The following is a 50,680-nucleotide window of genomic DNA, read 5'->3' as shown; positions in this document are numbered from 1 at the left end:
CACTTCTCACCATGGTGTTCAGCCATCTCAGGGAAAGCGGGGGCTCATCATGTGTCATGATTATTTGGGAAGACAAACACCATCACCCAGAACATCCCTCCTCTTTCTTGCCCCACTTTATATACTGAGCATAATGTCATATGGTCTGGAATATCGCTTTGGTGACTGGGGTCACCTGTCCTGGTCTCCTCCCACCCTCCCATGCACCCAGTCTTCTTATGAGCATGGCAGCCTGAAAAGCAGAGAGACCCTTGGCTCTGTGCAAGCCCTGCTGAGCAATAACAAAAACCTCTATATTGCCATTCCTGTGTTCAGCACAAAACCAAAACAGAGCCCCTCCCCAGGAGTTGGGAGGAAAATTACCCAAGACAGAGACGTTCCTGGTACTGCTGCAGCACTTGATTACATGTATTCTTTCAGTCTTTTAGATTTAAATGTGTACCTACTGGAAAGCCATGCAGCAGCTTCCATTGGTATGTTGGTCTGGTGAGAAGGGTGTCCAGAGTGCAGTCTCAGTGCAGTGAAGAACTGAATTGTAGGAGCTGCCATTGTGGAGTTAGAGAGCAGAAATGACAGTTCCATTGTGAAAGCTGATACTCCTCCTTACTTTCCATCCTGAATCTTCTGTTTGACAGTGCCTTCTTCCATGTTGAATGTCTGCTTCAGATGGGAGAGGGGATCAGGTAGCAACTCTGCCAGCCCTGGGAATAAATGCAGGTAAAATGGAAATCATGCTGTAGAAATCTGTGATTTTCAGTATGAAATCTGTGTAGCTCCTTACCTCCTTCAAAAATTCAAGAAAAATTAGATTGCAACAATACACAAGATCCTGGCATGGACAACCATCTTATCTAAGCCCATTTTATCCCCAAGGGCAAGGAAAACTACATTTAGGGTATACTTTGCTTTGTAAAACTCTTACTGCTTTAAACAGAAATTTCAAATCAGGTAGAAAAGTATCATACCTAAAATAGACAATTTCACTCTGAAGGGACAGCCAATGTACCTGTTTTGGAAAGGTTCACAGCTCAGATGTTTTCAGCAATTCCTCTGGGATTCCTGAAGGTCAGTTTCTTGAACACTTGGACTCCACGCCCAATCCATGCAGAGCTCACTCAGTGTCCCCAGGGCCATGCTAGCAGCAACTGGGAATTCAAGTAAGGTCATTCCAGCCCTACTGACAAAAACATTAAAATCTTGTTCTGTTTATTAGCAGACTATTACTTTTTAGGCTGGAGGTTCAGCAGCAGCTCACCTTATGGAAGTGACATTTACATGGTAGATAGCAGAGTAGACAGGGAAAGCAAAATTTTGTTCATGTCCCAAAAAGATGATCTAGAGCAAGAGCCAGGTTTGGCATACTCAGTAAGCACCTGACATAATGTGAAGCTCCTAATTTTTAAGAATTTTTTAATGCTTAAACTGTATTTTCTTAGCATACTTGTATTGGGTACAGTACATGAGGCAGGAGCACATGTTAAATTAGAGATAAATCAAACCACAAAAAGTTACCAGTGAAAATAATCAAATTTTAGCAATAACAGGGATGCCCTAGCATCAAGACTATGTGTCAAGGCAGCCTAATAATCCCGGCAAAAGAGGATGTGTATTCAATGTTCCACAGCTGCTGTAAAGGCTCCTCCAATAAATTTTATGCAGCCAATGCTGGTGATGTTGATGAGCAAAAGCTTTGTGAAAAATTGTCCCTGTTTGGTATGGAACATAGTAGTGGGAAGGATGTGAAAGAAGTGTAGTGTGTATTAGCTGCTGTTGGAGCTGCCAAACAAGAACCCATGCCAGCCACTTACCACCCGGCAAATACAATGGGCATATTGATTTTCTGGGAGTAAGTATCTGACAGAGACGTATGGAATAGAAGACAAAGAAGAAAGTATTCCGTTTTGATAGAAATGTGTTTGCCATACATATTCAGAGTTGGTCTAAGTATTTGGAATGGACTGGAATGATCCGGTAACTTCAGAGTGCCGGAATAGCCTAACACATTTTAAAACGAGTGAGAATTAGTGACTTGTGGGCTGTAAGCCAAGAGATTTAATTCGATGAGGGCAGATGAGCCCCGTCTAGCCGTGCTGTTTGCTGTATGCGTGCCGGCTTTCCTGCCTTCCCGTGACCTAGCCTTTCTGTTTTACCTATTTAAGAACGCGGTAATTTCCTTTTTCCCCCGGGCCTTACCCCTCAGCGCCAGGCGCCCGCCCGCGCCCCTCCCACCGCTCCCGCCGCCCTCCCGCGCCGCCGCCCCGCCGCTGGCCCGAGTCCCGCCGGCCGCCCCGCAGCCCGGTGCATGTGCGGCAACAACATGTCGGCTCCTCTGCCTGCCATCGTCCCGGCCGCCAGGAAGGCCACGGCCGCCGTGAGTGCGGGCGGGGGCGCGGGCGGGGAGCGCCGCCGCCCCGCTTTGTTGGCAGGCGCGGGCGGGGGCGAGGCGCGGGTGGCTGAGGGGGATGGCGGCCGGCGCGGCCCGGCCCGGCCCGGCGGGGCTCGGCTCTCCTCTCCTCTCCGCTCCGCTCTGCCCTGCCAGAGGCGGGCCGGGCTCGGCACCTGGCAGGACAGCGCTGCCTGCGGGGAGCGGCCGCTGATGGCGGCGGGGCCGGGGAGGGGAAGTGAGCGAAGCGGAGTTTTCTTGGGAGAAAGTGGTGCCGTGCTCCGGACTGTGCCTGACCTTGGGTGGGCGCCTGGGGCTCGTGGGCGAGGTGCGTTTGGTTGTTATGCGATCCTAAACCTCTACCTTTGTTGTCTCTTTTTTTTGTTGCTGTTTTATTTCCCTCAGGTCATTTTTCTTCACGGATTAGGAGATACCGGGTGTGTATTCTCATCTATTGCATACTTAGTAGCTATTATACTTTCAAATATACTCTGCATATTTTAAACACGTGAGCTGTTAAAATTTACTTAAGATTCTTCTTTTGCCCTTTACTGAATGTAGCGGCCAACAACAGATAAAACTTCATGTGTCCTGCAATGATGGTGACAACTGTTTAATTAAAATTTTCCACCAAGTCCTCGAAAACTTTATTCACTTACCTAATTTGGTCTGAATGTGATCTCTCTTTTGTTCCTGAGATAAACTTGGTAGAAAAAGAAGTCTGTGGTTTTCTGATCATTTGCTTTCCTGAGAGTGGGTTTCTGGCTATTCCTGTGTTTGTCTAAATTTAAAGTTCTTTTTTATTCCAGACTTGTGGATTGTTGGTTTGCCAATAGCTGCAGTTAGTCCGTGGTTTCTTCATCAATATTCGTGTTTACTCTAAAATCCAGACCTCTTTGATCTATAGAAGCAAACTCCAAAGTAGTCACCTAATGTCTACAGATTTCTGTCTCAGAAATACCAGACTCCAAAAAACCCCACCCAAATAAAATGTGTAATGCCTTGTTGCTGTTATTTCCATGTTTGAGTAGAAATGGAAAGAGTAGGGAATTTCTGGGAGGCATTCTAGCTCTGGTGTAATGTTTCTGTTTGAAGCTGCTGTGTGCCCAGAAATAAGCATGCATTCATTACAGCCATTGAATTAACAAGTTAAGAGAGTGTTGAAGCCTTTTCAGTAGAAGACTTTAAAGGAATTGGCACTTAGATACTGAAAGTAAGTAGCATGAATGCTTTGTCTGTTGTGCTCTCTTGTGGCAAAATTACATAATATCTTTTGAAGATTTTTGTTGTTGTTGTTGTTGTTGTTGTTACCTGGAACTTGAATGTTGCCTCTAGGTTGAAACTTGCTGTGTTATTTTTTCCAAAGATCTAATGACGGTTACTTGTCAGAATTAAAACTTGCATAACCTGGGCATTCAGTAAGTTGAAAAAGAGTCAAGTCCATGCACTTGGCAGTATTCTACAAGTGGAGGTTTTTGCTCTGATTTGTTGTGCTGACACAACACCTTGTTTGCATTACCCCTCTCCTTCCTGCTGGTAGGAGGCAGCTGAGGCAGCAGCACTGCCTGCATCTTGGCACCAAATGTTCAGCAAGTGATTGCAGAATCTTTTGAGCTTTTGGAATTGGAGTCCATGCAAATCGGCTTGATGTTGGTTTTGGCAAGGGGTGAAAAACAGAGACTTTCTCTTTAACCTAAACCTATTCCATAAACAAGATGGCATTTCCATTTCAGTGTCAGAGCTAATGCACAGCCTCAATCTTGCAAATGCACTGAGCACACTGAAATGTCTGCATTTGACAAGACTTGACAAGTCTGTGGAGATACAGTGATTTGGGTGCATTTCTTCTTTTAGTCTGCTGCAGATTAGATTAGATAGATTGCCTTTGACATACTGGTGTTTGTGTTTTTTTCAAGTAAAAGCTGTAGTAGTGACGTAAAAAATCATCTCAAGCAAACTTATTAACAATTTAATAACTTCCCCCAGTTTAAACTGACCTGTTCCACTTCACAAGCATTTCTAAATTGATCACTTCCATTTATTGTATTTTTCTTACTCTGGAAAGTGTCTTAAGAGAGTTATATACTTTTTCTGTCTTAGCTTCTTTATAAATGCCAATTAAAGATTGATACATACTTGTCAAAATCTGAACAAAAAGTGCAACATAGAAAATTATTCTACGGACTCTGCATTAATGTGTATACAATGTTGCTTTACAAATTTGGCAAATTTGTCTTTGTAATTGGCTAAAAAATGTCCCTAGATTCTTATGTAACTATTTTTCTTAGTCGTATTTCTCCTTTAGATTCTTACTCAACCCTCTGTGATACTGCAAATACTCTGCAAGTCATATTTCCTGCAATTTGTTAATAATATATCTAAAAGTACTGATAAGAAGTGGGCTGAGATAGTCAGTGGTTCAAATGTCTGTGATGTCAGTGTGTTGGAAATGCCTTCAGGTAGCACACATAAGCTTTTCAGAATTATATTAAAACTAAACCAAACAAGCTTTTATGACTGGCCTGCTGTTGGTCTGATTAGTTTAACTGTATCACTGACACATTTGTTAAAGGTGTTTCCTGCTTAGAGCCAAATTTCCAGTTTCTAATTTAGTGAGTGTGTTAGTAGTACTAAATGATGAGAAAAATCAGGAAGTGCAGTTGCTATTGAGTGTTCTGGACAGCCGAGTGCAGGCATGTGTGGTGGTTGTGCATGGGTTCAGATTTGGGTCAAGATCAGCTCCTGTCTAGATGAGGCCTGGAGGGAGTCTTGACCTTACACTATCCAGTGTTCAGGTTTGGAGGCAGCTCATTAACTCACCTGCTGTGCAGGTCTTGTTTGCTTATGGATGTTCATATACAGTATCTGCTTGAGATTAAAAAACTGCTGCAATCTGTTGTACAGGACTGCCTGAATCCAAGAGCATCAAGCTGTGCTGAAGTTAATAGGGCTGATTGATTGGGTTGGCTCCATGTGGAGTTACCTTAGGTGTCAGTTTGCTACTGCCCAACGTCAAGAAATGTGGGTTGCAGAATGCCAAGCTTCTCTGTCAGAGAAGCTGTCTTAACTCTGCAGGAGCAGCAGAGCAGCCTCTGAGCTGCCTGGAAGCAGGATACCTGTGTACATCTGTTGTGGCACACAAATTAATAAAGCCAGACAGATACAGAGTGGGCTTTTCCTGGAGCCAGAGTGATATTTCTGTAGCTGTGCCACAACTATGGCAGCCAAATTAGATCAAGTCTTCCTGACTGTGTATATGTGCCACAAGCACTCAAGGGCTGAACAAACCTTCTAAGTTTAGTACCACATTCATAATATACTGTGGTTGATGTCAACATTTTCTAGAAATGTGGTTTTTGTATTATCTAATTCATCATGTTTCATACTTGGTCTGTGCTGATGCAGCAACTCAGAAATAAGAGCTAAGCCAAAACATGAATGCAATTGAATATGTTTTTGTTAACAGGCACGGGTGGTCAGAAGCACTTGCTGGTATCAAAAGCCCTCATGTGAAATACATTTGCCCACATGCGTAAGTTTGTAACTTTCTTGTTTTACCTTTTTCTGCAGAGACATGGTCTGTTAAGACAGTAGCACAGGTGTCAGAGAGACATCTTAGAAGTGAGATGCTATCTGGTTATCTCTGTGTTTCATTTTTTTGTATAAAAGCCCATTCTAAAATACCGTTGATGCTATTAAATGGGTTTTTTTTTTTTTGTTTTCAGGAAATTCTATGTGATTTATTTTGGGGAAAAACTGCATTTTTATTTGTACCTCAGTTCTGTTGCTTATTCAGACTCAAAACATATTTGGAAAGCTTTAGGTACAAAGTTATATTATTTTGACTTTTTTTTCCCAGTGGATTGAGTTGTTTGTTGGTTTCTTTTCCCTCCCCCCCACCAACAGTCTTTTGTCAAAAACAGTTTTATCAACGATAAATTTTATTTGTATTTTACTTACCATTGCACATGATTTGCATTAGCTACATTACTTAAACTTGTGTGTGTGTATAGTAGCTTGAAACTTACTCTAGGTTGCAAAGAAATTTAAAAATTGACAGGATATTGATATTTTCAGCAAATAATGCAATTTGAGTTGTCTTTGTATGCAATTTGAGAAGTGAAATACTTCTAAGCATGGTCAGGCATCAGTAAATAAGACAGTAAAATCTATCTACTATTGACCTGATGATAAAATAAGGTAAGATTGTTAGTTTTTCTAGCACAAAATTCAGATTGTCTGTTGCTCCAGGGATCTTGGCAGATGTGGAGCAGAGATGACAGGGAGAGAAGGAAGCAATGTTCTGGTGTGTTACTGAGCTGTGGTTTATTTGTTTTACCATGCAGCCAAGCTTTGCTGAACCATACCAAAGGAGCTTAGCAATATCTGCTGTTCCCTTTGCTTGCCCTTTGTCTTTTTTCAGTCCTTCCCCACAGAACTTATGCTGCTCAGTTCCTATAGATTAAAACTAAAGCCAGATCATTACATGATCCATTGAAGCTGTCTTGCTGTGGCTGGAAAGATGGCACACAGCAGCACAGGGGTGGGAAGGACTCCAGCAGTGAAGGCAGGCACTGCCTAAGCAGATTCAGCTGTTGGCAGAAGCATATGTGGCCAGGCTCCACCACGTGCTGCTTCCTAGTGATGCTGCTGTATAAGGTGCCTTAATCCACTCAGCATGTAAATGGAACTGTGATAAATAACTTCTAATTACAAAGAAGTAAATAATATATGTATATTAAAATGTGACATATATGCACTTGCACACACACACACATTTAAAGCAGCCTATTAATGTTTTGCTTGCTCTCCACAGAGTGTGGTAATTCAACCCTGAATATTAAATGTGTTTGGGCTGGCAGGTTTCAAGAAAGTTTCTTCAACAGATGTTGCAAAGCAGCTAATATTAATTACTGCTTAAAAGTAAGACAGAGTTAGATGATATGTAATTTCATGATGTTACTGCATTTGCATTGTTGAATTCCAGTATATATCTTATGTCAGGAGTGTTCATTCTCGTTTCTAGGCCAGTTATGCCTGTTTCTTTGAACATGAACATGTCTATGCCATCATGGTGAGTACTTGTTCAAATGCAGATGGTTCTAATCAAATTATATCTGGGGCTATGAACTCATTGTTCTTAATTTAAAATCATTAACAACCTGAGTATCTGGTTTTAGTCACTTGCAAGTATAAAAACCTTTTTGCTTTAGTTCTGTTTTTATAAAAGGGCACAAGTGCACTCTAATTATCCTTTTATATCTGTGGTAGTGATTATTCCTCAGGACTAATCTGTATATCTTAGATCAAAACCCCACTTGCAGGTATGGTCTGTAGTATACATTGTGTCTGATTTCATAGCAGAAGTAGAGACTTGGAGTGGAAATATTATTGCTACTAGTGAGTAGTATTTGGTGGGTCAGTAGCATATGTAGAAACTGTACTTTAGAACATCCATTCTGAATAAAGAACAAGAAGAACATGTAGATTTCAATGATCTTAAATCAGTCTTCAGTTTTGTTGGATTTTGGGCTTTCCGCTTCCCTAAAGTAATTTTTGTTTGGGTTTTTTGTATTTCTTCAATCCATATTTTAATTTGTACTTACAGCAAAGTTCCTGCTAATGTTTTTTTAAGCAAATATCAAAATTGTGCTGCTTAATCTGCAATAAATTACAGATGTCAAAACTCAGAAAAGCCTTGTTGACTAGATCTAGTCTTGTAAGCCACATTCACAGATTGTGCACTGTTTCTTTTGATCTATGGGTAGTTGGTACTAAACAATATGACAGCTAACATTTTTGTCTGGAAAACATCCAAGTTTCATTATTTGTGTATTAAGGAAGTGGAATGGATGCTCTAATGAGTAATGCTCTTGTTGATGTTTTTGTAAGGTTTGATATCATTGGACTTTCTCCAGATTCTCAGGAAGATGAAGCTGGGATCAAGCAGGCGGCGGAGAATGGTATATTTACTTATAAATACTTAGGAGTATTTTGTGTCTTAAAAGTACTTCCAGGTATTCTTGAAAATGAACTATCAATCTGAATCAGGCTTTCCAAAGACAATATTTCCTTAGGGAAAAGAATATGTGTGTATAGTATTATCACTGATCAAAGTTTAGCTAGATTGTTTATTGTTAATTTTTTAACTTTATTAGTAAGTGGAGTAATTCACCAATATAAACACTTCATACTCTGAAATATGGGAACAAGTATAGGGTTTTTTTATAGCTTTTGGATAGTGCAGCAGGTCAGAGCAGTATTAGCATCCAGTTGTGTTGCTTTTACTTGGAAGAGGATATCATCTTCCCAGCACTGGTACTTTTTCCAAGATTTATTTGCACATTTTCCTCTTTAGAAATGATACAGTGGCACTGAAAATTCTGACTGTGCTCTAGATCTTCTGGTACTTTTAATGTATAGAAGCCTAGATTTTCCTTTTGCTACCTTTCTCTTGATGCCAGGAAGAAGGCATCTTTCTTCTTTTGGACTTTCTAGAAAATGAAGTGGATTTTAACAACTGGTCTTTATTTATGTTACAGTTAAAGCACTGATAGATCAAGAAGTAAAAAATGGAATTCCTTCTAATAGAATTATTCTGGGAGGCTTTTCTCAGGTAAAGTATGGTTGGAAAGAACCATTGTCTTTTTCTAGGGAAGTAACTTAGCTTTATTAACTTGGGAAACCCAAGACACTTAAAGTGAAATCAGCTGATGTTAGATGCCCCTGAAATTTTAAGGTGTCAATTTTTCTTTGCTTCAACAAATGAAGTTTTTTTGTTTTTATGCAAATAATTACTGTTCACTGGAAAATGAGCATGCATATGTAAAAAAGGTACTAAAATAAATGGTCTGTTTAAAATCTTTATGCACATAACCTACATATCTTTGCTTGAAATTTTTGCTAGTATTTTTAATTGAATTTGGTAGGTATTTGGTGGTTAGGATTTACTTGGGAAATCTTTTCCTTCACACTTATAAGGCATCTATGGTAGGTAGATTAGTAGATTAATTGGTCCGTACATCAATTCCCCCAGTCTGCATGCCAATGAATTAAACATTAAAGTAGTGATAATACTGTTGTGAGTACTAGTCCTTGTTGTTGTTGTTTTTTTGACAATTGCTAGAGTAAATTTGCTAGCTTATTTTTGAATTGACCACATGGACTTGGAGGGGAAGGGAAAAAGCTTAACAAATGTTGTACATAAACACTGGTTTTAGTTTTTGGCTCTAAAGAAGAATCAACTGCAATAGGAAAATACTTTTAAAAGAGAAATCAGAGATTTTGAAGCAAACATTAAAAAGAACTTTACTGTCATTATCCTAATATTTATATCTCTCTGTTTTAGGGAGGTGCTTTATCATTGTATACAGCTCTTACAACACATCAAAAATTAGCAGGTGTCGTAGCCCTCAGCTGCTGGCTTCCTCTACGGGCCTCTTTTCCTCAGGTATTTGTTTCTTTCCTAAGATGGTTTGCACCTGGGGGGATGAGTATATCTGAAGAGTGAATCTTGTGCAAGAATTAGTGGTCATCATTATTACCAGATGATGATTGTTGTTTGATCATTTGGATGTTTTTAAAGTAAGGCCCTAAAATTTTAGATTTTGTTAAGAAAGAAAATGGAAGAAATGCTCACTAGCTTTTTTTGCTTAAAATGACACTACTAGAAAATTTAAAGCATATAACAAAATTTCCTTAAAGGTTAATTTTCTGTCTGCCATTTGTTCCATCTGCAAGGCACTATATTATTAGATACTGGGTGTTTGAGCAAAGTTTCAGGTTTTTTACTTGGCCAGAAATTATGACTTTCTGTTATAAAACTTTTTGCCAAAATTTTATTTGCAGGTCTTTAATGTGTTGTCAGATACAGAGCTTACTTCATAAGGAGCTGCTTGCAGACTATCCATTGTACTGTTTCCCCTCAGAATTCAATCTGCTTGTCATGCTGCAGGGTACCATGTGCCATGGGGTTTTATTTCAAATGTGTTAGCCTTATCTCCACTTATTTTCTATTTCTTCTCTTCTGCTGTCAAATTTCACCCCTCCAGGGCCCTATCAGTGGTGTCAACAAGGATATTGCTGTTCTTCAGTGCCATGGGGACTGTGACCCCCTGGTTCCTGTAATGTTTGGTTCCCTCACTGTCGAGAAGCTCAAGACTATGATAAATCCAGCCAATGTAACCTTCAAGACTTACTCTGGCATGATGCATAGTTCATCTCTTGAGGTAATATTCTTAATAAACCGTGTTTTAGCTGGGTATAGTTAATTCTTTTCCCTCAAAACTAATATTTATAGGCTTTTTTTTTTTTTTTTTTGAAAAGGGTAGTTTTTTCTGTTAGTTGATTTTGGGGTTTTATTTTTGTTTGCTTGTTTTTTGGGTTTGGTTTTGGATTTTTTTTGTTTTTAAATTAATAAGTGCTTCATGCTACTTATTTTGGTGAGTAACTGAATTCTGGGCTAAAAAAGCATCCAAAGCAAAAGTTTATATGACTAGTGAGAACTTCCTCATAAGATTGTATTTTAGAGACTAGGCAGCTTGGCTATAAAATGCTCTTTTCCCCAAATTTTTATTATTTGCTTAGTTAAAAAAACTAATTAGAAGACAAATTTCATAGCATAGATCCAAGATGGTATTTTGGAGAGAAGAATCCTGGTAGTTCTGTGGAGGGAGACATTGAAGGAATAGAGAGGGAGGGCTGACACTCTGGAAGAGGCAGCCTCAGATCCTGTATTTATGGCTCTGGCTCAGCAGACAGCTGAGCTGATGTAATAACTTCCTGGTGCCAGGAAGGGGTGGACTCCCTCTGCTCCTGACCTTGTGGCCCTCACTTCCTCCTTGTACTGGCTCTGGGGCAGATCAGAAACTTCCTTGAATCATTTGAATTTGCTAAAATGGCAAAAGCTGCAGCCTTCAGTGTTTGCACCTGTAGGGAGCTGGAGCATCAGAGCTCACAGAAAGTGAGTAGTAAGAGCAAGAAATCAAAGAGGAGGCAAAGAACAGACTTGCCATTTGTCAGCAGCAGTAGCATTGTTAATTTAGCTTGTTGCATCTTGTGGGTACTGTACCTTTGAACAACCTCTCTGTAACATTTACAGAGTAGTATTGCATTTAGACTGTAATGTTGCTGAGTTGTTACACAAATATGTTAATAATGTCTTCTTTCTTACAACAGTGAATTAATTTAAAAAAAAAATTACCATGGATTAGTTTCTCAGTCTAGTTTGCTGTATTGCTTTTCCTTAAGGAAGGAAGCACTGAAATGAAACTGAATGCTTAGGAGGAGGAGTTGCTGGCTTTTCATGCTGCTGCTGCTAAAAGTTTAGAGTACACAAGAAGTTATGGCTTTAGCTACATTGAAACCCTATACATAATCAGCCTGGTGCTATCAAGATCACTTGATGATCAATATGTAGCTTGCCTGTTCAAATTCAGAGGGAGAGAGAAAGTAGTCCTTGCTTTTTTCCTTGTATTTTAGCCTCTTCTAAGTGCATAGTGCCATGAAGTTATCACCCTTGATTTGTGTGCAGAGTGGTAATGGAGTAACTAATTGATCAATATTTCTAGCCCAGCTGCTCATTATAACTCAAATGTTAAAGCATAATTTACTCTAGCTGATTATGTAGTAGTAGAGGACTTCAACTAATACATACTTTTATCTTTAAACAGGAAATGATGGATGTAAAACAGTTCATAGACAAACATCTACCTCCCATAGACTGAACTGATCTGTGACAAGCCTTCTAAATAAATACACCAGCATCAACTGTGGTAGAGTGTTAAATCTTTTCATATGCCTGATAGGAAACATTATTTCTATACCTGCAGTGTTACTACTGTGTTGCAAATTTGTACTTAAAATGAAGGTTAAATAATACACATGTACAAGAAATTATAATCTTTTTAGTATTTATCACCCAGTGGTGGGCAGGATGTGAATGAGGGAACTAGCTAACAATGACAGAATGTAACTGTTTTAAGATGTCTGATTTTTTTTTTTCTTGATTGCAGGATTTCAAATTATTTGTACAAGTAATAAAAAAATTAAATTTAAGTGAGCAACATAGATGTGACCAGTTTAGTTTTATTTGGAACATGATTTGTTCTTAATACTCATTGAAAACATATGACATTTCTTTTATGCAATGAATGCATAAAGAACACGATATAAAACACAGTGGGCATAAAGTACAGAACATGTAACATAGTGGGCATGTGATGGTAGAATAAATGCTACCAAGGATAAAGCTTTAAGGATTATATGCTAATTGTTTAACAGATAAGGAGGGTTGTTCTATAATGGCTAGAAGTTAGCAAAGGTATTTCTTATATTTAAACCACCTCCATTTTAAAATGTTCATATAGATAAATCCTGTGGAAATTCTAAAGGGACTCATTCCTTACTAGACTGTTGTTTGTCTCTTCTTGTCTTTTTTCTTTTAAACTCGTTGCAAATGTTGACTTGGAACAGAATCCTGAAGAAGTGCATAGGATTAATTTGAATTTCATTTAGAAGCTTCTTGTTTTCATACTGAATATTCATCTGATGCTTTAGTACTTGTAGTTTTAATTTGTTTATATATTTCACATGAGCAGAATATTGTTTTGATTTTTTTTTCTGTGCTTTGGAGTAAATAACTGAAAATAGTGCAGCTGCATAGTTCTGTGTATTGTCATGTGTAACACACACTTATTTGAATTATTTTTTACTAGAAGTATAAGTGTAATTGGGATATAACTTACCTAAACTTTAAAGAAGTGACACTCTTTGATGATACCATATCATACTTTCTCTTATTACATGTTGAGACTTGATTTTTATTTTTTTTCTGAATAGGAACCAAGCATTTTATTTTCAAATCTATCCTTCCACATGTCCCCAGATCAGTATAGCCTAGGAATCTGAAGACCTGTCCTGGAAAAAAAGAGTAAATTTACAAGACACAGAATGTTTCTTCTTTCAGAACCTTAAAATTATAGAATGCACTGGTTTGCAGGAGTTGATGCACACACAATAGCTTTTTTCAGTTAAGAGCCATAACTTACTGCTGGAAACAGCTGTTCTGTAGCATTCAGAGGCTGCCACCACACTAGGAATGTTTAAAACAATGCACTACACCTTTTACTGCATAATTTGTTGCATAACAATGTTCTATCCTGTATATGCTTTGTGTCAAAGAATATTTCTATTTTGGATGTATTTGTCATGTCAGTACTGTGCTTCACACCTGCATTTGAGGTACTTTTCCTCTCCCAGGGGGTCCTCTTACAGTGTATGTGGATTTACATCAGGTATCTGCCAGTACAAATATGTGAGGAATTGCACCTTTATATCTCTATTTTAACATTGCTGCTGCCAGAGATCTGACCTGTTTACTTAGTCTGAGTAACCAGTTTCAGTGCTTTTTTTTTTTAAATGTTTCACTTCATTTTTAGGCAGCTGCTTCTTTTCTAATTCAGTTTCTCTGGATTATTAAACACTCTTTATATGTAAAATTGAAAAGGAGTTTTTTTTTTCCTAAGTGGTAATGAAACAGTTTTAGATATTCCATCTATGTAGTTAAGAAGGCATTTTTATTAACTTTGAAGTTTAATTAGTAATTTCTCTCAGTCATTCTCTTCTATAGATCTGCCAATTTGTCTTTCAGTTAATTTAGTTCACAGAATAAGCCATAATATTCTTACTGTAGTTGTGCCAAAGTTCTCTTGAGAAAACATTATGTCCTAGCTTGGAGTCATTCCCAAATTGTATTAGCTGATTTTGCAATTCTACTGGATTGCAGTCTTGGTAAGCAAACTATATGTTTTTGTTAGTTTTTAGATTTATTTTCATTCCCCTGTGGTCTAAATAATTCCCTGAGTATTGGTGTGTCTCCAAAACTCTTGCACAAGCTTCTAATTTTTCTCTCATTATTTTTATGTTCTGTTTGTAGATTTGTTGATAACGCTTAACTTCTAATCGACTGTGTGCTCATTTCACATAGTTTTCCTTCTGCAATAATTAGTTATAAAGAAGTATTTCTAAGATGTTAAAATTAGATTTGCCCTAGCTTCCTTCTGTGTTAGCTTCATAACACTTTCTTCAACTTGTTGAACTGTGTTTACATTTTGTGGTCACATTCTAATACCTACACACTCTAATCCAAGTCAATTTCAACTGTCACTGTCACAACCATTTCAGCTGTTTTTCTGGAAATGCGTTTGTGTTAGCGTTGTTCAAACATTCAGCTACAATAACAAGATTCTTTTACATATTGTTGTTTTGCTGCTTGCTTTATCTACAAAGAGTTTTGTTACCAAAGTCAATGTAAATGTTTTGATTTACTTTGGATTTCTGTATTCTAGGAAGAATTCTCCTGACCTTTTTTTCTTCAGGAGTCTATGTTTATATTGTAGTTGGCAGTTCTTAAAGAGCCCAGAAGCCAGAGGAAACTTCAAGTCTCTGTGTCCACCTATATTACACTGTGTATGTTGAGCTCCTGTCTTTTGTAACTTCCCAGCTGGTTTGAAAGCTTTGTGTATGATCTTGTAGTTCAACTTCTTTACTACCTGAAGTGATTTGATGATGGGATTGTTGTTATAATACATATACTTGAGGCTGAATAATAGCTCAGTCTGGGGGAGTTTTCATATTTAATTCTATTAAAATGGAGAAGTTGGACTGTCAGTGTTCTAAATATGAATGTCTTATCCTCATAAACTACAGTTTGAAACTGTCCAATAATGTTTATTTTTTGCAATCTTAGACTTTCCACCAACTGAGATGATGTCTATCAAACCTATGAAAGCATTGATAAGAAAATACCTTGTTTGCAGATAAGTTTGTTTCAATGGGTATCTAATTCCTTAATGTGTTCTTAATTTCAAAATGGTACTTAAATTTGACTGCAGTTTTGTGCTGTCAGAAATCTGACTTCTTGTTGGAATATGTTGCCCACTTTTGAATAAACATGTTGAATTACATATTATAAGCCAAATCTTCCAGCTATTGAGGTAGAATTTTAATGGGGTCTGTACTGTGGTGAGGGCTGTATGATTTGGTCTCTTTGTCCTATCTTGTATAATTACAACACAGTAGATTGGTAAAAGTACTGTACACTGTAACTGGTATTAGAACTGTTAATTAAAACATGTTCTCTCTAATGAAGTATACTGCACTTCATTGAAATAATTAGGATGCATACTTTATATAGAGGTGGTTTTTGGGTTGATGGATATGACTGAGGGCAAACTGTAAGATGTCAATTAAGCCATATGTACTAGGCCTTTGTCTCTTAAATTTTATAAACAAATACTGAACACTTACTCCTTGTGTTAAGAAATATAAGCCACTTATATTTATTATAAACATCTAAAATGCAATTTATTTTACTAATTTTATTTATGATTAGAAATCTTAACTTTGAAAATTATTTCTGTAGTAAGGAAAATGTAAAAGCTTCCCATTTTAATAATTGTGAAATAAATTTCAATCGGTATTTGGGCAAGTACTAAAGATTTTTTTCTGTACTTATCTGAAGGAAGTTGAGCTTTTATGTGCTGTGAAACATGACACTCTAGAGGCTCCTTGAAAATGCATTGCATGGTAATGTATGCATACTATAATACAGAAGAACAAGGATTTGTAGTTACTGAAAAGAAAGTCACTTACCAAGTTAGGTTTGGCCACCTTGTTGAAAGAATCCTAGGTATGATTGGAGGGTGGTTTTCATATTCTGGGTTAATTTTATTATAACTTGTTTTCTTGGAATTTGCAGTGATTTTGGAAGATAAAAGAAATTAAGGTATTCTCTAGTAAGTTATTCCAGGACACTTCTCACTCTGTATTGCTGCACTTTTCTCTGGGTATTTTGTGTTGTTGGAAAGGCTTTGAAGTTGATTAAGGTTTGGCATACACCCCACTTAACAGATTTGTTAAAGAAACAATTTTCAGGTCAGGGGTTACATGTGCTATTTAGTTGAATATTTGAGGGTGATCAGTGGTATACTTGGTGCAGGGCACTCTAGAGAAAATGTGGGGCTGTCTGGGAAGAAAGGGAATGGAGTGTCCGTATGGTAAAGGCAGACTTCCCCCTTCAAGCACCTTAGAGCAACTAAAAGGCTGCTTGTCTCCACAGACTGCAGTATCCAAAAGTCCTTGTGACATACAGTGAGGAATTTCATGAATGTATGGGAATGCACGGTAGGTGCAGTGTTCTATGTTAATATGTTGTGACAAATCAAGAGTCTAAGAACAGCAAATAACAATAAAGATGCAATATTACACAGAGTAATCTGCCAGTTTATATTTTTTGAAAAAAATTTGAGTAATGTTCAGTTTATATTTACTTTCAGTCCTGGCATCCCAGATCAAGTAATCATGAAGAGAAAAGTTGCCTAAAACTAGCATAGTAAAAACTCCCAAAACAAGACAATGTAGTGTATTAAACTTTATCAAATATTGTATGAGAGCAGTGGTGTAAGTGAAGAACGTGACTCAAGAAGTTTTCAGAATGTCTGTTGGTTAAATTGAAAATGTGACTCTTTGAAGATTAATAGCTGTAGAACAGATTCCTCCTTCCTTCCCCCCCCCCCTCTTTTTTTTTCCTTTTCATTGCTTGCCACCCTCATTTTACCACATTTGCCTTTGGGATAACAGATTTTATTAACTCTCTTTGAGTTGAGCAGGTACCTTTGATGTAGCTGATTAAAGTTGATTTAAACAAAGTACTTGTATAATTTAATGGATATCCACAAAGTGAACCAGTAGATAATGTTTTTCTTTTAGGACCAATTACTAGAAAACAGCAACCTATTGCCTCCTTTTTATCTGCAAAACTAGTAAAACTTAAAATTTCCAGCCAGTTTGCTGAAGTGTAGTGAGCTTGCTTTAGGCATTCTAAGTGGGAAGTTTAGCTTCTAAGGAGAAGATAGACTTCCCTGGTCTAAAGTTTATTTTAAAGAACTTCTCTGTTTAAACAGATGGAGCAGATGGAGTCTGAATGTTCCTCAGTTGTGAATACAAGCAAACTCTTGAAGTAGTTTGTCCTTGAAATAATTTGCTAGCTGTGTTGTAGTATTTGAAATTATCAGCGGAGATCTTTAAAAGGCTTAAATATTTTAAGTCTATATTGAAAAAATAGATAAAGTTGCCACAAAATAGAGTAGTCTAACAAACTTAAAAACTCTAGAAACTAAAAAATCCCAAAACATTAGCTTAATTTTTTTATATTTTAATGCCTGCAGTTACTGCTTCTAAATTGAAAAAAGTGAAGATATTTTGAAAATGTAAATAATATTTTGAAAAAATAAATTTAAAAAACCCAACCCATCTGTTGTATAGCTATAGAACAACTAATCAAGATGTTTATTGCTATCTCAGAAGTTTTTGAACAAAATCTTGTTATGAGAAATTGGAACTTCAGTTTGCCATAATTCCCCTTATGTGCATGTGTGATTGGACTCATCTCCTTTTCCTCTTCAGAAGTTGGGCACCACTTGGCTAATACAGATCAGCTGAGATTCTGTTTTGGAAGATCTAAGTCATTGCACTCAGGGCTCAAATAAAGAGGAGAGGGCTAATAGCTAGAACATGGTTACATGAGAGTTGGACACAGGCTTTCTGCATGAGCAGGTGTGCCATACACTTTAGAAAATGTTGCAAAAGAATAGTGAGGGTGTGCCATAACACGTAAGTGCAGTGCAACAAACAGTGTTATTCTTTTTAATGTGTTAATTTAGGAGAAAGATGCTAAAGAGAAAGGAGGTCAGTCATGTTGTTTTTCCCTGTCCTATTCTTCTTTGGACTTGGAGTGATGTTATAGAAGAGAATGGTGCTGTACAAAGCTGCTTGCTTTAGAGCCAGCTAAAAGAGAACAAGCATGTGGAGTGCTGTGTGCTCCTTTTTGATAAAGATTTGCTGTCCCAAGGTTGGTGGAGCAACTGATAGAAAGAATTTGGTTAGTACTGGTTCAGTTAATTGATACCATTCTGGTATTGTAGAATACAATATAAATAATGTGCACTGTATTATGTTTTCTTTTAATGCATTTACTTGCAAAAAAAAAAAAGGATATGCATTGCCATCTGATTATTCTTTGATTTCCCTACTGAAATATTTCTCTGATGCTTCTTTAAGATCAGATAATAAATAAGTGTGATGTGCTTTGCCTTTTATAAGTGCTGTCATGGGACTTAATTTGTAATTGTCAGTTTCTCACCTGATACATTTTGGATATTAATAGACTTCATCTGCATTTTGAACTCTCCCTGCATTTCCAGTGAAGTAAGTGTTGAATAGCATTTTTAAAAGAAATTTTAGAAAAGTGTGGATGACTTATTCCAGAGTTTAAATACATTTAAACTAACCATGAAACTTAACTGACTGATTTGAGGTTTCTAGTTTTGTGATTGTGTTGTCCCTGACCTAGCTTGCACCTACTGTAGAACATGTACAAGGTTGTTGATCCTGTAGTGTAGCAATAGCTCTGAGCTGCCAACACCCTGTGTGTTGCTTTTATCATTGATTAATGTGATTGTGGGGTGCAATGGTGCTGAATTTCATTTGAGGTTAAATCGAGGTTTAAATCAGGTTAAATACCAGTGTTTGATTATTACAGCCACTAGGTAACTAAATCCAGATGAAATTGAATTAAACCTGAACTGGCATGGTCAAATGTTGTGAGAAAGCAGCATTATTTTATGTTTGTCTCCCCAGAATCTGTTTCTGAATGAAAAGTTATTATTTTCCTTTAAAAATATTTTCTTTCTTCTTGTGGGGTGTTTTTATACCCTGTTGGACAGAATAAACAAACAAAAAAAAAAAGCAGCAAAGTTTCTGTATGCTTGTCCAGTTCATGGCCCAGATCTAACCTGGGGGAAGACCCCCATCCCAAATAATTTTAATTTCTTCTAATAAGTGCAGGTCTTAGAGTTGACCATTGTGTCCATTGAGCAGGATGTAGAAGTGCCCAAAACCCACCTGTCTCTATTTGGCTTCAAAACACAAGACAGGCTTGCTGCCCAGTGCATGACAGACAAGTGTATTGATGGTTCTTGCTGTAATGACTCCCTTGAGTGTTGTGGGAGGAAAAGGTTTGTCTTGTCTATTCTCCAAAATGTCCGTATTTTACAGTCCCTCAATTCACAACTGGGGCATCCACCGCATTCAGCTGCTTACTTATAATGGATTTGAGTGGCTGTATAAGCACCTTCCTGGATCTTAGGAAGGGATAATCTTCCTGTAACCTTCAGATGTGCCTACTGTTTGTGAAGTGCACACTCCTGTTTTACAGCAAAAATGGTTTAATGTTGCTGTTCTCAATCAGAAATCACAGTAACAAGACATCTGGCTCAGCTGATGAACAGAATTCCATTAGTAATGATATGTAATATTTATACGTCAAACTTTATACATGTGTTAAGTCCCACCGGAACACACACAATATTTAAACTAGATCTAAGACTTAGAAGCACGGCAGCACCCCACAGTGTGATGCTTGGCCAATGCCAAAGTTTATCCCCAGCTCCGTGGAACTGCTTCGGAACACGCACCTTCCAAACTTCACTCTGAAGCTGCAATTTGAAACCCTCACTCAATTTTTATATGAAAGTAACTCTTAAGCCTCTTACAAAGATGTGTGAATATAAACCTTTTCTGTTAGAGGGGATAGGGGGTTTCCCCCATTCCTTGAAATGAAAATAGAGTTTCTGCTGTGATTCTGAGCCCCTGCCAGAAGCAAAGCTCGGTGGCAGGGAGGGGATTCCGGGCGGCGTGGTTCGCACCGCGTTAGCGGGTACGAGCAGGGGCAGCGTTAGCAGAATTGGGGGGCGATGGAGAGGGTAAGAGGGTGCCAGACTGACAGACCGTCCTGATTTGGAACGGATCCACTAGGATCATGGGGTCCCACTCCTGGCCCGGCAGGGACACACTAGAATGACCATGGGCTGAAGACGTTTCCAAACGCTCCTTGAACTCGGTCACGCTCGGTGCGGTGCCCAAGGCCGGCTGTCAGGGGTCAGCCGTCCCCCCGCGCTTCCGCAGGGTCTGGAGTTTCGGGGAGCGCGGCGCGCCACGTTCGCGGCCCCGCCCCGGCTCTCGGCGAGCGGCAGCGCTGCCTGGCTCCCGCGGCCGGCGCTCGACGCGCGCTGCCTGGCGCCGCCCGGGCCGCCGCCGCCATGGCCACGGAGGACGAGATCATCCGCATCGCCAAGAAGATGGACAAGATGGTGCAGAAGAAGAACGCGGTGAGCGGCGGGACGGGACGGGGCGGGAGGCGGATGGGCGGCGGTGCCGCGGGCCCGGCGCGGCCCCGGCCGGCCCCGCGCTGGCTCCTTCCCGCGGGCGCGGGCCTGGCCCTTCCCGCCGCCGCGGCCCCGGCGATCCCCTCCCGCCCCCGGTTCTGCTCCCGGCCCGGAGGAGCTTCCCGCCCGGCACCGACCAGCCCCGGCTGGGAGCGGCGGCGCTTGCTGCCCGCTGCAGCCGCGGTGCTGGCCTTGCGCGGGCAAACCTGCCACCCCCAGGGGAAGGCCTGCCAGACCGCCCCTGTGCGTCGGGGCTGTCGCTTTGAGGTGTGAAAGCCGGAGTTTAGTGGCATTTAAAAACTAAGATATTGGTGGAGACCCCAAACCCAGCTGCGGCAGGGCCAGAGTTGAGTGGGTAAACTTCGCAAACGGATGGGGAATGTGAGCCTTTTTTCTTTCTTCCTATTTTTTTTTCTTTAATCTCCAACACTTCTAATTGTTATTAATCTGGAGAATAACTTATTCCTCGGAACGGAGGAAGAATATTGTTGGACTTAAGTCTTATTGTCATGTATGCCCTTCGTACGGAACTCAGATAACATATGGTGATTATATAGTGCCTACAAACACAAAGTAAGAGCAGCAGAGTATAGAGCAACAGCCGGATAACTGATCGTGGTTTACCTAAAATAGCGTGTAAGTAAGTTGTAAATTCTGTTTGCCGCTTTTTTATCAGGTGGGCACCTTGTTGTTCTCTGGAAATTAGTGCTTGTGTATGTGATTGTTGTTCTTCCTGCAAGGTATTATTTTATACATAAAATTGAGGGTTTTTTCTTTATGTTATGATAGTAACAGTAATAGTTCAGAACTCAACACTGTGGAATTCCACTTTATAGGAGTAGTTTTGTTATTGCTTAGTACTGGACAGTATAAAGGGCATTTTTAATAATATCTGCATATTTATAGAAATACTGATTGTATTAAACCAATGAGATTTAGTTCAGAATACAAATTCGTTGTATGTACAAGCCATGCTTCAATCCCTGATGTTCTGTAATATGACATGGTTTACTCTGATTTGTTTGCACTCTCAAATGATGCATTGTGGCAGCAAGACCCTTCCTTGTCTAGGGGAAAGAATATTTTATAACTGTAATTTATTAATTCCATTATTTTTCCCTCTTCGTTTTTATTTTTATTCTCCATGTATTTATGCACAAAAGCATTTGCTGTTTCACTTTCTCCACAACTGAAGTAGTGGCTCTTTCCTACAACGTGTTGAAAGGGTGAAAATTTACTGACTGAAATGTTTGAATATCACGGTCATGAGGATCATAAAGGGCAGCCAGCTCAATTATATTTGTAAAACTTCTGATAACAGAAAAAAAACCAACAGCTGTCAGGTAGTGTGAAAACAACTGTTGATCCTGGAGAGTAGCCATACCAGGGATGCTGCAGGTGACCACAGGGTATTTCTCTGTGGTCTGAGAAGTTGAGGAGTGTGAATGAAATTTCTAACAGTAGCTGGGAACGTGTATTCACACTCATGACATTAACTTCCAGAGCTCTGGGGAGTGGTGCAGTGACTTCCTTGGGATCAGCACAGCTCTGATGTGGCTGAACTCAGCAGGCATAGCTGGGCCAGGCTGTGCCTGGCTGGAGCCAGAGCTGGACCTGGATTTTCACCTCTATCCGAGGAGTGAGAACACCAGACCTGTTGGGCTTTTGTGCTGTGTTGAAACAGAGCTTGCTCTGACTCTTACTACACACAAGTGGCTCCATTGTTAGGTTGATGTTTTCTCATTGAGCTGCCACCGTGGCCAAGAGTGGAGATCTGACAGTTTGTCCAAACCATATGTGTAAAGCATGATAAAAAACCTTAGCTGTATATAAGGAGAGATGTCCCTGTGTTTTTCTTACTAGTCTTTGTCATTTACAAAGTATTTCTTTACTTACACCAGGTGATTTCCTACCTAATTCTGCCCCGCAGTTAAAATGCTAACTTTAGCAAAATTATTAAGGTATTCTCTGTGAAGAAGTACTTTACTGTCTCAAAAAGATGAAGAAGAATTGAGAAATGTGTTCTTACACAAGTACCCACTGAATAATGATGTTCTTGACACCTCTTGTGCTCCTTTCTCCATTTTTACTCAGGAACAGGTATTTGATCTGTGTCTTTGAATGAGAATGATTTGATGAGATGCATTAATAATAAAAGAAAGAGATAAAAGCTTTGATACTTGCTCACTCTGAAGCTGTCAGGAGTCAGATGACAAGACATGTTTCATCTCTCATACAAAAGGAGACTCTGGCTTGTGGCAAAGCACTCTGTGGCATTTCTTTTGATGAGTTAAAAGAGCAGGCCATGCAGACACTCTTTCTGAGTCAGACTCTTGGTGATTTGCCTTGACTAAGGATTTAATTGTAGCTGTGCAGATTTCATAACTATTTTGGTGAAATGATACGTGCAGTTCTTTTGTTTTGAAGGAGAAAATGATATGATTTAGTATTTAATGCACTGTGCCATATGTATTTCTGCTGTTGCTTCAAATTGAAATAGATACTACTCCTCCTTCAGAACTGTGATTGGAGTAAAACCTGTAGTGCCTTCCTTTGAGCTTCTGTTGTATGTAAGTACACCTTTCTCTCATTAAGCTGCTGCAATGATTTGGTATGAACACTAAGGCTGTAGCCATGAATGAAAAAAAATCAAGAATGCTTGAGTAAGTTTAGAGAAAAAATAAAATTGTCTGTTATTAAATATATACTTCTTAAGTGGAACTCCTGTAAGAAGATAGCTCTGCTGTCTTCAAAAATGTACTCTATTTTCTATTGCCTGAAGCTAGCTTTAAAATATGACTATAGAATACCATTCTGAGCAGTTGTGATGTGACCAACTGAAAGAAGCTGAGACGAGAAATCTGCTGGATCTGTATGAAGCTGACTTCTGTTAATTTAAGTGACAAGGTAAATTGAAAGCCAGCCAGCCTAGGAGAAGGGGACATTGCCTTTTATTTTCTGTAAAATCATAGAAATACCTTTAAAACAATGGTCTTAATGGTTTGGGGGTGAAGGTTTTGAACACAGAAGTCTTACATCAGGAGAAAAGTTATATTATCAGGAGATAAGTTATACTGTGCAACTTCCACACTAGTTTTGAGATACAGAGAGCATTTGACTTTGTACTGAAAAAAGTGATTATGGAAAACTATTTAGCTGGTATGAATTTAAAACCAATTTAAATTTAATTTTAAAGCATCTAATTCTTGGTGCACAGTATAATTGATTAGAGAAGTGAAGGCTTAGAAAGGATTAGTGCATTATCAATTTTGGTAATTTGAGACAAAGACCACCATAAAATATAGATGACATCTGTTAACCTGTTGTTTTTTGGTTGGGTTTGGCTTTTTTGTTTTTGATTTTTGTTTGTGGCATTTCTGGTGGTTTTTTGTTGTTGTTGTTTGTTTGTGGGATTTTTTTGCAGGCTTGTGGGTTTTTTTTTTTGTTTGTTTGTTTGTTTGTTTGTTTTCTGTGTTTTTTTAAATAGTTGCATGGTTTGCTAACCTGTTAGTATCAAGTTGCTAGTATTGGAAAACATTTACTCTTGCAGTAATAAATTTGTTTTCACATGTGCAGTTGAGAAGGGATATAACAGGCAAAGGATTTTTGACTAGAGTGTTTCTAAGATGAGATGAGAGTGCTACTTTGCGTTACAGTGTTACTTTCATATTGAATTTGCAGACTACAATAAACTGTGTTTATTTTGAAATTACATGCTGTGTGCTAATAACTTAATTGGTTTGGAGGTGAGTATTATCAGGTTATATTTTTTAAAATGGCACATTGACTTCTGTCATTAGTTTTGTTTTGGCTAAGAAAATTTTCTTTAATTTGATTTTGTTTTGTAGCTGTGAAGATAATTAACTTGCTTTTTTTGGATCTGTGTTTGCACAGAAGAAACCAAGCTTATGACTGTTGAGAGAAAGATATGGTTTAGTATGCCAACTCAATTTAGCACCTGAAAACATTGTGATGTTTCTCAGTCTTGCATCATTGCTGCTAAAATTCTGTGGTTAAGGCTAGAGAAGTTTTGTATATAATGAATAAAAGTTAAATGAGGCTTTTGCTATCATGGCAAAATAATAAAACTTTAGCTTTGTATGTTAATTAAATTTGTGTAAAGTGGAGTTTGATGAAATGTTTTAGGTCTTCTTTGGGTCAGAAATATTTGAAAAAGAAAGGTTGTAGCACACATTTGAAGATGTTCAAAGCTGAGTGTTTTTGGATGTGACACCAAAATTCTGCTTCCATCTTTCTCAACCTCCTAGCTGATTTTATCTTCAGTGGTTGAAGTGTAAGACTGCAGACGTAGCAGAATATTTTAAGTTTCCTTGCAACAGGTGTTGTATTAGAAGTTGATTAGGGAGAATTTGAAAAGCAAACAAAATAAAGTAGGATGAGTTGAGAGGTAAGGAAAGAAAAATGAATCCAGTTCCTCTGATTTACAAATGGAAATCTTATGGGATTTATTTCCAAACTTCACGAATTAAAAAAACAAAGGAAAGGTAATGAACTGAGCCTGAGTGAGCTGAATGGCCTCTGGGATGCACAGGCAGTTGTTGCCTCCCTCTGTTCATAGCTTCCAGGTTCAGCACCACGTGCACTTGAATAACAGCCAAATCATCTCAGCCTTTGGGAAGTTTGTGTAGGCTGACAGCCCACGTGCACAGTCAGAAGGGGATAGTGCAGAGCTTTGCTGAAGTGGAGTTGATAGATCATCAAGGTTGGAGAGGTTAAAGAGAATTACAGAGCTCATATTTATGCAAACTTTTTTAAAGTAAGGCCTGTATTGCTAAGGAGTTAATTGCTGGAGTAGCTGGGTATAGAATTTATTAACATCTTATGGTACAGTCTCTGACACAGAATTAGTTAGTACCTTTTCTAACAGTCTTAGCAGGGGAAAAGAAAAACCCACACATGTGACTTTACCACATCACCACAAATACAGTTAAGAATGATACCTCTGTATTTTTATACATATATATGTGCATTATTGATGGACTGTGCAGAGCTTCTCAACTCCAAGTTCTTGTTCTAAAACTGATGTGGTTATTCTGAACTGGAAACTGCTGCTGTTGTCTGGATTATTTCTGATGCTACTAAGCAAAGCACCCTTGAAGATGTGTGTTGGTTAAGTAGTAATTGACAGAATGCTTTGACTGTCATTTGAGTTACATGGGGTAAAACTCCCCTAGTCTTTGAGAGAATACTTTGATTTCCAAGTTAAGGCTTGTTAATGCTTAAGAGTTTGTGGAGTGGAATGTTCCTTGTTCTAGTTCTGTGGATAAATTGAGAGCCGGTGGCTTGAACCCGGTGTGTGACCCTGAAGGCAGATAAGATTATATTGTTGACATTGTATTTTAAGTTCCCAATTGCTACTAAGGTGACTTATTTTCTTTCTGTTTTTTTAGGCTGGAGCTCTTGATTTGTTGAAGGAGCTTAAGAATATTCCCATGACCCTTGAGTTACTACAGGTATGATTTTCTAATTGTTATTATGTTGCAAATGTTAACTCCCTAATGAGAAAAGTGGAGCCAGCAGATTTGAAGGTTACACTATTAAATTCCTAGGTCCAAAGTCCTTGAAAACATTGGATTTGTTACATGGTAATCTAGTTTCACTTCACCTCATTTATCACATTTGCCTTAAGTGTTTTCTTCCAGTAGCAAACTCTTAATGCTTGTCTTTCTGATTAAGATGAGAATAGGGAATTTTGTGATGAGGAGAAGAGCTGCTTACAAATTTACTGGACATAGAATCTTACATTTTTACTTACATTTCTTATGTAGTTAGCTCTAGTTTTGCCTTGAAAGTGAGGAGAAACATAGTTGATACCTTTTAGTCAAGTAGTATTTGACACATTCCACATCCTCTCTGCCTCACTCTGAGTAATATATTTCTTAAGGTAATTATACTTTTCTTTTGCTCTCCTGGGCTGGAGTGATGGAGGGGCACAATCTGCCCCTGTTGTATGGATATTCTCACTAATGTTGCTTAGATTTACATCTCTAGCAATATTTCATATATTATTTGTAAATTCTTTCAAAAATAAAGTAGGTCAACTTTCCTTACATGTCAAGTTTCTGAGCTTGTCATTTATTCCATCAGTGAGTAACGTTTTTTCCAAACTAGTCAGATATTTCCTATATGTGAAAATTTTCAAGTGTCAGAGTTAAATCTGAGACCTGATTTGACATACTAGCCGCTTAAATTGGAGGAGACTGAAAAGTCACTTTTTTTCCATGGGGCAATTAATGGTTACAGATAAATAATTAGCTATAAAGTTCAAATTTTTAAGGTGCCAGAAGGAATTACATTTTTGATTCATGCATCCTATATACTTGCAGAATGTACTCAGTAAGTTATACTATTTCTGACAGAAAATAGGAATTTTAAGGTGTCACTTTTATTCATGAATGCTTTGGTACTTTGATACTTTGTCCCCTATGTTCAACCTTCTTTTCTAAAAAGGAAACAAAACCCCAGAAAAAATACCCCACACAAAACAAGAACAAAATTCAGAAAACCCCTCTGGTTAACCTGATTCTTCGGAGTTTCTTTCTGAAGGTCTTAATGCAAATTATATTTTTCATTAAGTATCTTAATGTTCTTTTGCCTTTGGAATTAAAAATCTCTCTGCAAGTGCTCTGGAAATTCAAGTACTTTGGGATACTGTTGCATAGTGCATTGACTGTACCTTAGTTAGGAAACTTTTCATAAATATCCATTTCTATATTCAAAACAGTTCCACTGCATAAGATTGCATTTAGCAACATATTTGGACTCAAATTTACTTTTTTTTTTTTTCCCCCTTGAGAGTTTGATAAATATACAAAGTCTGACATAAACTTTCTTTGTTGGCCTCCCAAATTTGCTTAAGCAATGGTGGACTTGGGGCAAGAGTTGAAATGTGAAGTAATTGTACTCGTTGCTCTGGTGCAGGATTATTAGTGTGCTAGTGTCAAGAAGGGTGATGATTGTGAGATAGTGGAGGCACTATTTTCTTCTGTGTAGATCAAGACTTCTGACAAATGTGTTTGAATTGATGAAATGCAGAACATAAGAGAAAAGCATGCTTCCATAGCCATGTTTAAGAAGTTTTGAAAGCTGGCTACATTGTGAAAAGCTCTGCTAGCTCTGTTACTGTTGTGTAATGAGAGTAGTGATGGTTTTTCCTGTACTGGTACTTCAGCCTGAAATAATGGGGTCCTCTGACTAGTTTTACAGATAGGTGCAATAGGAAAGTGCATATTAGTAGTCTGTGCTTGTGCTGATGTCCTGTGTCTTTCATGCCACATTTGTTTTCACAGAAAGCTGGAGTGATTATTAAATACTACCACTGTGTTGCATCTGATGAGTTTTATGTAAGCAAGCTGATCCTTGCTCAGCTAGGCAGGGAGCCAGTAGGCTTCCTCACATGATTTATCCTGTGGTCTGACTTGCAAATCTGTTTAGCAGCTTCACAGCATTAAAGGCATCGTGTCCCTGGTGCTAATTGTGGTTAGTGCACTGCTAAACAGTGATTGAGGCAGTCAGGCTTTATTTTAACAAACAGGTTTTACAGGAAATTGCACACACGTCTCTCTTGTTAGTGGCTTCAGTCCAGTTCACAGGCAAGCAAGCTGTGAGACCTGGGAACCCAGAGGTGGTTTGGCTCTGCTTTGGTCTGAGTGCTCACCAATTCTCTATCCTCATACACTTACAATTTAAAGTTGGGAGCACCTCTGCTTGCTTCTGTGGCTGCTCTTCCTCCCCAGCTGCATTCCTTACATTTTTGCTTTTGTTCTGGTTTAGAGAATACCTGCTGCCACCATGTGCCACTTTGTGTCCAGTCATAGGTTACTTATGCTCAATGCTGCTCACACTACTGAGGGCTGCTGGCCAAAGCTTCCATGATTCAGGGTGAAAACAACTCTTATGCTGTCTTTGACTGTCCTTACTCTGAAAGCAGATGTGCTCTAGAATTTAAAGTGGGGAATAATGAAAATACTGGGGTTTTTCCCTTAAAAATGGCAATTGCAAGAACAACTCTACAGACAGGAAGACTAAGAAAATTTCAAATAATGGTTTGTCACTAAACCACAGACATTTAGAGAATACAACAGTGATCTTATAACAGTGACTATCTGTGCCAGTTAGTAGGCAGATAAATTAAATGATCATGACTTCCTCTCTTCAGGTAGACCCGATCCAGTGCTCTATGAAAGTGAAGAAATGAGTTGTTTTTATGTACTTCATTAAGAGCTGGCAATTCAGATGGTTTCCATAAACTGTCACTCTTGTGTGATCAGAAGAAGAAATGTTTCTAGTTAGTTTTGAGTTTTACTTGAGTTTTTGGATTTTACTTACTTAAGTAACTCTGTAAGTTTGTGTGTTTTCCCTTTGTTGGTGAACATAGGCTGTTGTTGTGCCCAGGTATTAATGGAGGGTTGAGTTTTTTGGTAGAAATATTTTTCTCATCCAGATGTGGTATTTGATGGATTTTCAAGACATGTTATTCTTTATTGTCTGAACATAATGTTGAGATTTAAGTGTTCAAAATATCAAGAGAAATGGCCAGTACCATTAATGTGAGTGAACAGTGTCCATCTTGGAAGACTTTAGTTACAGGTAAGTAACCATCTGTTTTCTTTAATTCAAAATACGTGTTTAGAGCTGATGCTCAAGCTTGAGGTTATTTGATGTGTTTCCTTGGTTGAAATAGCTACAGATTATTTCAGTATGTTTCCAGTCATTTAGCACATCCATGATGCCTCAGAAAGTGTTGTTTGAAATAATTTACAGGAACAGATCATTTCCATTTTTAGCAAGACACAAAGATTTCAATTTTCCCTTTAAGAAGATGGAAGTTTATGATGATCTATTGCAAAAGGAGAGTAATTTCTATTTAGTGAGTCCTAAATGGTAATGCAACAAAATTAAGCATCTTAACAAATTAATGTAGTCATCAGTCAAAATACAAAAAGATAATAAGATCCATATTTGTATTGTGAAATGCTTTTCTCCTCTTGTGAAGCTAAGAGTGGAAATTTTCTCCTTGTTACATGAACACATTAGGTATAAATCTACTAAAATGTTACTGTTGAGGTAAATTTATGTCCTCGTCTGAGTCTTGATAGGTATGAGTTGTAACTCTCATATTCACTCTGTAGGTGGCAGTAGTGGCAAAGGCTTAAAGCTTGTCACAGTCTCAGCCTTTTCATAAAGATAGAATAGCTCATTCATCTTAAACACAGAGAGTTCTGCTTCCATCTAGAGTCAGAACTCTCTGTGCTAAGGATCCTAAAGAATCTCAGTATCACCAACATTTTTAGGTACCTAAAGCATGTTTGCTCCCAGCTGGTATTACAGCTTTTTCCACCACCACTTAATGGGAATTCTAAGAGTATGATGTCAGTGAAGAGGTTAGCAAGCTTCTTACAGTGCTGAAATATAAATACAGTCCTTAACTCTTGTGCCCACCATAACTGCCCACCCTTCCCCAAACTTTTGTGTTGTGTCATATTTCTTTTTAAAATGTCTGTGTTGTTAAAATAATTTTTATAAACGCTTGTAGTATTTTGTCCTGATAATCACAAGAAAAAAGGAAACAAACCCATCACAAAATAAAAAAAAGAAAAAGATACAGTGAAAAATAAAGTCAAAGTACAAATTTATAGATATATTTATTTGTTAAATTGTCTTCATGTCACTTGTGATAATGTATATTTCTGTTTCTTTTGCAGTCTACCAGAATTGGAATGTCAGTGAATGCGATACGCAAGCAAAGCACGGATGAAGAGGTTACATCTTTAGCAAAATCTCTTATCAAGTCTTGGAAGAAGCTGTTAGGTATGGCAGCAGAAACATCCCTGCTCTTGCATGTTTTAACTCTGTGTAGCCTTGGTGCTCATCATTGACACTGCCTTGCTTTAGACATAATTGTGCTTTTGTATGAATGTTGGAACTTCCTGCACTGGTGTAATTGGTTTTTTGCTCTTTGACTGCCACCAGGCCATTACTGTGAGACTATGCAGAGAAACAGTTAATATATCTTATTGGGGCTGGCAGGCAGTAGAAAATCAGCTTCTTTGACATGATTAATTTCTGAAGTCTCATTGCCTGCAGTTGAGCTGGAATGATTGTACTGTAGCACTGCAACCTCTTTTTGACTATTTTCTTTGTCAAATATAACAAGTACTCAGAAGAACTGCTGCAGAATATTATGTGAGAGTGTGGAGGCTTTGAAGTTTGGTTATGAAGTGATTTCTGAAGAGAAAAAACCAGTAAAAATTATGTTAAAATCTCTTAGAATCTACAGGTAGTGAGAAGCAGAGTTGCACTTTCTAAAATCTTCATAATTTTAAATAGCTCACTAATTAGTGACTTAATAGTTTTTCTTTAATTTGCCTTAAAGCAATTAATACCCTTGAAATCTTTCTGTTAGGGTTTTATTCAAGGGTATTTGGTAGTACTTAATACATCTGAAAACAAATCTCAAAATGTGTTTTTGTTCATGCACTGTGGTGCACTCTGTTTTGTTTCTTTTTATGTAAGTTTAGGTAAATTAAGATTTTTGAAGCATAAAATTCTAGAATAGAAAACGTGAAACTATTTTCATTATTTTATTTTTAAAGTAGAAAACATAAAGCAGTTTATGTTATGATTTAAATATTTACCATTCTGTGTGGAAAAATATGCCAAATACCAGAAGAGTGTCAGTCCCCTACCATTTGAACTCAGCTTCATTTTTATAAATTGTGAAGTGTTTTCTCAGATACTTTATTACTGTCTTGTAAATGATATAGAAAATACTCTGACTGTTTGTAGAAATGGAAAATTTGTCAGAACGTTAAATTTTGATGCTCTAGAAACAACAGCCTCTACAGCAAACTTTTTAAAGCTGCCTTAAAGACTTTTGACCTACCTACTAATGTTAGTTTTATTAGTTAAAATTAGATAGTACTGGACATGCTGATAAAATACCTTTAAATTCATAGTGAGCCTTATTATAAAAGTAAATGCATATACAGGATCTTAGTGTAAGATCTGATCAGAGTTAACTGGCAAATAGTGAAAATAATGTACTTTTTTATTTTTAAACTTAAATATAGGAGTCCAACTTTATTATATCAGTACATAAAAGTGGTGAGGTATATAAGTGGAGAAATTGACTTGCATAGTGTTAGTTACTCTAAAGACTTCTACAAGTAGCTGCTGGATTGAGTGATTTAGCTCTCAAATTATTAAAAGTTATTAGTCTAAGTTTTTAAGAACAAAACCATATAAATATTTGGTGAGAGTTAATCTTTTTTCTTGGAAGCTCAGAATTTTAATACTGCAGCTTAGCTTAGACAACATAATAGAGGGCATCCTCTAATTTCCAACAGATTTCTCACTGCTCAGGTGCTGCTCTCTTTGGGGAGTGGGATATCTGCCTGGTTATGACTAAGGGATTTGCCATTTGTTTGTTAAGACACTAAAAATAATTGTCTTAATTTTTTAACACTTGAGTACCTTAAATTAGTCAAACTTATCTTAATATGCTGTTACTTAAAGTTTACTGGTGTCTAAGTGTTCAAACACTGTGAAACATGGGGAGTGTCACTCCTTCCTGGAGGGTTTCTCTGCTGTCAAAGACTGGGTAAGAACGTGGTGCCTGAAGGTCACAGCAGGACAGTCTGGGTGTAGGCAGCTGTGCAAAGGAGCAGTCCTGACTTCCCTTCTGCACAGGTGCCTCCTTGCTCCCTCCTGTGTTACAACTAGTGCTGGAGTGACTGTCCAGAAGACCAGAGCTGGGAACTGGCCAGTTGGAAACTAATTGTTTTGTTCATTTCTTCTGGCTTCAATTTCAGCTGTCACTTTTTGGTCCATCCTGTTTGCAGTTACTGTTTCCTGCACAGGGATTGTAGCAGTAACAGACAGCTGGGGCAAAGTGGAGCTTCCCCTTTTGTAGTTTGCTAGATTCAGATTGTTTTAACACAGTTGGGAGACTCTACCTAAGGCTTTTTGCATGAGATGAAGTCAAACATGTAAGGAGCTGGAAAGCAAATAAAAAATATTTGGCATTTATCAGAACTGAATACTTCTTGAGGCAGTGGGTATGTGACCTTTGTTCATGTGCTAACTTTTGTAACAGAATAGCTGTTACTGTGTGTACATTATTGTGCCAGTTCTAGTATAGTTGTGGTAATGCACTTACTACCTAAAATCTGATTAATCCTGAAAATACAGCACTGCTTACATTCAAAACTTAGGTAGTTAAATTGTCCTTGGTTGTAATGTAGATCTGATAGCATAGTAAGGCAAATATTTTGCCTCTTTTATCACTCCTCAGTAACTCATTAGAGCATAAAGTTTCATAACTGTGAAAGATAGGGTATAAGTATGGGTGGGAATCTTACAAAGTACTCTTATTCTGTTTTATCATTAGTTTTGACTTTCTTGGAAGAATACGAAATTCCCTATGTTGAGCTGCTTGAGAGATCAGTTTCGATTCTGCTGTTTGTAGTGCATGTAGAATGGTATGGAGCAAAGATGGCAGCAGAAGCGGACAGCTGTTAATCGTACCAAGCATTGTACTCAGAGCTCTGAAGTCTTTGTGAGTTATTTTTATAAATGACATTTTGAATTTAGGCAAGAATTGTTGACTGTTCAGGCTGCATGTAATGTTTCAGTTCAATGCTATCAGAATTTAGTTTTGAGAAATGCATGGGAAACATGAGAACAAATCAAAGTGAGTTGTGAATCACCAGATCTTTGTGGTTTGACTCGAGCCTTACCAGGTCACCAATGGTTTTTTGGAGGGGTCAGAAGCTGTGCAGCAGAGGGCTTGTGATCATTGTCTGAAGTGACTCACTGGATGAGCCACAGTGCAAGGTCCCTTTCAGATACTTTCTGAAAGTTAAACTATGCAGCAGAGATGGTCACAATTTGCATAAGGAGCTAAATTCAGCTCTCAGAATAAAATGCTGCTCAGTTATAACATGGGATTTCCAAATAATGACTTTTGCCAAGTGGCTGAACATGCAGAGTATGCTGTGCAGATAATGAATCTATGCATACTCCTTTAGATTGTCAGGAATGTTTCTTATGGTTAGAAAAGCAACAAAAATTCCTTAAGGAATATAACCCCCATAATAAATAATTACTTGCTGAACTGGAGAGTATATAATGAAAAAGAATATCCAGACCTCTAAGTAAAATTTCCTTCAGTAACTTTATGTACTGAACTGAAAATGCAGAATCATGACACAATATTCTTAGTGTTAAGTGATAATCTGTTGCCAGTATTGAAAACTAAAAGTGAGACCACAAACATTTTGAAATACCTATTTCAAAGAAGGATATGCTGGGATATTTTTATTTTAAAAGAGTGTTGAAGTGTTAATAACACCAGTCAGGCATCACAAAAATATTTTACAAAGATTACTTTGCTCACAAAATCGTTTATTGTTTCAAACCTGGATTTGATTCTCCTGGAGCCAGCAGGTGCAGTCTAGGACTATCTTACAGGTATGTTAATGCTGTCATAAGTGAAGTTGTTCAAGGACATCTCAAAACCAACTGACTTTGCTCAAAAAAAAAAAATTCCTGGTAACACAAATTCTTAAATTAGAGTCTAATAGCATTTACAAGTATTATTTTCTATTGATAAGAAGAATATACGTCTTTATAAGACATTGAGCAGAATCAAGTGCAAAAACAATTTCAGTAGTTTCACTTTCATATCGAGTATGAGCTGTAGAAATCACCTACTGTCAAGTGTATATTTGGAACTGTTCACGTACTGTTAGTAGGTCTGTTATTTGTTAAGCTAATAGTGGAGAGATAATGACAAATGCATTATACTATGTAAGAGAGAAACACATATAGTGAAAAGGCCATGTATCTTTTGTCAGTGATGATAAAAAGGTCTTTAAAATAGCAAACAGTTCATAATTTTGCTGTTTATTTATGGATTTTTAGATATTCCTTCTCCCAGTGCTACTACTGAAAAGAAACTTTACTTTTCTTACCTTCATGCCTTACTACATCATGGAGGAATTGCTGGCAAGTGTAGCTGCTTGTACATCTCAAGATTATTTGGTCAGAGTCTGGAAAATGGGCTTAAACAATTCTTGAATATGAAGGTCATTGTGAAATTAATGACTATGCAATTTGATATCTGTTATTTTATCTCTTTCCTTTAACTTATTTAAAGTGAATGCTCAGAAAACTTTCCAAGTTCTGGTGGTGATTCCTGAGTAGGCAGCACACGATATTCCCCTAAATTAAATTTTCATGTGATTCCAGGTAATAACTAGCCACCTTTCATTCATGTTTCTGGATTTTTTTTAAACTTTAATATTTTTCTTAATTTTAAGTTAAATTTATAAATTAATAATATTACATCTTTATCTTTTCTAATTTTTTCTTGTAACTAGCAGATGCTATTGTTGGCTTGTAATATAGTTAGAAAAATCTAGGAGAAAGCTATTAATGGCTTCTAATATTCAGATTAATTATGTTATCTGGCTATATCTTATTACATGAAATTTTGTGGTTTGATAACACAAACTACTGTTGTGTCTTATTTGACCCTGGAGAGATTTTTCACTGGAGAATCTTCAGGTGTCTTTAAATTTTAATTACCAGTCCCAGGTAGAAACTGCAGTGCAGTTGTTAAACTTTGAATGTCTTATTCCGATGGCTAATAGTCTATTCTTGTAACTACCATATTCTTTGTATTTTAAAGAAGAAGTGTTAATATAAATTAACTTTTCTTATAAAAAACCCAAAGTATTGAGATTTTTTTATGGCTACCTAAAGATGAAATAGCTAAAACTGCGAACTTACAGTTTTCAGTCCTAAAATTAGTGACAGTTTCCATTTGTTTCTGAACAAAAAAATGTTAAGTTTGAATAGCTGTATGGAGTTGCAAAAAGGAACTGCACAACTTGTAGTTTGTATTATATAAATATTTATAATGCTCTGTAGACTTCCTGAGGTGAATCACGCTGGAATTTTTAAAGATGTTTCACAGAAGGGCCATTTTTTTCCACCTTACTTTGTTAGAATTTCTGTGGTTTTTCGTAGTTCCCATTAGATGGTCATTCTTCCTTTCTATTAGAGTCTGGTCATTGAATGAAAAATAAGCTAATTAGTAAGGACTTTTAATTTGTCAAGGATCATTTTTCTTTCCCCAGTGGATAGATGAAATGCTGCCTAGCAGGCTGTTAATTGCACTCTCCTCTTTTGTCAATACAGTATTTCAATAAAACAAGATATCCTTATTACTGTGTGAGTTTAAGGATGGAAAGCATCTCTTCTAGTGCTTTCCAATTTATGATCCATAAGAGTGACTTTAACACTTACGATAATATTAACTTTATTTTCAGCTTTCTGAAACTAGATAAAAGAGATCTGGGTGCCAGCTATGCTGCTGTGGTGTGTATGGTGCATAATAAGCAGGGGATACACAGATCAGACCTGAATTTGACAACTTGTATGGCAAAAAAAAATGTGTAGGTAAATGGGCTGAACAAAGCTCCTGCTTTGCAGGACCAGAGCTGTACCCCAAGATAACTGTTTGATCTGCTAGTTTGTTTTAAAGCCTCTGACAAAAGTGAGCATGCACTTAAAACATTATGAAGTTAAATGAGATGGCATACATATTTGGAACATCTTTAAAGATTATATCATGTAATCAGTTGTTGCCATAGAGAGAGTGAGTATGCATGTTAAAAATGGGAGTTGCTTTCTTTCTCTTAGTGCACTTCAGCTGTCATAGCAGAGAACTCATGTGATCCATTCAGTTTATAGTCTTGTTTGCTTTCTTAGTGAAATTATTTTTATAAATAAAAGTTGTTAAATTGGTATCTTTATTAGGAATTGTTAAATAACATCTACAGCTTATTAAAGACAATCATCCTGAGTGCATCATCTATGTTTAATTATCTTTTTTTTTATTATTAAACAAAATTTATTAAGGATTGAATACAACATTGTAAACAATGGATGAGCTCTTGAAGGCTGGGGGAATAGTCTGGAGCAGTATCTTCTTATGCTTTTCTGATTCCTGTACTATTTTGTGTGCATCTCTTTATGGGTGCAGCTGGAGACAGGATAGTAGATTAGTGCCTGATCTGATCCAGTACTGCTGTCTCTGCTCTTCTTTTATGATGATTTTTTAATAAAGTGCTATTTGATTGGATAAATTCGTTAACTCTCAGGTTAAGGAAAGGATCAAAGTCATGTTCCATTTATTGTTCCTATAACAAGAAAGCCAGTACAATTATTTTCTACTCTATAAAAATTGAATTTAAAAGCTTGATGTTTGAAGAGACCCAAATTTGTGTGTTGCATACAACCAAGTTCCTCTGAGAAGCACAGGGATGGGATTCCTCTGGAAATAAGGATACTATTAGATGCTTAAACAAGGATTAACATGATTAGTTCAGGCCATCTTTGTTGGCAAGAATGAGCCTTCTTTTCTTGTTCTGTTTTTAATTACTTGTAAATTTTGTAATATATGCTTATTCCAATAATACAGTCTATGAATTTAGAAGTGTAATAGCAGCTTTATAAGGGTTTGGAAAGAGGAATTCACGAAATCTGTCAATCAGTGATGCCAATCTCATTAGGCTTTCTCTGTAGGCAGTAGAGAGCCAGCCTTTCTAGAGAACAAATCAAAGCAGGTGCTCAATTTAGCCACTCTGAAATCCTCTTTACAATAGAAGGGTGTATGCATTCTTGCTGTGCTAGAGTTAAATGTTGTGATTGCTCTTTTATATAAAGGCTTTTGTCTTTATTTTTTATAAAATCATAGTGAAACATAATAACCTGTATGGGAATGGCAGATTCAAATATATTTAAGTACTGAGGCAAATAATTTAAGAGCTATCACAGAGAATACTGTGTGTCTGGAAAACTCCTTCAAAAGTATGAAAATGACTTTATATTTTGCCAATCATGGTGTCTTATACAATATAATTTAAAATAATGACATGTATGTAGTAGGAACTTAAGTATATAAAGCATGGAAGACAGATTCCAGAGATCTGATGCAATACCTAGAAAGTTACTGTCTACCTAATGCAGGAGTGTTGGAAAAAATAAATCATGAAAGTCTGTGTTTCTATCATGTCTTCACTGCCAGTCTAAGCAGATGCTGAACTTGACTGAAAGGATCTGAAGTGTTGTCATGTTTTCCATTTCCTGCACTGGGAGGGAGTTGGGAAGTGAAGGTTGTACTGCAAGAGAAGGTCAAAGCAGAGAGTGGGAGCTGATAGAATTTCCAACTGGTTCAGGAGAAATCATGGTATTTTACCACTGCTTTAAGTCAGTTACTATTTCTGGATAGAAGAGAGTTTCTCATGTTTTGTATTTCCAGATGGACCTTCAACTGATAAAGATTCTGAAGAAAAGAAAAAGGAGCCTGCATCTTCCTCACAAAACAGTCCTGAAGCCAGAGAAGAAAGGTTAATGGCTGTGCAAATAATCTCAGTATAAGTTAACAGTAAACTATTTGGTCTGAATTTGTCATGTTAGAGATGGCTGCCATTTCTTTTCTGAAAGACAGAGTTGTACAAGAAACAGTGTGTTATTGGGGAATATGTTGACATGAAAAAAGAAAGTCAGTCACAGGTTAAGATATGGCCAGACAGGTTTATTCCATCTGTTGGGTCTGTCAAATACTCTGTCCTATCTCAGTAGTAGCACCCAGGTTTGAGAACTGTAAAACAACTTTCAGTCTCTGCTTTCTGATAATTGCATATGCTTCTTTTGCATGTTAGCTTTTATGTTTGATAAACATTCTGCACTTTTTTTGGTAAACACAAAATATGTTACCAGAAAAAGGAGCCTACATTAATGTCACTGTAGGAGCTGAAGAACATTTGCAGAAGAGTATTTGCAAACCCTTTTCTTCTTTACATTTCTGGGTTTAGGGATCTCTTTTCAGCAGCCATTTTAAAATTGAAGTTTAAAATCTAGCTGTATGTCCAGATGGAAGCTGAAAACTTGGTTTACAGTTTGTAAAACTACATAAATTGTGGTGGGATTTTGTGACCATGGCACCCCTTCAATACAGTAAGCAGGTTGAATGCAAGGCATTCACTGCAGGGCGAATGTTGGTGTGATGTATTGTCACTGTTTCTTAAAGTAAAGTTCTGTGGGAGGAAAAAAGGATTTCATGTTAATGTAAAGAACTGAGAATTAAAGCTTATGTGCCACATAATGGAGTGAAGTACCTGCTGTGTCTCTATTGTGTGGAATACCCTAGTGAATAGCATAAAGACACTTTCAAGATTGTATTGACTCTAGAGCTATAAATGACTTCTAAAAGGTGGTCTGTGTTCTTATTTTGGAATATCATCAAATGCATATAGCAAAAGACCCGTATTTTGCCCAGAAACAAGGTTATTTGAAGAAGGGGGAAAAAACACTAATATTGGTTTCATTTTGCCTTTTTTTAGCAGTTCAAGTAGCAATTCCAGCAGCAGGAAGGAGGAGGGTAGTGCTCCCTCAAATTCTTTCATCCCGTCTTTTCCCCGGGCTCCAAGCACTTCAGACTCTGTACGAGTGAAATGTAGAGAAATGCTCTCTGCAGCTCTCAGAACAGGAGGTGAGCTTTATGGACTATATTTTCAAGTTTAACTATTTACTTCTTCTCTATTTCTGTCTTTCTCACTCTCTCTTCTGCCCCATAGGGTAGAATAAACCCTGTTTGTGTCCATTTATGCGTGTAGACCCATAAACCAGTTCACCCAAGGTACAAGTAATGAGTAACCTTGACATGGGAAGGTTTCAAAATGCATTTTTATTGCTGCTAATTCAGGACATTTTGTGCCTCAGTTCATCTGCTATCTTGCCAACAGGGGATCTTCTTTTCAGGAATGTTACTGCCTCCTTAATGTTTCATTTAAATCTTTTTGTGGAGGCTGCTATTTTTTTTTTTTTTGGTTCGGGCTGTTTGACTGAGAGGGTGTGACTATATACAAGACTGCCTTTCTTACACCAGAGTTTTTGGAAGCCTTCAGATTTTAGGTATTGAAGGCTGCCTTTCTATTTTGATTTATATTTGACATTTCATCAAGATAACTTGCAATAAGAGAGTCTTGCATTGCTCTTAACCTTATGCCTTTTGGGTATCCGTAAATTCTTTGACTGTTCTGGGTTTTTTTCTTTTTATCTCTTATGTACACTTGGGTGTCTTTAAACTGACATATGGAATGATTTGCTAGATAAGGAGCAAACTGAAATCTGAGCTTTTCAGAATTACCTGATCTTTTTTTTTTTTTTTCTGGTGCATCCTTCTCTTTATCAAAATTATGACCCATCTCCTGTTTTTCTGCTCTTAGTGTAACTTGGCCCAGTGTATGTAGACTTCTGAATCATCTCTGTTTACTCTCTTCACTCTTTTATGCTTCCTTTAATTCATATAAATTCAGGCATTGACAATAAACAAAGCTGACTAAAGGCCATGAATTTGTGGTCATCTGAATATATAGTTCATAGACTTCTTTTGGGACCAGACAGTCACATGCAACATCTTAGTGTTCATAATTCCATGCAGTCTTCATATTGGATAGTTTTTCAAAAAACGTTGTTTTGCTGTGTTGCTTTCTACAGCACATGTAAACTGATGGTCCATGAGTTTAAAAAAATAAGGTTATTTTCTTGTTTTATGGCCTTTGGTATGAGATCAAAGTTAATGTTTGGATTACTCACTGAGATACACCCATGTTGAGATGAGGAGGCAGGTGTATGTAGATGCCTTGGAAAGGTAGATATCTTTGAGAGGAAACATTTTGGTCAGAAACAGTTAACAGTTATCTTGAGACATTTTAGTTCAAGTGTTGTGTTGCCTTCAAGACTGCTGTGGTCTGTTTCTTCTAATTTACATGTTTCATGACATCTCTGCTTTGCATTTGAAAAAATCTAATAAGATTGTTTGTTATTTAATTACAGTGTTTCTAATGAAATCTTTCTCTTCCATGCATGCAAAACATTTATTTGTTTATTCTTGTATTGTGTGGACTAAAACAATTGATTAAACACAATATTAAATGTTTCCCTTTTATCATAATCTGTGCACAGGCTGTGGAGATGGGATAGATGCCAAGCCTATTGGAATATTTTAGGTTTTTCTGTACATCAATGTTTTTTGTTACTAATTGTATTTACAACTAGGTGTCAGAAGTTTTTTGATTTTTGAATGTTTTTAATTTTTTTAAACTGTTCTGCTTCTATCACTTGTTCTTCCAAGTAATAAATTTTGCAAGCTTAAGTACACAGTAAATTAAAATTGCATATACAAAAAGAAAATTCACTGCAGGTGTTATATAATTTGCTGAGTTTGTGTTCTGGAACTATAGGGATCTCAGAGATACAGAATACAGAGTGTCAGGTTGCTAATATTTTATAATTTGTTTTCCTCAGATGACTATATTGCTATTGGTGCTGATGAAGAGGAGCTGGGTTCTCAGATTGAAGAAGATATCCTTTGTTGTATATCTCTGTGCTCTAGAGCAGGAGTATTTTTTAAAAATGCAGTAATTTCCAAATTATTTAATTTGATTTATATATTGAGTGTTTTTTATTTCATAAAACAAAAATGACAACTGTGTTCAGCACATCAGTACATAAATTTAGTGTTTAAAAAACTAAATGATTTGCCTTAAAATGTGTAGGAATGCATGTAGGTGAGCATGGGTGGGTTCTTTTCAGCTCGATATGTTTTCCTTGTAGCAGCAATATTATCTATTACTGAAGCATTCTTATATAAAATGCTGGGCTTTTCTATGCTATTTAAAAATCTTTTATTGTGAACAGTCTTAATAATTTTCTAGTGTCTTTATTTAATTTTTTACAAGTTTATTTCTAAATGAATTTGCAGTAGTAGTGGTAGCAGTGTTTGAATAGTTCAAGAACAGAGATCTGGGGTTCTTTTTTTTACAAGAAAAAATTGTGTTAGTGAGCTGTCAGTTTGAGTATTTGGTTCAGAAATGAATTAGTTCTCAGGATGAGGTCAAGAAACTCCACATAAACTTATGGGGGAGTTTTCACATTTACAGTTGAGGTCCTACTACCCAAAAATTCGTGTTTCACTGACTCTAACTGAAATTATTATAGCTAGACTATGATTAGGCTTCAGAAGGTTGTGAATTCTGCTGTGTTGAACAGGAAAGTAGCTGTTGGTTGGGATGGAGGGAGGACTTGATGGACAGTGGAGAATTACATTGGTTTAGAACTTGACCCCCGGAATGAAACCTTTGTAATGCTCTGTTTTACTTGGTAATGTTTTACTCTATTTTACTTCTCCATGTTTTGTTCCTTAAATCCAAAGCACCTATTTTTCAAGAATTAAAAAACACTGATATGAAATACAAAAATAGGGTACGAAGTAGGATAGCGAATCTCAAGGATGCAAAGAACCCTAACCTAAGGAAAAATGTATTATGTGGAAACATTCCTCCTGACAAGTTTGCCAAAATGACAGCAGAGGTAAGTAAAGCACAGGTCTTGAACTATTTCTCTCTTGGACTTATTTCCTGGCCTGTATTTATTAGCCATAAAAATAATTTAGGTAAGCTGCCCATACTTCTGAAAGACTGTAGCTTTTTTGTGGCTTGCAGAATCTGAATTACAGGGCTGTGTTGGGCTAGAGGGCATGAAAGTGACTTTACAAGTCAAAATATACGTAGAAAGTAAAATGAAAAATTAGGTTTTATGGGAGAAAAAAATGAAATCTCATTTTGTTTGACTTCTGTAGTTATGCTTTTACGTATTAGATTATGTCCCCACAAATGAGGTATGAAGAACTGTCTTGGAGACTGAGAGAAATTAGTTATGGTCAACTAATGAAAATTGTGTTCAAAAGAAAGGGATGGGGTTTTTTGTTTTAGCTTGGTTTTGGTTTATTTGCTGGTTGTTTTCTTTTTTTTACTGTAGCTTGACATAAAGGTTAGGGGAAACAGAGGCTGGTGAAAGAATGTGTAAAAAAATCAAACTGTACCTTCAGTATGTATTTTGATTTTCTTTGTTCTACATATTTATGTTTGAGTGCATAAACATGTATTTTGTCCTGTCCAGTGCACATTTTTTGTTTGATTAATGTTTTGGATTAAAATGTCAATGGCTAAAACCCCCTTAGTATTAAGATTACTTCTGAAGTGAAACAGCATTGATACAAGATTTTCATTCTACATCTACATGGGATGTCAAATAAAACTGTATTGGAGAAAAATGTAACAAGTTGGTTTTGCTGTGCACAGTTGATTACTAGATGTGGAGATCTTGTGCACTAAAACTGTTTTAAAGGAAAAAGAAAATGGGTGATTCTGAGCTCTTTGGTTAGTGTTTAGAAACTAAGTTTATATGATTTCTGGTGACATGATAAATTATGGCTGTACTGTGTTTATCAGTGCAAGTATGGAAGTAGTCAAAATAATGTAAATTTTTTCCTGTAACAAATGTTGTGTAGGTCAATGACATAAATATCCAAGTATTCAACCTAGGGAGAGCATCTTTTTTGACTCTGGAGGATGTTTAAGTCCTCTACCTTGCCTCGCTTACATTTCTGAACTTCAGAAGTCTGTTTGCATAGAAATGTTTCTAGATGTTTGATGTTGTAACTTGTACTATTTTTTTTTCCTGTGTTAAGAGAACATTTTTAACTTCTTGTAGCTTCTGTGCTGTGAAATAGCCTAGCTTAAGTCTTGTAAAATTAAAAATGTGTAAAATTCCATTGCTCTTCAACAGAGTTGTTCATGGATTCTAAATAAAAAATTGTATTGACTTGCACAGTGGTAACTTGTTTTGAAGCTAAAACTCTCTAGTAAACTCTATCTGCTCTTTGTCCTTTACAGGAAATGGCAAGTGATGAGCTTAAAGAAATGCGGAAAAATCTGACCAAAGAAGCTATCAGAGAGCACCAGATGGCTAAAACAGGAGGTACCCAAACTGATCTGTTTACATGTGGCAAGTGCAAAAAGAAGAACTGTACATACACCCAGGTGCGTGGTTATTCAGACTCTTCCTTTTTCAAACCTGGACTTCTATATAAGGATTGTCAGAGAAAGAAAATTTGAATTACAAAATGCTGACAAATTACAAAATGTGGAGTTAGTTGGATCTGCTTAGTTGTGCTTATGTAAAGCAAGTTTGTTGTATTTATTTCCCAAAAATTTTATGTAAATCCAAGCTGGATCTGTATAGATTGAAATATCAGTTTCTTTGCAATGCTGAATTTTTGCTAATTCTTAATGCATCATATTCATAAGGGTTTTATGTGGAGGAGAGATACTGTTTTCAATGTGTGTAAGCTTATTTTTACAGAGGGACTAAATGGCAGAAAATTATATCTGCACATGTATTTTTTCTTAATTTATATAATATACCATTTGACTAACACTAGACCTTGTTTTACACTCATTCCTACAAATGCAAAAAGGGTGCTTTAAATTGCTTAACAGTACTTCAGGGAATGTCATTTTCATCATAGGATCAGCTACATTTTTATTTTATATTGTTTATCAAATGCTTTAAATAGCAAGCTGTTTTTCAGTCATGAGACTTTGAAGCCTTTGCATTGGTAAATGTATATGAAGCTGTACTGGATGTTGTACTTTTAGTGCAGAATCTGCTCCTAGAAATACATGTACAGTTTCAGTGAGGAAATTGGTATTTTAGTGCTACCAAATCTCTCAAAATCCAAGTTTATAATGGGTTTATAGAGAGGCAAAACGCCCTGTTTCAGATGATACATAAAGTTAACTTGTATTTTTTGTGCAAATTTGTTTCTTTAATGTTAAACTTTGATTTAAACAGTTACACTGAACATGCAGTAGCAAAAATTGAAGATACTAATTTTCCTTTTCTGCTCTGGCTCTTGACTTTGCCAAAGGTTCAAACCCGCAGTGCTGATGAACCCATGACAACGTTTGTTGTCTGTAATGAATGTGGAAACAGATGGAAGGTAAGACTGTTAGACTGCTCTGCATATTTGATAGAAGGCAGCCAGCCTCTGCAGTTAATTTGGGTTTACAGTAAATGTGACAAACCACTTTCTGTTGACTTTCAGTTACTTCTTAACCCATTAATATTACATGTTGAGATTGCAAATAGATTTAAATTGACTGAAGGTGTGACCTCTCTCATTTGTGGCAAAGGGGAAGGGAAGTCCTTGAGACATTTAATTGCAATACTGCTTTGCCATATGAAGTGGTGACAAGCTAGTCACTGTGTTTTCTCTTTCTTCACCCAAAGTTTTTTAACTGGTTTTAATCTCTGCTTTGGTGAGTGTAACAGGCCTTTTTTAGATCTTTTGTTGTTACTGTTTTTTCTGGGTTTTTGCTATTCTGAAGAGGCAATAAGAGAGAGACATGACTGCTGTTGTATTCCTGTGCCAGGATAAGTGTAGGACAGTGATAACTTGATTGAATTTTTTTTTTAAGTTCAGGAAACAAGAATTTATAAAACTTCTGAGAAACACTGGTAGTTCAATAAAATGGAAAAACACTGAAAGGAAGGCTTGTAGAATTTACAGTTTAAGATGTGATTGCATGCCATAGGAAGCATAACCTCATTCTGTTATTTTTCTGTGTTAAGAACACTGCAGCTCTGGAGGGCCATGCCGCAGTGTGCACTAAGACTGCTACATAAAATAATACTTCATGCATCTTGGTTTACATAATTTATTGGTGCATATTGTTCCAATATGTGCTCCAAGATACCTAAATAATATATAAAGCTTAGAAATTGTTTGATAGAATTGTTTGCAGTACCTGAAAAAGTATGTTTGTCCTTAAAACCTTTTATAAGGTGGCAGTTACAGAAGTGTCTGTATACAGATGCCTGAAGGAATGGTTAAAATAAAAGCAAATGCTTTAATTAGTAATTTCCATATCCTATGTATGGTGTTGTATTTCTGTTTCTTCTTGCAAAGATTTAGAACTAAGCTGGATGAAGATCTCATAAAAAATTCTTTTCTTTTGACAGTTCTGTTAGAAGAAGAAATTGTCAAGACATCTGGACCAGTATGAACGAGGATTTTGTAATTAGCTTTAAAAACTAGGCTAAGCATCTAGCTTTCTGCAAATGAGAGGATTTTTTTGGTTTTTCTTTTTATTTCAAAGCAGCATACATGCCTCAAGTTAGCCTTTGTTTTGACACAACCATCATTTCCTTAAATGCCTTCCTATAGCTGGTAGTCAGTAGGGCCAGATTGCTCAATTGTATGGTGAATTTTAAAATATTTTTTCATTTTTATAAGTAAGTTGACATTAAACTTTTACCAGTTAAACATTTTGGTAATTGTCTTGTTTTTTTCTAACTCTGTGAATAATGTACTGTATTTTTTGTGGTCTGAAATATACACTCTCCTCCTGTGTGTATTTTGCCTCTCCACATTTCCTCAGTTGTAAGAATGAAATTTGTTTTTCTCTGCTCTGTTCACTTTGCTTTGCAAGCAGAAAAGGTATATAATTTCCTCATAACATTAAACTCAGTTGTTAACTAAAAGACAATTTAATTAACTCTCTATTTTGTATGTGCTTTTCTGGACTAGGACTAAGTTTGCAGTCATGGGGTTTGAATATTTATTGGTGGATATGATGACCTCTTTTGCAATGGTTGGTTAAGCTTGTTTATGTAACCAGCTTTGATCAATGCAATATATTTTATTGCCCAAAGCATGTATTTTACATTCTATCAGTAGGCATTATTTCTAAGAATGTCTTAAAATAGTAGTTAAATCTGATTTGAGTGTTCAGTCTTGCTTAATGTGCTTGACAACCAGCTTGGGTTTAGACTTTGTAAATAAGCAAAGGCATTGTGTTGTAGGCTATCCTAATAACACCAGCTAACCAATTCATTACATTAAACTGGCTGGGGAAGTAATACTATACTCCATTTAAATGCCATTGATTTTTTTCATGAAATGATTTTTGAGATGTAGGGTATCCGGTGTCAATCATAGACCTGCAAGTGTGAATAAATTATTAAAGTTATAATCTTTTCCATATGAGAAATTATATAAATGCTGCTTTTTTAGAGTTTGCTTTTTAACAGTGCATGTTTAGAAATATTTGCAAGTGTGTTTTCAAGGAAAAACATGTCAACATCTTTAGAAGAGATTAAATTCTTTCATTATAGCTAATTTTATATTACTTAATTTGTTGGTGTTTGGGGCTGAGGAGGTCTATTTTGGCACTGTATAAATTATTCATGAGGGGATGGGAAGAGCTCCTGAAGAATAAATTCCTTGAATGTAAAGGAAAACCAAGTTTTTCTATGTTGAATGTTTTTTGTGTGATGATGGCAACTGTAACAAACGAGTTGGAAATAGTATGATGACACTTGAACTTTGAGAGACAACAGGTGTTTGGTTAATACTTTATACAACAGGCTTTTCCAGTCAGCTTATGCAAGGAACATGGCTTTACTGCTGAAGGGAAAAATTTTTAAAATAGAAGAACTTTTGTTTTTTAGACTGTTTTTTAGGCAGAAAATTGCCTGGCATTTAAACTTTCTTGTGTAGGTTTTTATATATAAACATTTTAACTCAATGTAAAGTAATGCCCTTTAGAAAATACTTCTTCTACTAGAAGCATGAGTTAATTTTTAGCCTGTGTGTAGGTCCATTGGCAGGATTGTGTCCTAAGAGTTACTGAAATATGTAAAGTTAATTTTTTTAAAGTTGTTGAGGACAACAAACCAATTGCAGATGTTTACTATCAATTAGAATGTTTCCTTTGGAGACCTTTCTAAAAGAACAAGTCAAAAAAATTGTGTTAAAAATTACAGCAAATTGGGTGCCAAGTAGACCTAAATTTTCACAGCTGTTCACAGCATATATATACAGGGCAGGCACTGGTTGGTTTGTAAAACCTTCCTCACACTGCATGTCCTTTCATCTTTGTGCCTGATTGTGACACTTAGAAGAAATATATTTTGGAAATATGTAGTAATTGACTTTTTGTAGTCACCAGATTATATCTGGACTTTATTAAAACAACTAGAACTGTGATGCAGGTGTATCCAAGAAGTTGAAATAGAATGTGATTTCACCTGATGATACCTGATGGCTGAGTAGCAGCCTTCATCCCTTCTTCTGCCCCCATGGTAAAATGAACTTTTTCTTTTGCCTAGTGAAAGACAGAGTGCAACAACTAGATTCAAAAGTGCATCTGTTCTATTCATGCCTTATTTTGGTTACCCAAATCCAAAAATAAAACTTTCCAGTACTGATCTTTGGATGGACCTCTGTTTAACAGTTGCAGTTTTCACAGCTGTCTGAAATTTCTCTCCTGTATGAGAGAGGATGCAGAGGTGAGGCTGGGACTGTCTCATTTCTCCAGCTGGCTTGTCTACTGGGCTGCAGCTGTGCTGTGACTGAATCAGTACTCTGGGATGTTTCATGCACTGAAACATGCCAGCAGAATGGATGATGACTCTCTCCCATCTAAGAATAGCAGGTTTGGTTATTACCTTTATGGACACTTGAATTCTCTCAGATGGAACAGAGTTGACCTACAGTTTAAGATAGTTTATACACAATCCTAATAGAGAGAAAGAGCAGGCCTTACTCCTTCTGAAGTGTGTGTGGATGTGAGGGGGTGTGTGTGTGTAGTTCTTTAAGGGTCCAATCTTCTGTAAGCAAGGCTGGATGGTCGTGCTGCTAGAAAACACGACTTTTGGATCCTTCATTAGAAGACATTTTCTCTTATATAATGCGTTTGCTCATGTATTCTGTTATCTTGTTCAGGAGAAAGTATGAGTTTTTTGTACTGAGTGCTTCTTTTTGACTGTCACTAAGCAGAAGGGAAATATCTGCCCATGGTCTTGGCTTTTGAGTATCCAAGGAAGGGCCTAGAGTTCAGTATTCCATTTGTGATCACATATGTGAATTTTAAATTGAAGCTCACAACCCTTGCCAGCCTAGACAGGACTTAATTCATCAACATGAAGTCTTGATTTGTAAAATGGGGTCGTATTACCTTTCAAACACATGCCTCTAGAAATGGATCTTGAAATAGTATTCATATAAACAAGCCTGAGGAGTTTCACTTCTTTTAGGCACAATTTTATACAACTGTATTTTAGTTTCTGTTTCACTAGATCATTACTACTTTTGAATTCTTTTACCGTTTCAGAGAGTTTGAGATTAATTTAGTTACAACATTAGTATAAAAAATCTTTCATAATGTCACTGAAACAATACTCATACCTTTTATGGCAGAAGACACAGGTTCTTAAGAGCTGATTACAGCAAAGTTGTTTAAAAATTACTTAATGTTGTGATATGATAGCTTTTCTCATCACTTTATCTTTTTTCTGATAACATTTGTTGTCAGAAACTGAATAAGTACATGATGCTTGTATGATGAATTTTAATCTAACTTTATATATGGCAGAGCCCTTCAGAATATATATATATATATATATAATCTTTTTCTCCATTTGTACTGTGCTAATGACTTTGGAATTTAAAGGTCACTGTAAAGCACAATGTGTTGGCTGAAGGAGCCCATGCAATTTTAATAGTGCTTAGCAGGCTGGTGAAAAGAGCAGTCTTTAACAGTATGCATGTTCTGTGGGAGTTACTGCTTTATGATGTGCAGACATTGAAGGAAGAATGCCAGTGGACTGGAAAGTTGTTACAGCTTAATGATATCCTGCAGTTCAATAAATGCCAAGGCAAACCAACCGTGCTCATTTTCAACCTAGGATAAAGTGATTTCATGATAATTTCTTACATGATTAAATAATGTCTTATGTCAATATGATTATTTTCTCCTGCTAGTCATGTAACAACTTGTCTGTGGAAACTTTTCCTTTTCAGTGCACTTTGCTTTTGCCCTGAGACGTTTATGCATCATGAGCAGGTATATAGCAATGAAAAGTAATTAAAAGTTTGTTGTCTGTGTGGGTGGGTTTTTGTTTTCATCTTCCCCCTCCCCCCTTCTTGCCTTCATGCCATCAATTAAATCCAGCATTAACCAGCCTCAAAGTAATAACATATTTAGGGGATATTCTCAGGATATCTAGGGATCAGCATTCTGCCACTGATGTAGGTATAAGCTTAAGCCCAAAGCACAGCATTAAGATTTGTTAATATATTTCAGGAAAGAATGCATATTGCAAATGTCAACATATTGTAATGCAGAAGTAAAATGAATATTGCCTAGAGAATTGAAATTGCTTAGAAGTAGTGGCACATGGAAAATAAGCTTAGAAATTATTGCTTTCTTCTTTTAATAATTTAGCATTAACCATAAAACTGTCCAAATGGATATAGTTCTCTCACCCCTCTAACTTCATTGCATCTTTTTTTCCCCTTTTTCTTGCAGAATAATAAAATATGTTGTTTAATATGGACTATGAGTATTCAGTCTGTCTTCCAGCTTTCAATGAAGTATCTTTGCAGAGAAGAGAGATAACTAAAAGAAATTAAATCCTCCATTTTTTGAGATGACATGCTTTAAGGCTTTTTTTGATGTGTGCATATGATCTTTCTAACAAGCTGAATTTGACCTAGTTAAACTTAATTTGTGAACTTAGAGGTTTAGAGCACTCCTACCCACCCTGATTAAAACAAACACAGCATTTTCTGTTTAACTCCAAGTTCCCCATGAGTGCTGCCTTCTGAAGAAACCTAGTTTGTTTTGTTGAAATTACTACTTACATTGTAATACTTCACATAAACTGAAATAGTCTTGGTAGTGCTTTGGGTGTGTTTAATAGAAGCTCAGTTGTGGTAACCAGATAGGTTAAGCAGTGACAAGCACTAACTGAACTGTCTTTAGTGGTATATGGAAGGGTTTCCTCTTAGTCATCCAGCACTGTGCTACAGATGGATTTTACTTTGCTCTCTCTGGTTGTTTAAGGTTACTTTTTTTGTGCTGACATGCTGAACAGTTTTGTTGTTGGAAGGAGATGATGAAAAGTGTTCATAGAATGATAAATGATTTGGGTTGGAAGGGAAAGTACCTTAATCAAGTACCAGCCCCACTGGCAGAGCACTTTCCACTAGACCAGGTTGCTCAGT

General features: G+C 36.9%; 1 protein-coding gene across 5 annotated transcripts; it reads left to right on the top strand.

Annotated features, from left to right (window-relative positions):
- The first annotated feature begins 2,262 nt into the window (after positions 1–2,262).
- On the top strand, positions 2,263–45,934 carry LOC306799194 (transcription elongation factor A protein 1). Of its 5 annotated transcripts, XM_079299869.1 has the most exons (17): positions 2,263–2,371; positions 2,789–2,820; positions 5,850–5,915; positions 7,410–7,457; positions 8,276–8,346; positions 8,926–8,999; positions 9,732–9,833; positions 10,435–10,611; positions 26,079–26,141; positions 30,393–30,498; positions 38,021–38,108; positions 39,105–39,253; positions 41,071–41,127; positions 41,981–42,135; positions 43,500–43,646; positions 44,537–44,608; positions 45,631–45,934. In XM_079299869.1, the coding sequence occupies exons 1-17, from the start codon at positions 2,303–2,305 to the stop codon at positions 45,637–45,639; spliced, it is 1,485 nt and encodes a 494-aa protein (XP_079155995.1). In that variant the 5' UTR covers positions 2,263–2,302; the 3' UTR covers positions 45,640–45,934. The 5 variants fall into 5 exon arrangements, with proteins under 5 accessions (XP_079155995.1, XP_079155993.1, XP_079155994.1 ...); XM_079299866.1 differs by lacking the exons at positions 2,263–2,371; positions 2,789–2,820; positions 5,850–5,915; ... (3 more) ...; positions 9,732–9,833; positions 10,435–10,611 and adding an exon at positions 20,456–20,610 and having other exon boundaries at positions 39,108–39,253; XM_079299865.1 differs by lacking the exons at positions 2,263–2,371; positions 2,789–2,820; positions 5,850–5,915; ... (3 more) ...; positions 9,732–9,833; positions 10,435–10,611 and adding an exon at positions 20,456–20,610.
- Positions 45,935–50,680: the final 4,746 nt, after the last annotated feature.

This window comes from Erithacus rubecula (genome assembly GCF_903797595.1).
Source record: "Erithacus rubecula genome assembly, chromosome: 3".
Lineage (NCBI taxonomy): Eukaryota > Metazoa > Chordata > Aves > Passeriformes > Muscicapidae > Erithacus > Erithacus rubecula.
The sequence above is the reverse complement of the archived record's forward strand: the minus strand, read 5'-3'. Positions and strand labels throughout refer to the sequence as shown.

Excerpts from the sequence above, each read along its gene's own strand:
- LOC306799194 (XM_079299869.1), top strand. The coding sequence starts at position 2,303 with ATGTGCGGCAACAACATGTCGGCTCCTCTGCCTGCCATCGTCCCGGCC. Across the intron at positions 38,109-39,104 it reads CCTGAAGCCAGAGAAGAAAG|CAGTTCAAGTAGCAATTCCA; the intron begins GTTAATGGCTGT and ends GCCTTTTTTTAG. Across the intron at positions 39,254-41,070 it reads TGCAGCTCTCAGAACAGGAG|ATGACTATATTGCTATTGGT; the intron begins GTGAGCTTTATG and ends TGTTTTCCTCAG.